Source organism: Bombina bombina, chromosome 5 (genome assembly GCF_027579735.1).
Source record: "Bombina bombina isolate aBomBom1 chromosome 5, aBomBom1.pri, whole genome shotgun sequence".
NCBI classification, from domain to species: Eukaryota; Metazoa; Chordata; class Amphibia; order Anura; family Bombinatoridae; genus Bombina; species Bombina bombina.
Window position 1 is genome coordinate 1050734748 of NC_069503.1, and position 72089 is coordinate 1050806836.

Here is a 72089-nt window from a genome sequence, read left to right on the forward strand (position 1 = left end):
AAATGTAAACATTCTGCAAGCCAAGGAGGGAGAGAGACAACAGCTACCTACCTGTCACAGAATCAATTTCTAAGTGTCCATTACAGGCAAAAAAACATTTTGTGCAAAAGGCCCAGAACATCCACTTCCCAAGTACCCTAGTCAAAAAGGATGATCTTCCTGGAGTCATTCTGAAGTAATCAGTGACTCCAGACTAGTAATCAGAAGCCATCCTGAACTTGAAGTATGCTCACAGGCCTAAATATTTAAATGAGATGACTCTAGAGTCATTCACTGGCTGTTCATGCTTGTGAAGTAATCAGTAAGGCTAATCTGCTCATCATTCTGAAGTCCTCACCCAGAATGTTTTACCTTAGCTGATGCCTTTACAAGCCTAATAATGTCTGAAGATGTGCAAATTACTTCTAAAGTAGTTTTATGATCAGCAAATTACTCCAGGATGGCCTCTAAAGTAACCCTGTTTGTCTTGAATAGCTACACCTACCAAATTCCTCCATTCCATAAAGCTATGAGGGAGAAAGGGAATGAGTTACAGGTCCTCCATGGAATCCATGCTAAAAAGTATGTTCTGGTCAAAATAACTTCCCAAGTAGCCATAACAAATTCAGCAGTTCCACAAGACTAGAAGGGAGATAACAATAAGCCACAGAATCCATGTCCAAGTGTCTATATCAGTCAGTAAGATGTTTTGGCACAAAAAGGTCAAGAAACACTCAACTTTAAAGTAGCCACACCAGAAGAATTCACTGTCACTTATGCTACATTGCAAAATACATTGTTATAGTAACTTAAAAAATGTCTGAAGTAATTATAAGTCAGGAAGACAAAAAAGTCCAGAAGTATTGATGATCAGATGGGGGAAAGGCCAGATTAAATAATGTGTATTACATTATTAAAGGAAGAGCTTCTATCTGTTTCTCAGAGGTGATCTTAGGATTTAGATTTCAAAGCCACCATAATGTGTGTTTGTGTAAAAAGAAAGACAAATGGAAACATGCCCATAACTCAAACTGACAAAATGTATCTAGAAACTTAAAAGAAAACATAGTCCACCATGTAACAAAAAAAAGGTTTTGAAATAAATAAAAAGAAAACCGTATATATATATATTTGGATTTTCAGAAGCAGTAAATCCTGATTTTAGTGATTAATCCTGAGCCTTATAAATATTTATTAACTTTAAATAATTCAAAGGCTAGAATCAGTCAGCGCTATTTCTTACCTGAACCCTGTGGCTATTTCACCTTCATTACCAACTGCCCTTTGTCAGCATTATTCAAAATACCCCAAAAGGACTGTTTTGAAAATATACTTATTTTTTGGGGGGTGCCCATATTATATTGCAGTGTTTACATAAGCATTTATGGTTTATTTGCTAAGTCATTTCTATAATGCACCATATCCCTCTCATCAAACCTAAATAGGTTTACTTTTAAAGAGATATAAAACTCAAAAATGTTCTTTCATGGTTCAGACAGAACATACAATTTTTAACAACTTTCCAATTTACTTCTACTATCTAATTTGCCTAGTTCTCTTGGTATCCTTTGTTAAAAAGTATGCCTATATAGGCTCTGGAGCTGCAATACACTAATGCAAGCTGATGATTGGTGACTGCATTTATATGCCTCTTGTCAGTGGCTCACCCAATGTGCTCAGTTATCTCCCAAGAGTGCATTGCTTCTCCTTTAACAAAGGATCCCAAGAGAATGAAGCAAACTTAATAATAAGTACATTTTAAAGTTGTTTAATACTGTATGCTCTATTTGAATCATGCAAGATTTTTTGGGGAGTTTTATGCCATTTAAAAAAACAACACATCAACTGTACTTGTGTGTGTGTGTGTGCGTATGTGTGTATGTATGTGTGCTTATGTGTGTGCATCTATTTGTGCGCATATATGTGTGTGTGCGTATTGGGTGTGCGTATATATGTGTGTATGTGCTTATGTGTGTGTATGTGTGAGTGTGTGCTTATGTGTGTTTGTGCGTGCATGTGTGCGTATGTATTTGTGTGTGCGTGTGCATGCTTATGCATGTGTTTCTGTGTGAGCGTAGGCATGTGTGTATGTATGTGTGTGTGTGTGTGTGAGTATGTGTGTGTGTGTGAGTATGTGTGTGTGAGTATGTATGTGTGTACATATGTGTATGTGTGCGTATGTATGTGTGAGTATGTATGTGTGTGCATATGTGTATGTGTGCGTATGTATGTGTGAGTATATATGTGTGTGCATATGTGTATGTGTGAGTATGCCTGTGTGTGTGAATATGTGTGCGTGTGAGTATGTGTATGTTAGTGTGTTTGCATGTGTGTATGAGTATGTGTGTATAAGTGTGAGTATGTGTGTGTAAACTGTGCATATGTGTATGTGTATGTATGTGTGTGCGTATGTATGTGGATGTGCGTGCGTATGCGTGTGTGCATATGTGTGAGTATGTGTGAGTGTGAGTATGTGTGTGCATATGTGTATGTGCATATGTGTGAGCATCTGTATGTGTGTGTGAGTATGTGTGTGAGTATGTATATGTGTGCGTGCGTATGCTTGTGTGTGCATATGTGCATGTGTATGCGTGTGTGAGTATGTGTGTGTGCGTATGCGTGTGTGTGCATGTGTGAGTATGTGTGTGAGTATGTGTGTGTGTGTGAGTATGTGTGTGTGAGAGTATGTATGTGTGTATATGTGTATGTGTGCGTATGTATGTGTGAGTATGTATGTGTGTGCATATGTGTATGTGTGAGTATGTATGTGTGATTATGTGTGTGTGTGCGTACGTACGTGTGAGTATGTGTGTATGTGAATATGTGTGTGTTTGTATGTGTGTGCGTATGCGTATGTGCATACACTGTGTGCAGAATTATTAGGCAAATGAGTATTTTGACCACATCATCCTCTTTATGCATGTTGTCTTACTCCAAGCTGTATAGGCTCGAAAGCCTACTACCAATTAAGCATATTAGGTGATGTGCATCTCTGTAATGAGAAGGGGTGTGGTCTAATGACATCAACACCCTATATCAGGTGTGCATAATTATTAGGCAACTTCCTTTCCTTTGGCAAAATGGGTCAAAAGAAGGACTTGACAGGCTCAGAAAAGTCAAAAATAGTGAGATATCTTGCAGAGGGATGCAGCACTCTTAAAATTGCAAAGCTTCTGAAGCGTGATCATCGAACAATCAAGCGTTTCATTCAATATAGTCAACAGGGTCGCAAGAAGCGTGTGGAAAAACCAAGGCGCAAAATAACTGCCCATGAACTGAGAAAAGTCAAGCGTGCAGCTGCCAAGATGCCACTTGCCACCAGTTTGGCCATATTTCAGAGCTGCAACATCACTGGAGTGCCCAAAAGCACAAGGTGTGCAATACTCAGAGACATGGCCAAGGTAAGAAAGGCTGAAAGACGACCACCACTGAACAAGACACACAAGCTGAAACGTCAAGACTGGGCCAAGAAATATCTCAAGACTGATTTTTCTAAGGTTTTATGGACTGATGAAATGAGAGTGAGTCTTGATGGGCCAGATGGATGGGCCCGTGGCTGGATTGGTAAAGGGCAGAGAGCTCCAGTCCGACTCAGACGCCAGCAAGGTGGAGGTGGAGTACTGGTTTGGGCTGGTATCATCAAAGATGAGCTTGTGGGGCCTTTTCGGGTTGAGGATGGAGTCAAGCTCAACTCCCAGTCCTACTGCCAGTTTCTGGAAGACACCTTCTTCAAGCAGTGGTACAGGAAGAAGTCTGCATCCTTCAAGAAAAACATGATTTTCATGCAGGACAATGCTCCATCACACGCGACCAAGTACTCCACAGCGTGGCTGGCAAGAAAGTGTATAAAAGAAGAAAATCTAATGACATGGCCTCCTTGTTCACCTGATCTGAACCCCATTGAGAACCTGTGGTCCATCATCAAATGTGAGATTTACAAGGAGGGAAAACAGTACACCTCTCTGAACAGTGTCTGGGAGGCTGTGGTTGCTGCTGCACGCAACGTTGATGGTGAACAGATCAAAACACTGACAGAATCCATGGATGGCAGGCTTTTGAGTGTCCTTGCAAAGAAAGGTGGCTATATTGGTCACTGATTTGTTTTTGTTTTGTTTTTGAATGTCAGAAATGTATATTTGTGAATGTTGAGATGTTATATTGGTTTCACTGGTAAAAATAAATAATTGAAATGGGTATATATTTGTTTTTTGTTAAGTTGCCTAATAATTATGCACAGTAATAGTCACCTGCGCACACAGATATCCCCCTAAAATAGCTATAACTAAAAACAAACTAAAAACTACTTCCAAAAATATTCAGCTTTGATATTAATGAGTTTTTTGGGTTATTTGAGAACATGGTTGTTGTTCAATAATAAAATTAATCCTCAAAAATACAACTTGCCTAATAATTTTGCACTCCCTGTATGTGTGAGTATGTGTATGTGTGTGCATATATGTATGTGCGTGCGTATGCGTGTGTGCATATGTTTGTGCATATATATGTGTGTGTGCGTATGCGTGTGTGCATATGTGTGAGTTGTGTATGTGTGTGTGTTAGTATGTGTGTGTTTGTGCATATGTGTATGTGTGTGTGTATGAGTGTGTGTGTGCATATGTGTGAGTTGTGTATGTGTGTGAGTATGTGTGTGTGTGTGAGTATGTGTGTGTGTGTGTGAGTATGTGTGTGTGTGAGTATGTGTGTATGTGTGTGAGTATGTGTGTGTGAGTATGTGTGTGTGTGAGTATGTGTGTGTGTGTATGAGTATGTGTGTGTGTGTGTGTGTGTGAGTATGTGTGTGTGTGAGTATGTGTGTGTGTGTGTGTGAGTATGTGTGTGTGTGAGTATGTGTGTATGTGTGTGAGTATGTGTGTGTGTGTGTGAGTATGTGTGTGTGTGTGTGTGAGTATGTGTGTGTGTGAGTATGTGTGTATGTGTGTGAGTATGTGTGTGTGTGAGTGTGTGTGTGTGTGTGTGTGAGTATGTGTTTGTGCTCATAAAAATAGTATAGCACAGATCTACATGAAGAACCATGCTACTTGCATCTCCATAGAAGTCTATTGTGCAATAAAAAAATATTGATAATAATAATAATATGAGCACATAAATAGAAGCTCTATTGATTGCTCTCAGCAATGTTAACGCACAATAGCACTAATATTTTTGTGCTAATCTAGTGCAATATTTTTAATTTCCTAAAGTGTTCAGTTCATGTGCAGTCACTAGGTGGCAAAATAACACGGTCACATTTTACAAGGTTATTTTGTTTTTGTTTTAAGAGTAAATTCAGTATAGCTGAACATTCCATGGCAAATGCTTTTTCAAAAACTTATACTTTTTTTAATTGTAAATTTGAGAATTTACTTTTAGAATGACATCCACTTAGAGTGGATGATAAAGATTGTTTGGAGATATATTTATTTGAAAAAAAATGACACTTTTCAATACAGCAATATAAGTATTCTTGTCAAAGCTCCAGTGAAAACTACTGTACAAAACTTTATAAAGTTTGTCATGAAAATAGATCTTATGGGGCAGCTTTTATAGCTTGGTTTAACCCCTTAATGACCACAGCACTTTTCCATTTTATGTCTGTTTGGGACCAAGGCTATTTTTACATTTTTGCGTTGTTTGTGTTTAGCTGTAATTTTCCTCTTACTCATTTACTGTACCCACACATATTATATACCGTTTTTCTCGCCATTAAATGGACTTTCTAAAGATACCATTATTTTCATCATATCTTATAATTTACTATAAAAAAAATTATAAAATATGAGGAAACAATTGAAAAAAACACACTTTTTCTAACTTTGACCCCAAAAATATGTTACACATCTACAACCACCAAAAGACACCCATGCTAAATAGTTTCTAAATTTTGTCCTGAGTTTAGAAATACCCAATGTTTACATGTTCTTTGCTTTTTTTGTAAACTATAGGGCCATAAATACAAGTAGCACTTTGCTATTTCCAAACCATTTCTTTTCAAAATTAGTGCTAGTTACATTAGAGCACTGATATCTTTCAGGAATCTCTGAATATCCATTGACATGTATATATTTTTTTTTAGTAGACATCCCAAAGTATTGATCTAGGCCAATTTTGGTATATTTCATTCCACCATTCCCCCGCCAAATGCGATCAAATACAAAAAATTGTTCACTTTTTCACAAATTTTTTCACAAACTTTCGGTGTCTCACTGAAATTATTTACAAACAGCTTGTGCAATTATGGCATAACTGGTTGTAAATTCTTCTCTGGGATCCCCTTTGTTCAGAAATAGCAGACATATATAGCTTTGGCGTTGCTTTTTGGTAATTAGAAGGTCGCTAAATGCCACTGCGCACCACACATGTATTATGCCCAGCAGTTAAGGGGTTAATTAGGGAGCTTTTAGGGAGCTTGTAGGGTTAATTTTAGCTTTAGTATAGTGTAGTAGACAACCCCAAGTATTGATCTAGGCCCATTTTGGTATATTTCATGCCACCATTTTACCGCCAAATGCGATCAAATTAAAAAAAAAAGTTAAATTTTTCACAATTTTAGGTTTCTCACTGAAAACATTTACAAACAGTTTGTGCAATTATGGTACAAATGGTTGTAAATGCTTCTCTGGGATCCCCTTTGTTCAGAAATAGCAGACATATATGACTTTGACGTTGCTTTCTGGTAATTAGAAGACTGCTAAATGCTGCTGCCCCATCAAACGTGTATTATGGCTAGCAGTGAAGGGGTTAATTAGGGAGTTTGTAGGGAGCTTGCATGGTTAATTTTAGCTTTAGTGTAGAGATCAGCCTCCCACCTGACACATCCCACCCCCTGATCCCTCCCAAACAGCTCCCTTCCCTCCCCCACCCCACAATTGTCCCCGCCATCTTATGTACTGGCAGAAAGTCTGCCAGTACTAAAATAAAAAAAATTTTTTTAGCATATTTACATATGCTACTGTGTAGGATCCCCCCCTTAGCCCCCAACCTCCCTGATCCCCCCAAAACCGCTCTATAACCCTCCCCTCTGCCTTATTGGGGGCCATCTTGGGTACTGGCAGCTGTCTGCCAGTACCCAGTTTGCAAAAAAATATGTTTTATTTTATTTTTTACCCGGTTTTTCTGTAGTGTAGCTTCCCCCTCCCCACAGCCCAACACCCACCACCTAACTGATGTTTTTTTTTTATTTATTTCTTTTTTTCTCATTTTCCTACAAACTTTTTCTGTAGTGTAGCGGTTCCCACCCGCTCCCTCCCCGTGCACGCGCCCGCCCCCGCCCTCCCGTGCACGTGCACGCGTCAGTGCGCGCCCCCTGCCTCCCCGCCCACGATCCCGCCCCCCTCCACATCACGAAGGGCCATCGATGGCCGCCACCCGCCTCCCGGTCCGGCTCCCACCCACCACCGCAATAAGCCACCGATCTCCGGTGCAGAGAGGGCCACAGAGTGGCTCTCTCTGCACCGGATGGCTTATAACGGTTATTGCAGGATGCCTCCATATCGAGGCATCACTGCAATAACCGGAAAGCAGCTGGAAGTGAGCAGGATCGCTTCCAGCTGCTTTCCACACAGAGGACGTGCAGGGTACGTTCTCAGGCGTTAACTGCCTTTTTTTTGAGGACGTACCCTGCACGTCCTCGGTCGTTAAGGGGTTAAGGAAAAACACTAAAGAGCAGGTCTGTAGATATAAAATGTGGGTGCTGCATATATCTGCTATACAACTGTACCTTGCACAATGGAGTTTGGAAGCTTTACAATTTAGCATTTTTAAAGTTTAAAAGTTATATAACAAATATAAAAAGCCTTCAGCAATAATATAGTAATGCAGCTGCTGCAAAAAGGAAACATACAATGGAGCCGATTTATCAATACGCTGTCGGCATTAATCATTGCACAAGCAGTTCTGGTGAAATTCTTGTGCAATGCTGCCCCCTGCAGATTCGCAGCCAATCGGTCGCTAGCAGGGAGTGTTAATCAACCTGATCGTACAGGATCGGGAGGATTGATGTCCGCAGCCTCAGAGGTCTTAAGACCGCCCCTCCATAATTACTGTTTCCAGGGCCATCAGGGGCCATCCGGCTCTTGATAAATCGGCCCCATAGAGACTTGCACAAAATACAGCAATATCACTGATCTTTGAACATACACCTCACCTCTCATAGGATGCAAAATATTTAAAGGGACATTAAACCCCCAAATAATGCACTACTGGGAGCTAGCTGAGAGACAATGACATATATGTGCAGACACCAATCAGCAGCTTCTGAGCTTACCTAGCTATACTTTTCAACAAAGATTACCAGAAGAATGAATCAAATTAAAGAATAGAAATAAAATGGAAAGTTAGGTAAAATTGCATGCTTTATTTCGATCATGAAAGGAAAAATTTGGGTTTCATGTCCTTTTAAGCTCCAGGATGGTGGCGCTGTCGCCCAGCATGAAGATGCTGCTCCAATAACTCATTCTTGCAAGTGGTTAAAAAAAGAGATGGGCATAAAAAAGCTGCAAGTGAAGAAGAAGAAGTAGCAACCATATTATTGTAGTTGTACCCAGTAGTTTTATGTCCTTTAAATTGTTTTTTTTTTCATTAAAGATAGACTAGGACATGATTTAAGCACAAATATATTTCTATTAATCCCTTCAGGACCGGGAATTTTAGAGAAAAAAACTACTGGAGAATTTCACTCCATTTAAACAGAAATAGAGCATTGTTGTTGTTTTTTTATTATTTGCCTATCAAATCTGTATCTATATCTAAATCTATATCTATCTATATATATTGATCTAGGCTCATTTTGGTATATTTCATGTCCCTGTTTGGCCCACAAATGTGATCATTTAAAAAAAATCTTACCTTTTTCACAAACTTTTATTTTTCTCACTGAAATTATTTTCATGTGCTTGTGCAGTCATAACAAAAATGGTTACAAAAGCTTCTCTGTGGTCCCCTTTTTTCAGAAATAGCAGACATACATGGCTTTGCCATTGCTTTTTGGTAGTTAGAAGGCCGCTAATTGCACACCACACTTCTTATTATCTATTGACTTGCATTTAAGCCAATTAGTGCAGTGTCATCCGCAAACCATGGGTGTGAGCTCATTGTTATCTATATGGCTCACATGAACTAGCAGTCTCTTGTTGTGAATAGTTAATAAAAAAGCATGTGATAAGAGGATCTCTGTAGTTCTTTGAAACAGGAAGAAAATTTAGAGGTTTAAAGGTTATAAAGTATATTAATATAACAATGTTGGTTGTGCAAAGCTGGGGAATGGGTAGTAAATGTGTTATCTATCTTTTTAAACAATAAAAATGTTTGTGTTTACTGTCCCTTTAAAGCTCCCTCAAGGTCTTAAGCCTTTTCAATTTTTTATCAACAGATCCTGCTCATTATTTCTAGTCTGTCTTTGAACATATCTTTGACTTTTCTCATTTGTGTTGCATTTATCAGGTTTATACCCACAATACCAGATATCATAAGATGTTTAGATCCTTAGTAGACAATGTTTACACAGATTCTTTATCTAATTGGCATCCGAAATGGATGACGACTCTTTCCACTGTGGTTATAATTTAAACTTTACACTGTGGTTATAATCAGGGATAGGCACGGACCAAGGCTGCGGCGGATTTTTTCCAAAGTACAGACGTTAGTGAAGGACACCAAGGTACATTTCAAATTAAAAACGTCAAAAAAACACTCTCTTTATAGAGAGGGTAGTGGATACATGGTGGAAAAGCCATCCAGCAGAAGTGGTAGAGACAGAGAAGTAGTTTAAACATGCATGGGATAGGTATAAGGTTATGCTAGATATAAGATAAGGCCAGGAACTAATAAAAGTGTTCAGAAAATTGGGCAGACTAGATAGGCCGAATGGTTCCTATCTGCCGACATATTCTATGTTCCTATAAGTCAGGAGAGCGACACTTTGCTGCCAAATGGGGTGCACGTTGGACGCCCCTGGTCTAGTTCCACAAGTACAAATTAGTCATCTAATCAAACAAGTTTAAAATAACATTTATATAAAGACTGCTTGTGGTATTACCTTTTATTTTTTTATTTGGTTATATTGAGAGTCTGCAACTCCTGACCAAACCCACCCACTTTGATGTTAATTGCATGATCATCATGGTTGGTTACTTACTTGATTACGTATGGTTTGTCAGAGTAGGCAACGGTCTTCTACAGCAGTGCCACGCTTCCGCACAGATCAAGGAATTGGGATGGGTCACGACTCACGGTTAGTTGACTGCAGTCAGCTTGCTTCTTCCCTCACTTTCCCGCTACTAAGCATGGCGCCGCTTGGGTTAAGGAGGAGTGAAGACCAGCATTCATATGTCCTGCTCCTCCCTCCCCTCCACAAAATGGGTGGCGGATACTGCAAGAGCCAGTCACGGACACCAGTGTCCGTATACGGACACCTTGCCTATCCCTGGTTATAATTTAGACTGCACAAAACGCTTAAATAATAATAATTTTATAAGATTTAAGTAGAGATGTGCAATGGCAAAAAATATATTTTCTGATAAATCTTTCTAAACGAATATTAGAAATATTTAGTTTTTTGAATATTCGTCTGCTGCACTATTGGGTATTTATTTGGTATAAAATGAATTAAATGAATGTAAATATTCCTTTGCGACAAGTGAAAAAGATCACCTGTAGCCTTATACATACCTTTAATGTGCTGGAGAGCGGCGCTAATCCCGAGCCTTCTTTACAGAGCCCAGATCACATTAATAAGAGTTTCAGTGGACTCCTGAGTCTGCGCTAAAAGTCCTTCTCCTTTAATGCCGATGTTCTGTAATATTTCCCTACTTTGTTAGGTTGTCCTACTTAAGTAACGTGCATGGCCAAGCCTATATCTAGATAGAGAACTTTCATATCCGTCATTTTTTTTCTCAAACGGTGGCTAATGTTAAAATAGGGATCATATGGTTATGTTCTGTATAATTATCCGACCACGTTATGTTTGGCTGTTTTCAGTGCAGATCTCGCTCAAACATAAATAATTAAAACATAAACACAAAATATTATGTATGGTATTTCCTTGTGATGATAGCATTCATTTTATAAATGCATTTTTCAGGCTATGTAACAAAAAATAATCGTCACATATCTGTACCCTGAAAAACTACATTTTTTAAAATGAATGCAATCATTACAAGCTAATAACATACATAATATTTTTTGTTTATATCTTAATGTTTTATGTTTTGAGCGAGATCTGCACTCAAACAGCCAAATATAACCATCCGATCAATATTTTGACATCAGCCTCCGTTTGAAACAAAAATGGTGGATATGAAAGTGCTCTATCTAGATGTAGGCTTGGCCATACACGTTACGTAGGTAGGAAAACATAACACAGTAGGCAAATATTACAGAACACCGGCTCTGGGATCTTGCGTTGCTAAGCCTCATATTAGCGCGACCTGGGACTCTGTGAAGAAGGCTCAGGATTAGCGTGGCTCTCCAGCGTGCAAGAGGTAAATATTTAACCCTTTACAGCTAATTTAAAGGAAACAAATGAATACTGATGAACTTCATCAGTATTTGTATGCTTTCTTTAAACAAGTTAATGCATTAATCTGGCTATTACGTCTCATGAAAATTAAATGAATATCTGTGTTTTTGTCACAAATTCACATTTGAAACTAAACTAATGCACAATGCCTAGGTTTAACTCATCTTCACATGTGTTTGAACAGGGTTTGCTACAAACAGGAAGCAACTTTTCATGTAATTTATAAGACCCCTTTTTCAGATACACAGTGGAATGGGATAGAATAGGTAGGTTTCCTCATTATAGACCTGATGATCTAAAGCTCTCCGCTCAGGTGAGATGATCTAAAATGATCCATTAGTATAACTACTACTAAGCATCTGAGAGATGACTAATAGTTCCAAGAACAACCAAACATCTGAGAGATACCTGTGTTGCTTTGCATACCTGTATAACATACAGTATAAAAAATAGGTACTCTGATAAAACTACATACGTTTAAGGATCAGTGTTTGCATCATAGTGAAGAGCATGCACTCAACACACAGATCATCAGCCCAGAGATGCGGACACCTATATGTACAGCATCAGTCAAGAGCACCATGACAGAGTGCATAAACAAGCATAGGGCACCAAGCATTCATTCAGAAAGCTTTTCCTTTCCTCAGCTTCTCTGCAGCTTTAAAGGGACAGTATACACCAATTTGATATAACTGCATGTAATAGACACTACTATAAAGAATAAGATGCACAGATACTGATATAAAAATCCAGCATTAAACCATTTAAAAATGTACTTAGAAGCTCCCAGTTTAGCTCTGTTGAAAAGGTTATATGGAACACCCACTGAAAGTGGTTCTATAGCAAAACAAACACTCCCGACCCTCCCCCTTTATCTGCATATGAAAAGACAGGAGCAAGCTTTAGTAGGTATCAGTGTTCCCTCTAAGGCCAGTTTTGTGAGCGGCCAAGCAGTGAAACTGTTAATTAGAGCAATTAGCAAACACTACATAATGCAGACTGCAAGGTGTGGATCCCTTATTAACTGTTTCACTGCTGGGCTACACACAAAACTGATCTTAGAGGGAACACTGGTAGGTATATATCAGTATTCTCCTAAAACTTTGGGGCTTGGTTAGGAGTCTAAAAATCAGCGCAATGTTATTTAAACATAATCAGAATTATATATTTCTTTTAAACTGTATAGGCTATATAAATGGATCATCTACAAAACATTTATGAAAAGAAAAATCTAGTGTATAATGTCCCTTTAAGGATTCCCACCTCTTCCTAGCTCAGAGGATATTCCCCTTGCCTCCCCTATTCTACTCCTGTGCCAAGTCTACTTCTGCAACTAAAGGACCAGCTGAGATCCTTCTTCACTTTATAAGACAGCAATGTATTTTTATTGAGAATTCATCATTTTACTGACAATCAGTCTATAGAATGAAATATGTCTACTGTGAATATTTCTCAGATTAAAAAAAAAAGAGTTTTTGACTGTGGCTAAACCAATGAGGATGGGAATGTTTAATACTTGCATATACTCCTAGCCAGATCTGGGGATTCATACCTCCTCCTTGCCATATAAAAAGAAAATTGTATTTCATTTTTGTCTTTGCTCTAAATGAGTATATTTTAAAACACAATTCTGTTTCTTTGTTTTTTAAGGGGTGATACTCTCATGACTCAAAGTACTTTTAGTTTTAATGCTTGTGGAGACATGACCCTAATTAGCCTTACCAGTCAGGGAGCAATCTGTCTCTACTGCTGAGTTGGACATTTCCTCTTAGGGATCAATTTATCAATCTCCATACGGAGCTTGATGCCTCTGAAGGCTCGCGGGAAACAGAAGTTATGAAGCTGCGGTCTAAAGACCGCTGCTCCATAACTTGTCCGCCTGCTCTGAGGCGGCGAACAGAAATCAACCCGATCTAATACGATCAGGTTGATTGACACCCGAGTGGCCGCAAATCTGCAGGGGGCAGTATTGCACCAGCAGTTCACAAGAACTGCTGGTGCAATGATAATCGGCATTTATCGATGTGCAGCGGACATAATACGCTACATTGTATCATGTCCGCTCGCACATTAGTAAATTGTCCCCTTTGACTCTAAATCAATTTACATGGATTCTTGATATGTTTAAATATGTTTTACAGTAACAGTAGAATGTTTTAGAGATTAAGGTGCCTTTATAGGGACAGTCTAGTCCAAAATAAACTTTCATGATTTAGATAGGGCATGTAAATTTAAACAACTTTCCAATTTACTTTTCTCACCAATTTTACTTTGTTCTCTTAGTATTCTTAGTTGAAAGCTAAACCTAGGACGTTCATATGCTAATTTCTTAGACCTTAAAGGTCGCTTCTTATCTGAATGCATTTTGACAGTTTTATCATATAGATAATACTGTGCTCGCGCACGTGGAGTTACCTGGGAGTCAGCACTGATTGGCTAAACTGCAAGTCTGTTAAAAGAACTGAAATAAGGGGGCAGTTTGCAGAAGCATCGACACAAAATAATCACAGAGGTAAAAAGTGTATTAATATAACTGTGTTGGTTATGCAAAACTAGGGAGTGGGTAATAAAGGTATTATCTATCTTTTAAAACAATAACAATTCTGGTGTAGACTGTCCCTTTAAATTTAATTGGGGTTGTTGTAGATAATAATTATACAAGTTCACATATGGAAGTTATAGTTATATTTAATTCAGGCCCGGTATCATGGGGGGGCATTGAGGGGCATTTTTCTCTGATTACCGCTTACAGTGACATCAAGATGAGGCTGAGTACCCTGGAAAGGGAGAATGTGACCCTGTATAGGCGGCTTTAAGTGTACGAAGGAAAGGTAAGGCAGATACCCTGGTGGACTAATATACATGATATATGAATTCTATTAAATTATTATATTTACGTGTATATACACAGGTAGAATGTTCTAATTTGAAGGTGGCTCAAAGTGCAGTGGGGCAAACAACAGTGCATATATTGTATAAAGGTGTTTTTAGATCCACTGCAGAGTTACAATGTAAATTCTAGTCAGTACTTTAAAAACCGGGATCAGACCATTTTAAATCTGTGCCCGTCCATAAGGATCGAATGCCCCTCTAGTGTTGTTATTCTGGCGCCGGGCCTGATTTAGTTAAAATGGTTTTAAATGATTTAAAAGATTTGAATGAAAAAGTAGGACTAGTTTTTGTTTTGTTTCTTTTGAAACTGTTTAGGGAAGATAGTTCCACAGATATGGGGAAGTGTATATGAGCGACTGGGCAAAATATGGTTGGGTTACCTTTGCTGAAAGGTTTATCTAGGTGTGAGCTCAGCAGCAGCAAAGATCCTAGGTTCTATCTGCTGATTGATGGCTGCATATATATATGTATATACTGATTATCATTCACTCCCCCAAGTGATCAGTTATAAACCAGTAGTGCATTGCTGTTCATCAACAAATGATACCAAGAACCAATTTGATAATAGAAGTAAACGGAAAAGTTGTTTAAACTTGTATGTTCTGCCTAAATCATAAAATAATTTTGGGTTTCATGTCCCTTTAAGGATAATACTCATGGCTATACTAACATATGCTCCTGCTGTATTGTTTACATCAAGCTTAAAAACATAGTCCTGCTTAAAGGGACACTCAATCAAAATTAAACTTTCATTATTCAGATAGAGCATGCCATTTTTAACAACTTAATTCCATTAACAAAATGTGCACAGTCTTTTTATATTTAAACTTTTTGAGTCACCAGCTCCTACTGAGCATGTGCAAGAATAAGTGTGTATGCATTTGTGAATGGCTGATGGCTGTCACATGGTACGTTAATGCATTTGTGATTGGCTGATGGCTGTCACATGGTACAGTGGGAGTGGTAAAAGACATAACTTTTAAAATTGTCAGAAAAAAATTCTACTACTCATTTGAAGTTCAGACTAAGTGCTATTGCATTGTCTTGTTATCTTGCATTTGTTGATTATGCAAATCTACTGTGTTGACTGGTCCTTTAATAGAATACAGTACATGTCCTTCCTCTTTTTTGTAAACGTGCTACATCCTCTTTGCCACTAGATGGTGCAGTCATAACAACACAAGAACCATACAGAGTTTAGAGAGATTTTTTTTTTTTTTTTCACACTGGGTGACAATAGTTACATGTCTGTTGCAGTGCACATTTATGTTAAACAATTTTAAAGGAGCATTAAATGGCAAGGCACAACTACAGTAACAGGGTTACACATTCTATTGTGTTTTTTTTTCCTCCTGTGTCACCAGCTTGCTACAAAACTGTCCTTATCTTCATAGTGCTGTGCATTTACAGATCAGTGATGTTGCTGGCTTTTTGGGGCCGTTAGCATCATCAATATAATGTCATGAGGTTTTCAAACAATTTGGAATGGTTTCAAATATGAAAACCCACGTGATACACTTTGATTGCAATCGACATCACTAAGCATTAAAACCTACTATAATGTAAATTGTTGTTGCTTTACTATAATCATGTCTCATTTGTACAATAGGTCATCATACATCCCAACCTGCAAAAACTAATTTCAGGGAGGTGGCCTCACCGGCTACTGTGCCCCCCCCCCCCCCATACACACAGCTACCAAACATGTATGAACAACAAGGACATGACAGAGAGAGAGAGAGGTCGACTGTAAATCCCACCTACCGAGAAAACTGAAATGTTAGTTAGAGTGACCAATCAGGACGCGCTCTGTGCCACTCTCTCATGACACCACGTCAGTCACTCGCTCCCTAGGTTTCTCCAGAGCTGTCTTTCGGAAAGACCGTCTCTGGTGAAACTGAGATACAGAGTTTCCGGGATATTGTATATAATTTGCTGCGTCGGGGAACCGCTATTAAAATTTGGGAGAGTCCTGAGTTGGGACTGTCTTTGTATTTGTATAGTATATCTATACCCCAAATGACAGAGAGGGAACAGGGTAAAGATAGACAAATGAGCTTCACAATGACGTTTTGCTTACATTTTAAACACAGTAAAATAAATCACACATGGACACATGGGGATTTTGTGTTTTCGTTTTATAAAAAAACTGTAACTGATAACGCTTCTTGTGTTATTTTGCACAATGCATTTTAACAATACAAATGTTTAACAAAAACATTTTTAACGCATCAGGTACATAAATAGCGTGTCTTATAAGTGGTAGAAGCACGTTAACTGAGCTCATATTACAAGTTGTTGGTTAAGTGCTAAACTAAAGAACTTTATTGCGCTTCATCAACTTAGCGATCCAGTGTTATTCAACATGACATTTAGCACGGGCTCTCATAGAAATCTATTATCTGAGGGAAAGAATTCAACTATACTATGCAACATGAATATTGCAGTGCACATTATACTACCGCATGTACAATATATATTAAAGGGACATTCCAGCCAAAATTGGAATCCACATGGATGCATTTCTATTCTGAATAGAATCATTTTTGTAATACATATTTATTAGGAAAAATGTTTCTACAAAATGCTATAGCTGTTTCAAAAGTGTATTTAAGTATGCACCGTGCACCAGCATTTTAAACACAACTCTTGCTCAGAGAGACTAAGGAACTTGTACCATCTGGTAATGACTCAATTTGTTAATTGCTGACATGATCCAAGCCCCACTGGTTCTCTGAGCAGCTGTAGTATTTAAATTATGGTACACTTGGTAGAATGCTGGTAGAATTTCTAGCTATGCTTCACATGCACGTGCAGAGAAAAATGCTAAGACTAAAACAGTGATAACGTTTACTAGAAGCATTTTTGCTAATACATGTATATTGCAAATATGTTTCTATTCAAAAGTGTAATTCATCTATGTGCATTTCAGTTTTGACTGGAATGTCCCTTTAAGCATGGACTTGTAATATTAGTGCAAGAATACAAGTGGTGCAGATTCCACCACAGCAAAGTTAATGCGCCATGACGCTTGTATTTCTGAGCTCCACTTGTAATCTGGCCCTTAGTAAGAAAATGCAGATATCTTAGTATAATGATGTTTTTTAAATTTCATTTATTATTTGGCCTTAAAAAAACAATAGCAATCAATTAAGGGGAATTTGAACGATGGGCAAAAATAATAATGCAGAAGTAACTGAACCATGCTGTAAAGTGAATTCCTGAAGTTTCATTTGCAAAATATACATTTCTCATACTATAATTTGACCTCTTTGAGCACACACCTGGGTTCTCAACTAACAGTGAAAGAAGGAAATGCGTAGTCTACACCAGTATAGCGAGCACAGTGCTGGCTGTGACCTCTAACGTCTCTTCAAACAAGATATTGTACTCGACTGTTTTGCTGCAATGTTAATTGCATTCAACAGTTGATATAGAGCTGACACATAGGTCATAAAAAAGCTAGTCACAGTAGAGTGTAATAATATAGATATTCTTAAATGTCTGGGCAAAAGACATATTAGCTAAGTGCTGTCCAGCCCATTTCCCAAGGGCCACAAGGCTGGTCTCTCTTTTGTAATATATATTTCTGCATGAAGTAGGAAGATATATTATTTAGCAGCACTTTAAATAGGATTGCATGCCACTCCAACTGGTTATGTACAGCACACATTATTACAGTGTTTTCCACTGGTCCCTGAACTATATGATCAGCTTCCTTGTCGAAGCTGTTATAATCTGTTAGAAGAGTGGCATTTTGAATCAATAGCTACTGACATTTGTAAAACATATATCAGGAGTTCACAATCGTACATCATTTTGCATGGATATCATGGGTTTAAAGCTCTGCCCCATTGTCTCTCCCACAGCTTTCTCTTGCCTATTAAGGGACAGATTACAAGTGGAGTGGTATTTAACGCTCCTGCTCACCCGCTAACTCAGCTAGAAGTATTTTTTTTTGCCCGCATCGGGTATTGCTCATATTAAAAGTCGAAAGTAACATATTTTCACACGCGCACTAACGCTATGCACGCAAAAAGCCAAACCTAGGATATTGAGCGTGTGTTAAGGTAGTCCCCCATAGACGGCAATGGAGCAAAAAAAGTGGGGGGGGAAACTAACACCCTACTCACGCTCAAATCTGATCACATACTCTAAAGTGTGCTAACCCGACATGAAAATATTAATATTTCCCGTTCCAATATTCTTCACATAGCAGAATAGGTTCTATGTATTCATGAATACATATTTCTACATATATCTGATGGTATTTTGGTACAATATATATCTATACCTATATATATATATATATACATGATTATATATAGGTATAGCTATATACATATATACAGTATATATATATATATATATATATATATATATATATATATATAGGAATATCTATTTTTAAATACATAGAACATAGTCTGCTATATGCAGAACATTGGAATGTGAAATATTTACAGTAAATACATAGTATATCACTTTATTAAAAATTAATATTGCATAAATATGATGTTATGATGCATAAATATGATGCTTCATCTACTTAACTGCAAAGCACTTATGTATACAGTACGTCTACTCTATATTTGCATACATATGTATGTATGTGTTTCTATGTGTATATGTCTGTAATTACATATATACACATATAAATACATAACTACAAATCAACACACATAAATATATATAGAATACATATACATCTTTAGACATTTATATGTACAGTGGGGCAAAAAATTATTTAGTCAGCCACCAATTGTGCAAAAATTATAGCAAAGTTTGTATAACGCTACCAAGTGGATGAAATACTTTTTAAGCGTCGGAATGGTATATACCAGGATACATATAACAGAGCACAGGTGAGATTAGTGCAGTTTAGCAATATATAACAAACACTTGACACGGCGGTCTCGTCAAATACTTCACCCGCACACCCGCATTTACCTTAACCCTTCTTTACCTTTCCGTGAAGGCGGAAGTCTTCTACTTCTCTCGGCTAGGCTCACCTCTGTGTAGACAAAAGGGTAGCCACGCTATAGAGCGTGACCATCACTCTCTCTCCAACTCCGGTTCAGCTGCAAGCGTGTGCGGGACTTACCGATTGGACGTGACGTCAGCAATTCCTCCACATTCTCACCGGTCTGTATCCAATCAATGCCTCTGAATAGGCCAATGCTCCTCTATGTGCCGATGTGGTCTGGGACTTAATGAAGAGAGTTCCTCTGCTCCCAAAAAAAGTATCAAGAAAAAATGTGGCAAAGTCCCAGTTGTAGATGAATAAAAACAGAATTTTATTAGAATAGGGTTAAAACATGAAAAAATTGTTGTTGTAAAAGCATAGAAAGGTCTAACGCGTTTCGGCTAGCTCTTGCCGTAATCATAGACCATGTCTAATGTATGTTTTACAGAGGCTTAAATAGGTGTCGAATTACATGTTGACCCAAATCAGCTGAATACTTAACCCTATCTAGCAATATGGAAAACTGCTATCTATGGTGAACTGCGCACAATATCTAAGATACAATCTCTCTTTATCTAATCTATTAACTCCGCATATATGTCAGAGAATATGTTACATATAGGTATACATAAATATATTTAACTCTCATATAATCAACAACGTTTACATTCTATGAGGATATATAATAAAGTATTAAACCTTAATGTGTTATACATATAGTTAATCAGATGAACATTGTATTGTATCTTAATTTAACTTATTAATATACTTTTTAAAGTAAATGCACTTTAGTAAATACTAGAGGTTTTAGGCCAAACAGAACATGGGCAGTAATCAGTGACACAGGAAACCATATAGCATATGCAGATATGTAGGTATACAAACTGGATACTTATAGTGAACTTTCTTATTCAAACTAAATTTATATACACCAGTAACTTTTATAGATCTAGATGAATGTACACACTTCATAAAGCTTATTATCCTATAATTTAGATAGCTTTTCCCAAAAGTTAACCAAATCGAATTCTGAATTAAAACCATTTGGAATTTGGGTTTTTAGTCTAAAGATCCAATAGACTTCCTGTCTACCCAATGTTTGCGACCTATCTCCTCCTCTAGGTGAAGTTTTAATTGCTTCTATTACATTCCAACTAAAGGAATGGACTGACTGGTTATGAACCTCAATAAAATGTCGACTTAACTCAGAACAAGGGATTTTATTTCTTATTTCTCCCAGATGTTCTCTAATACGTGTCCTTATATCACGTGTAGTGAGTCCTACGTATTGACCCTTGCATGAGTTACATTCTACCAAATATATCACATAATTTGAGCTACAATTGTGACAGCCATGTATCTGAAAGGTTTCTCCTGTTGTATAGGATCTAAATGTGCTAGTGACATTATGGTAGTCGCATGCTTTACAGCGGGCGCTACCACATCTATAGCTGCCATTATGTCGTAGCCATAAACTTTCATTAGTTTGTATCTGTGTATTCTTTAGAACACTAGGTGAGAGTGAATTAGTAAGTGTATCATTTTTCTTATAGACAAATTTACATCCGTCACCAATTACTTCTTTTAGTATTTCATCCCCGTATAAAATTGGGAGATATTTCTTTACGATATTACATATATCATTGTATTGATTCGAATACTTGGTGACGAATGCAGGTCTGTTATCTATTTTGTCCTTCTTTTTAGGGGATAGTAAATCCTCTCTGTTATATTTGTCAACTTCTTTTTTAATCTTTATAACCTCATTTTTAGAGTAACCTCTAGCTATTAGTCTATGAGCCAACTCTTCACTTTCTTTAATGTAATCATTATTAAGTGAACAATTACGTTTCACTCTCATCATCTGTCCTTTAATAATGCCTTTAAAGACATGTTTTGGATGTCCGCTGGTGGCATAGAGCAGTGCATTACCTGCTATGGGTTTACGGTAGAGTGCTGTGTTTACAGAGTTGGATTTAGAATTCCCATACAGTGTAATGTCTAAGAAATTTATCTCTGTTTTGTTCCATTCTTTAGTGAAATTTAATCCCATTTTATTATTATTTAGATGTTGAATGAATTTATCAGCTGTTATTTCATCTGCCTCCCAAACTATTATAAGGTCATCAATGAACCTATTATATTGAATTATATGTTTGCGGAAGGGATTTGTATATCCATAAATATAGATTTCTTCGAACCAACCCATCACGAGATTTGCGTATGAGGGCGCAAATTTCGCCACATTTTTTCTTGATACCAATTGTGCAAGTTCTCCCACTTAAGAAGATGAGAGAAGCCTGTAATTTTCATCATAGGTATACCTCAACTATGAGAGACAAAATGTGGAAACAAATCCAGACAATCACATTGTCTGATTTGGAAAGAATTTATTTGCATATTATGGTGGAAAATAAGTATTTGGTCAATATCAAAAGTTCATCTCAATACTTTGTTATATATCCTTTGTTGGCAATGACAGAGGTCAAACGTTTTCTGTAAGTCTTCACAAGGTTGTCACACACTGTTGCTGGTATGTTGGCCCATTCCTGCATGCAGATCTCCTCTAGAGCAGTGATGTTTTGGGGCTGTCGCTGGGCAACACAGACTTTCAACTCCCTCCAAAGGTTTTCTATGGGGTCGAGATCTGGAGAGTGGCTAGGCCACTCCAGGACCTTGAAATGCTGCTTACGAAGCCACTCCTTCGTTGCCCGGGTGGTGTGTTTGGGATCATTGTCATGCTGAAAGACCCAGCCACGTTTCATCTTCAATGCCCTTGCTGATGGAAGGAGGTTTGTACTCAAAATCTCACGATACATGGCCCCATTCATTCTTTCATGTACACGGATCAGTCTTCCTGTTCCCTTTGCAGAGAAACAGCCCCAAAGCATGATGTTGCCACCCCCATGCTTCACAGTAGGTATGGTGTTCTTTGGTTGCAACTCTGAATTCTCTCTTCTCCAAACACGATGAGTTGTGTTTCTACTAAACAGTTCTACTTTGGTTTCATCTTATCATATGACACATTCTCCCAATCCGCTTCTGGATCATCCAAATGCTCTCTGGCCTACTTCAGACGGGCCCGGACATGTACTGGCTTAAGCAGGGGGACACATCTGGCACTGCAGGATCTGAGCCCCTGGCGGCATAGTATGTTACTGATGGTGGCCTTTGTTACGTTGGTCCCAGCTCTCTGCAGGTCATTCATTAGGTCCCCTGTGTAGTTCTGGGATGTTTGCTCACCGTTCTTGTGATCATTTTGACCCCACAGGGTGAAATCTTGCATGGAGCCCAGCTCGAGGGAGATTATCAGTGGTCTTGTATGTCTTCCATTTTCTAATTATTGCTCCCACAGTTGATTTCTTCACACCAAGCTGCTTGCCTATTGCAGATTCAGTCTTCCCAGCCTGGTGCAGGTCTACAATTTTGTTTCTGGTGTCCGTCGACAGCTCTTTGTTCTTCACCATAATGGAGTTTGGAGTGTGACTGTTTGAGGTTGTGGACAGGTGTCTTTTATTCTGATAACAAGTTCAAACAGGTGCCATTAATACAGGTAATGACTGGAGGACAGAGGAGCCTCTTAAAGAAGAAGATACAGGTCTGTGAGAGCCAGACATCTTGCTTGTTTGTAGGTGACCAAATACTTATTTTCCACCATAATATGCAAATAAATTCTCTCCAAATCAGACAATGTGATTGTCTTATTTGTTTCCACATTTTGTCTCTCATAGTTGAGGTACACCTATGATGAAAATTACAGGCCTCTCTCATCTTCATAAGTGGGAGAACGTGCACAATTGGTGGCTGACTAAATACTTTTTTGCCCCACTGTATGTATCTCTATGTTAAAGGTACAGTCTAGTCAAAATAATTCATGATTCAGATAGGGCATATAATTTTAAACAGTTTTCCATTTTACTTTTATCATCAGTTTTGCTTTGTTCTCTTAATATTCTTACTTGAAAGCTAAACCTAGGAGGTTCATATGCTAATTTCTTAGACCTTGGAGGTCGCCTCTTTTCTGAATACATTGTGACAGTGTTTCACTACTAGAGGGTGTTAGTTCATGTGTGTCATAAAGATAACACTGTGCTCATGCACGTGGAGTAACCTAGGAGCCAGCACTGATGGGTTAAAATGCAAGTCTTTCAAAAGAACTGAAATAAGGGGCAGTCTGTAGAGGCTTAGATACAAGATAATCACAGAGGTAAAAAGTGTATTATTATAATTGTGTTGTGAACAGAGGGAAAACACAGCGCAACCCAGGATTCAAGCGTAAAATAATTTTATTACAAAATCACACGCACATATAAAAACATACTTACAAGAAGTATGTACTTGATAAGCACATAAAAAAGTCTTTAGATAATAAAGTCCACCAGCAGCATACAAAGCAGTGTGATAACGTGTTTGGATAAAACAGCATGTCTCCGGCATTCAGCATAACCGATTCAAACAGCCCGCTAATGTACAACTGCCTTGCTACGGATACTCTGTGTGACCAAAAAACTCAACGCATTTCATCCTGTATCGTCCAGACTTTTTCAAGGGATAATTATGACTCCCTTTCCTGAAGATGGGTTATTATTATGAGTGTAACTGTACTTTTAAATGTATTTTTGTGATTTGTTTTGTGCCACTTTTTTGTTTCGCAATACAATAAACCAGAGCTCTGAGGACGCGCTATCCAGGCGAGTGTTAATTTTAATAGCTATCAAGTTATTGGTTTACTTTTAACTTGTAATACAAGTGATACATCAGATGCGCAAACAGACGCAATAAACTCCTTTTCACTTAATTTCTGTTAGCACGCCACTCGTAATCTGACCCTAAATATCCTGGTTTCTAAAGTGAAACCAAGGATTTAACCAACCTGCCCTAACTCCCATGGTCCATCCAAATCTAGCCATAGAACATGAGTGACACTGCCTCTCAGTAATGGCCCACAAAGCACTTATAACTCTCTCTCACTCAGCCTAAGCCTCCCAGTCCCATAGATCATCAGGAGGTATGAAAGTTGATTATATACTTGAAGAAGAGCATAAACCAGTCTTTACACAGACTTTTTAATGGGGATTAACCCCTTCACGGCGTAAGGATGTTCCATGCCATCCTAATAGCGCTGGGCTTTAGCGCCATTAAGATGGTATGAACGTTCCACCTTATATAGCATCCTGCAGCCTCCCCCTTTGAGGGAATCAATAATCATACTGGGGGCCTGCCTAGTAGCATAGGCAGTCCCCCATGATCTGATCACGGCCTTGAAATCATGTGATTACGATCACTAACACTTTGATGCAAGCACGAAGGGCTTAAACACATCTTTGAAGAAACAAAGGATATGTGGTCAAAGAAAAAATAAAACATGATGGGAATTTGAATAATAATGATGATTGATGACTGCCTAATGTGCTTGACTGCATTTTTTTCCCTTTACCCAAAGTCAGTTCATGACGTTTGCAATGAGGAATTTCATACAACTGAGAAATTTATCATTTACATTTTTTACACCTCAAATATTCTGATGCTCTTATTTAAGTTGTTTACACATTTCAAAGTTTAAAAGTGTAATTTGAATTACATTTGTATTTTTTATTAAACCAGGAAATGATCTTAAAGAGACATAAAGGAAAGTGCAAAAATAAAGTGCTCCAATGAGTTAGAACATTTGATGTGTGTGCTGTTGCTTGCATATAATAACAAAGGTGCAAAAGAATCTCATATGTGAATATAAAAAGACAATAAAAAAATAATTAAACCAATCTGTGTCCTTATTCGTGTCTTTTTCTGTGTCTTTAAATTTGAGTCTTTAGTTTTGAATTCCCCAGGTGGAATCCTCAAAGAAATAGAAAATATAACATAGTGTATTTCTGTTATTTTTCATTTCCCCACACCTTGCTTACAGTAGGCTACTCACGCTTTCAAGAACTACACATCGTTCTGCGTATTAGGCTCAATTAGAATTTCTCTGGATAGTTGCAACTTGCGTCATCAAAGATTTATTCAATACAAATGATTATATTTTGTAAAAACAGTTAAAATTATTTAAAAGTCACTCAGGATGAAAACTATACTTCAACAGACACCTTATTGATGGGTCAAACTATTTCTTTTTTTACAATGTGCCGTAATTCAAACCGGCTACAAATGTATCAAGAGCGTGTCCCTATTTTCTGCTGAGGATTTCCAACCCTTCCTTGTGACGTAATTGTGTCTCCAACATACGTTTCACCTCTTGGAGGATTTTCAAGGAAATTGTATCTATTGCCATCCGGATCTTTTATACATAGTATCTTGCCTCCAATTAGCCATTTGCTTAAAGGGATACTAAACCCAATTTTTTTCTTTCATGATACAGATAGAGCATGCAATTTTCAGCAACTTTCTAATTTACTCCTATAATCACTTTTTCTTTGTTCTTTTGGTATTGTTATTTGAAAAAGAAGGAATGTAAGCTTATGAGCTTGCCAATTTTTGGTTCAGCACTCTGGATAGTGCTTGCTGATTGGTTGGCTGAGTTTAATAGGAGTAAATTAGAAAGCTGCATAAAATTGCATGCTCTATCTGAATCGTGAAAGAATACAATTTGGGTTCAGTATCCCTTTAATGGATGTTTCCTAGCATGTCATTACTCCATTTTTTTTAGGAAAACACACAAATAACATAACTTACCTGATAAATTCATTTCTTTCATATTAGCAAGAGTCCATGAGCTAGTGACGTATGGGATATACATTCCTACCAGGAGGGGCAAAGTTTCCCAAACCTCAAAATGCCTATAAATACACCCCTCACCACACCCACAATTCAGTTTAACGAATAGCCAAGAAGTGGGGTGATAAAAAAGTGCGAAAGCATATAAAATAAGGAATTAGAATAATTGTGCTTTATACAAAAATCATAACCACCACAAAAAAGGGCGGGCCTCATGGACTCTTGCTAATATGAAAGAAATGAATTTATCAGGTAAGTTCTTACATAAATTATGTTTTCTTTCATGTAATTAGCAAGAGTCCATGAGCTAGTGACGTATGGGATAATGATTACCCAAGATGTGGATCTTTCCACACAAGAGTCACTAGAGAGAGAGGGATAAAATAAAGACAGCCAATTCCTGCTGAAAATAATCCACACCCAAAATAAAATTTAATGAAAAACATAAGCAGAAGATTCAAACTGAAACCACTGCCTGAAGTACTTTTCTACCAAAAACTGCTTCAGAAGAAGAAAATACATAAAAATGGTAGAATTTAGTAAAAGTATGCAAAGAGGACCAAGTTGCTGCTTTGCAAATCTGATCAACCGAAGCTTCATTCCTAAACGCCCAGGAAGTAGAAACTGACCTAGTAGAATGAGCTGTAATCCTCTGAGGCGGAGTTTTACCCGACTCAACATAGGCAAGATGAATTAAAGATTTCAACCAAGATGCCAAAGAAATGGCAGAAGCTTTCTGGCCTTTTCTAGAACCGGAAAAGATAACAAATAGACTAGAAGTCTTTCGGAAAGACTTAGTAGCTTCAACATAATATTTCAAAGCTCTAACAACATCCAAAGAATGCAACGATTTCTCCTTAGAATTCTTAGGATTAGGACATAATGAAGGAACCACAATTTCTCTACTAATGTTGTTGGAATTCACAACTTTAGGTAAAAATTCAAAAGAAGTTCGCAACACCGCCTTATCCTGATGAAAAATCAGAAAATGAGACTCACAAGAAAGAGCAGATAATTCAGAAACTCTTCTGGCAGAAGAGATTGCCAAAAGGAACAAAACTTTCCAAGAAAGTAATTTAATGTCCAATGAATGCATAGGTTCAAACGGAGGAGCTTGAAGAGCTCCCAGAACCAAATTCAAACTCCAAGGAGGAGAAATTGACTTAATGACAGGTTTTATACGAACCAAAGCTTGTACAAAACAATGAATATCAGGAAGAATAGCAATCTTTCTGTGAAAAAGAACAGAAAGAGCAGAGATTTGTCCTTTCAAGGAACTTGCGGACAAACCCTTATCTAAACCATCCTGAAGAAACTGTAAAATTCTCGGTATTCTAAAAGAATGCCAAGAAAAATTATGAGAAAGACACCAAGAAATATAAGTCTTCCAGACTCTATAATATATCTCTCTAGATACAGATTTACGCGCCTGTAACATAGTATTAATCACAGAGTCAGAGAAACCTCTTTGACCAAGAATCAAGCGTTCAATCTCCATACCTTTAAATTTAAGGATTTCAGATCCTGATGGAAAAAAGGACCTTGCGACAGAAGGTCTGGTCTTAACGGAAGAGTCCACGGTTGGCAAGAGGCCATCCGGACAAGATCCGCATACCAAAACCTGTGAGGCCATGCCGGAGCTACCAGCAGAACAAACGAGCATTCCTTCAGAATCTTGGAGATTACTCTTGGAAGAAGAACTAGAGGCGGAAAGATATAGGCAGGATGATACTTCCAAGGAAGTGATAATGCATCCACTGCCTCCGCCTGAGGATCCCGGGATCTGGACAGATACCTGGGACGTTTCTTGTTTAGATGAGACGCCATCAGATCTATTTCTGGAAGTTCCCACATTTGAACAATCTGAAGAAATACCTCTGGATGAAGAGACCATTCGCCCGGATGCAACGTTTGGCGACTGAGATAATCCGCTTCCCAATTGTCTATACCTGGGATATGAACCGCAGAAATTAGACAGGAGCTGGATTCCGCCCAAACCAAAATTCAAGATACTTCTTTCATAGCCAGAGGACTGTGAGTCCCTCCTTGATGATTGATGTATGCCACAGTTGTGACATTGTCTGTCTGAAAACAAATGAACGATTCTCTCTTCAGAAGAGGCCAAAACTGAAGAGCTCTGAAAATTGCACGGAGTTCCAAAATATTGATCGGTAATCTCACCTCCTGAGATTCCCAAACTCCTTGTGCCGTCAGAGATCCCCACACAGCTCCCCAACCTGTGAGACTTGCATCTGTTGAAATTACAGTCCAGGTCGGAAGCACAAAAGAAGCCCCCTGAATTAAACGATGGTGATCTGTCCACCACGTTAGAGAGTGTCGAACAATCGGTTTTAAAGATATTAATTGAGATATCTTTGTGTAATCCTTGCACCATTGATTCAGCATACAGAGCTGAAGAGGTCGCATGTGAAAACGAGCAAAGGGGATCGCGTCCGATGCAGCAGTCATAAGACCTAGAATTTCCATGCATAAGGCTACCGAAGGGAATGATTGTGACTGAAGGTTTCGACAAGCTGAAATCAATTTTAGACGTCTCTTGTCTGTTAAAGACAGAGTCATGGACACTGAATCTATCTGGAAACCCAGAAAGGTTACCCTTGTCTGAGGAATCAATGAACTTTTTGGTAAATTGATCCTCCAACCATGATCTTGAAGAAACAACACAAGTCGATTCGTATGAGATTCTGCTAAATGTAAAGACTGAGCAAGTACCAAGATATCGTCCAAATAAGGAAATACCACAATACCCTGTTCTCTGATTACAGACAGAAGGGCACCGAGAACCTTTGTAAAAATTCTTGGAGCTGTAGCTAGGCCAAACGGCAGAGCCACAAACTGGTAATGCTTGTCCAGAAAAGAGAATCTCAGGAACTGATAATGATCTGGATGAAACGGAATATGCAGATATGCATCCTGTAAATCTATTGTGGACATATAATGCCCTTGCTGAACAAAAGGCAAGATAGTCCTTACAGTTACCATCTTGAACGTTGGTATCCTTACATAACGATTCAATATTTTTAGATCCAGAACTGGTCTGAAGGAATTCTCCTTCTTTGGTACAATGAAGAGATTTGAATAAAACCCCATCCCCTGTTCCGGAACTGGAACTGGCATAATTACTCCAGCCAACTCTAGATCTGAAACACAATTCAGAAATGCTTGAGCTTTCACTGGATTTACTGGGACACAGGAAAGAAAAAATCTCTTTGCAGGAGGTCTCATCTTGAAACCAATTCTGTACCCTTCTGAAACAATGTTCTGAATCCAAAGATTGTGAACAGAATTGATCCAAATTTCTTTGAAAAAACGTAACCTGCCCCCTACCAGCTGAGCTGGAATGAGGGCCGCACCTTCATGTGGACTTAGAAGCAGGCTTTGCCTTTCTAGCAGGCTTGGATTTATTCCAGACTGGAGATGGTTTCCAAACTGAAACTGCTCCTGAGGATGAAGGATTAGGCTTTTGTTCTTTGTTGAAACGAAAGGAACGAAAACGATTATTAGCCCTGTTTTTACCCTTAGATTTTTTATCCTGTGGTAAAAAAGTTCCTTTCCCACCAGTAACAGTTGAGATAATAGAATCCAACTGAGAACCAAATAATTTGTTACCCTGGAAATAAATGGAAAGTAGAGTTGATTTAGAAGCCATATCAGCATTCCAAGTTTTAAGCCATAAAGCTCTTCTAGCTAAAATAGCTAGAGACATAAACCTGACATCAACTCTGGTAATATCAAAAATAGCATCACAGATAAAATTATTAGCATGCTGAAGAAGAATAATAATATCATGAGAATCATGATCTGTTACTTGTGGCGCTAAAGTTTCCAACCAAAAAGTTGAAGCTGCAGCAACATCAGCCAATGATATAGCAGGTCTAAGAAGATTACCTGAACACAGATAAGCTTTTCTTAGAAAGGATTCAATTTTCCTATCTAAAGGATCCTTAAACGAAGTACCATCTGACGTAGGAATAGTAGTACGTTTAGCAAGGGTAGAAATAGCCCCATCAACTTTAGGGATTTTGTCCCAAAATTCTAATCTGTCAGACGGCACAGGATATAATTGCTTAAAACGTTTAGAAGGAGTAAATGAATTACCCAATTTATCCCATTCTTTGGAAATTACTTCAGAAATATTATTATTATTATTATCGGTTATTTGTAGAGCGCCAACAGATTCTGCAGCGCTGAAATAGCATTAGGAACAGGAAAAACTTCTGAAATAACCACAGGAGATTTAAATACCTTATCTAAATGTTTAGAATTAGTATCAAGAGGACCAGAATCCTCTATTTCTAAAGCAATTAGTACTTCATTAAGTAAAGAACGAATAAATTCCATTTTAAATAAATATGAAGATTTATCAGCATCAATCTCTGAGACAGAATCCTCTGAACCAGAAGAGTCATCAGAATCAGAATGATGATGTTCATTTAAAAATTCATCTGTAGGGAGAGAAGTTTTAAAAGATTTTTTACGTTTACTAGAAGGAGAAATAACAGACATAGCCTTCTTGATGGATTCAGAAACAAAATCTCTTATGTTATCAGGAACATTCTGCACCTTAGATGTTGAAGGAACTGCAACAGGCAATGGTACTTTACTAAAGGAAATATTATCTGCATTAACAAGTTTGTCATGACAATTAATACAAACAACAGCCGGAGGAATAGCTACCAAAAGTTTACAGCAGATACACTTAGCTTTGGTAGATCCAGCACTAGACAGGGATTTTCCTGAAGTATCTTCTGACTCAGATGCAACGTGAGACATCTTGCAATATGTAAGAGAAAAAACAACAAATAAAGCAAAATTGATCAAATTCCTTAAATGACAGTTTCAGGAATGGGAAAAAATGCCAAAGAACAAGCTTCTAGCAACCAGAAGCAATGAAAAATGAGACTTAAATAATGTGGAGACAAAAGCGACGCCCATATTTTTTAGCGCCAAATAAGACGCCCACATTATTTGGCGCCTAAATGCTTTTGGCGCCAAAAATGACGCCACATCCGGAACGCCGACATTTTTGGCGCAAAATAACGTCAAAAAATGACGCAACTTCCGGCGACACGTATGACGCCGGAAACGGAAAAGATTTTTTGCGCCAAAAAAGTCCGCGCCAAGAATGACGCAATAAAATGAAGCATTTTCAGCCCCCGCGAGCCTAACAGCCCACAGGGAAAAAAGAGTCAAATTTTTGAGGGTAAGAAAAAAAATGATTAATTCAAATGCATTATCCCAAATATGAAACAGACTGTCTGAAAAATAAGGAATGTTGAACATTCTGAGTCAAGGCAAATAAATGTTTGAATACATATATTTAGAACTTTATAAACAAAGTGCCCAACCATAGCTTAGAGTGTCACAGAAAATAAGATTTACTTACCCCAGGACACTCATCTACATGTTTGTAGAAAGCCAAACCAGTACTGAAACGAGAATCAGCAGAGGTAATGGTATATAAATAAGAGTATATCGTCGATCTGAAAAGGGAGGTAAGAGATGAATCTCTACGACCGATAACAGAGAACCTATGAAATAGATCCCGTAGAAGGAGATCACTGCATTCAAATAGGCAATACTCTCCTCACATCCCTCTGACATTCACTGCACGCTGAGAGGAAAACCGGGCTCCAACTTGCTGCGGAGCGCATATCAACGTAGAATCTAGCACAAACTTACTTCACCACCTCCATAGGAGGCAAAGTTTGTAAAACTGAATTGTGGGTGTGGTGAGGGGTGTATTTATAGGCATTTTGAGGTTTGGGAAACTTTGCCCCTCCTGGTAGGAATGTATATCCCATACGTCACTAGCTCATGGACTCTTGCTAATTACATGAAAGAAATATTATCGTCTTTAGATCTGGATGGCAAAGGATACAATGTTTTGCAGACATTTGTGACTCTATTAGCACATATAACAACAACAATAGGCCAGATTACGAGTGGAGCGCTTACTCTGCTAGAAGTAAGCTTTTTGCGCGCATCAGGTAGCACTCGTATTACAAGTTGAAAGTAAACACATTTTCCCTCGTTCTCTAACCCGAGGCGCACAAAAAAACAAAGTTAGAATGGAAAGTAGGGAAAAAAATAACACCCTATTTGCTTGTAAATCCGATTGCATTTTGCTATCCCGATTTGAAAATATTAATTTTTCACATTCCAATGCTCTTAACATAAATAGATATTTCTATAAATATGATGCTTTTTTGGTAAAATATATATCTACTAGTATTGGAAGAGCAGGAAGAGGCTTGCTCTGAAAATAATACACTTATAGCACTCTAGGTGGTTTAAAGTAAATACAATTAATCATGACATTAGTTAGAGCTTGTGGAATGGACTTCAAATTTAACTTTTATTGGTTATATTGTAAAATAGGAAAAATTCTTAAAAACACTCTTATGTATCCTCACTAGAATTAGTAGATGATACTTAATTAAGATATCTTCCTATAATATATATGCACATATAAATCAATAATGTCTCCCTTACTTGACAGTTATAATCTCTATATCTAGCTTGAAATTACCTCTAGGGACAGAGTACTCAATATTTAACCCCTGTGGTTGATTTGAATATATATATATATATATATATATATATATATATATATATATATATATATATATATATATATTATATATTATATTATATTATAACTATCCACTTGTAACGTCGCAACTCACGTTTGATTCAAGCATACATAGATGCATATATATTAAATTATTTACTCAAACTTAAACTTTGACATCTAAATATTAAAGGGCAAGTAACAGTTCTGTTCATAAACAAAACAGAGACACGATATTACCAAAATCTCTTACATGTTGTCAAAGTGAGGTTGGAATATTATGAAGCAATGCATATAACAATCTATAGCAACAATCATGAGGAGAACTGATTAATGTGGATACAATTTTCAATAACTGACCCTTGAGGTACTTTTCATGAGACATTTGTGTATAACCCCCAATTACCAGCTAGTTACAAGTAGTACATTGCTGCTCCTGAGCCTTCCTATGAATGCTTTTTAACAAAGGATACCAAAAGAACAAAGTAAATTTAATAACAGAAGTAAAATTGCATTTTCTTTCTGAACCAGGAAAGTTTATTTTTTACTTTAATGTCACAATGGGCACCATGTACGAAACGGCGGGCGGACAGCTTCTTAACTCGCAAAGCTGTCCGCCCGCCTCCGCTACACACGGGCAGCAGATCTGTTGTATCATTACACACTCATCGGAGTGTGTAATGCCCGCCCCTTCAATCGCGCGACCAATCACGCGACTGAAGGGGCTGTCAATCACCGAGAGCGAGCGAGCGTGCTCTCGGTGATTTTGCTTCGCCACCTAAGAGGTGGCGTAGGGTGTAGGAAGCAGCGGTCTAATGACCGCTGCTTCTTACATTGCGGGAAGCAGGCTCGCATATGCGAACCTGCCCCGCAAAGGCTCCGGAGCAGCTTTTTGTGTTTGTAAATTTTTTGTTTAAGGGCCTCACTGTACTGACAAGACTTCTTAGGATATCTCACCTGAGTGTGGAGGTTTTAATATCAGGTCCTCAGGTACTCTTTCATTGATTTTACTTTGTGAAACTGGGACAGATCTCCAAAACAGTGACAATCCTGAAAAATCATGGTTGATTAGGAGCTCTGTGTATGCAAAGGAGACAAATTAAACAATTCTGTACAGTTCTTACGTGACATTTTTGGTTTTAGTAAAGTGTCAGATCTCTGCAGGTTTAGCTCATGCAGTCTGCCATTAAAAACTAACAACATTTTTTTATTGAAATAATGTGACAATAATCAAAAACCTTATACAGAAAACATTCTGTCAATAAGTAACAAAAATGTTTAAACTATTTTTTAATCTCAGTTTAAAGTAAGCATCCAAAATGAATGCCAAAGTCTGGAGTAATAATGTTGTAACCACTTCTTGTATTTGGGCATCTTCCAGATACTGCTTTATTTCAGACACTGGATACTTTGTCTAGAGCTGGTAATCCTTTTTCCTTTCATATCCCAAAAAACTCAGCATAACAGGACATTTTTATTAAAAAAAATCAAAATGTTATGAAATAAGTTTCAAAATAAATAGTTGTTTATAGTGTACTAATATCTTTAAAGGGACACTGAACTCAATTTTTTTCTTCCGTGATTCAGATTGAGCATGCAATTTTAAGCAACTTTCTAATTTACTCCATTATCAAATTTTCTTCATTCTCTTGGTATCTTTATTTGAAAAAGCAAGAATGTAAATTTAGATGCCAGCTCATTTTTGGTGAACAACCTGGATTGTTCTTGCTGATTGGTGGATAAATTCACACACCAATAAACAAGTGCTGTCCAGTGTTTCTGAACCAAAAATTGTCGGGCTCCTTAGCTTAGATGCCTTCTTTTTCAAATAAAGATAGCAAAGAACAAAGAAAAAATGATAATCGTAAATTAGAAAGTTGCCTAAATTTGCATGTTCTATCTGAATCACAAAAGAAAAAAATTGGGTTCAGTGTCTCTTTAACAACTATTGCAAATAAATTTGAGTTTTGTTTAAAAAAAAAAGGGAAAGCTGATGTAAACAATACTTTTGTACATATTGAAACCTTCTACGTAAGCTGAAATGGCAACCTAGGAGTTGGTCATAATTATTGCTTAAAGGGACATTATTGTTAAAAGGGACATGAAACACAAATGCTTTTCTTTCATGATTCAGAGCATACAATTTAATTTTAAACAACTTTCTACTTTGCCTCTATTATCAAATGTTTTCATTATCTTGCTATCTCTTGTTGAAGAGCAGGGATATAAGCTCAGGAGCATGCATGAGTCTGGAACACTATATGGCAGCAGTTTTACAAGAATGTTGTCCATTTCCTGCCATGTAGTGTTCCAGACTAGGTATCTCTTTAACAAAGAATAATATGGGAACAAAGCAACTTTGATAATAGAAATAAAGTGGATTCTTTTAAAATAAATGGTATGCTCTGCCTGGGTTTCATATCCCTTTAAGCAACTTTTCAGTTTACTTTTACTATCAGATGTTCTTCATGCTCTTGGTATCCTTTGTTGAAGGGGCATATATGTGCAGCCACCAATAACCAGCTGGCTCCCAGTAGTGTATTGCTGCTCCTGAACCTACCTAGGTTTGTTTTTAACAATCTAAATTCTCAATACTTAAAGGTACATGAAACCCATTTTTTTTTCATAATTTAGACAGAATATGTGATTTTAAACAACATTTCAATTTGCTACTAATATCTAAATTGCTTCATTCTCTTGGTATACTTAGTTGATAAGCATATCTAGGTAGGCTCAGGAGCAGTAATGCATTACTGGGAGCTAGCTGCTGATTGGTGACTGCACAAAAATGCCTCTCTTCAGTGGTTCACCAGATGTCTTCAGATAGCTCCCAGTAGTGCAAAGCTGCTCATTCAAAAAAGGATAAATTGGAAAGTTGTTTAAAATCACATGCTCTATTTGAATCATGAAGAATAAGAAAAAGAAAAATGTTGGGTTTCATGTCCCTTTAAGGAAATATTAATATAGTACATTTTCACTTATTGCATTTAACAGCTTAAAGCATTTGATAAACCCCAGACACAAGCACATATCCACTATACTGTTAATGTCGTGTTCAAATCCCTTAAAGAGACATACACACATATGGCTATGGTTTTGGTTTATTTGCACAACTATAACATGTAATTGCCACTTTGCCTTTTAATCCTGCGCTTTTGGTTTTTGAATGAGAAAAATCAGAATATAAAAGTAGCAGATAATAATTTGTATTGTTTTCGAGAGGTAAAGATTTTACAACAGAAGCATTTTAGAACTGTGAAAACTGCAAAAAGGCACTGACAATACTGGCCAGAATATTCAAAAATCATTTAATTATGAAGAACTCCTAAGTTATAGATCTGTTGTTGTATACCTATATATGTCTGTCTGCCAGTCTGTTTATGATTTCTATATTATATTAACATTTATCTATCTATCTATCTAATTATCTATTACAAATGTCCTGAGGGAACAAATGCAACAAATGCCCCCCATGCTCCTTACATTTAATCTTAAAGACCAACTTCATTCACTCTTTTCATGCCAGATAGACAGACATAGATAGATAGATATATAATTGTTAGATAGATAATACACTACTGTAACTTGCAATTTCTTCTGTTCTATTGATTAAGCCTTATTTTGGAATTTCATATTGCTTGATATTTATACTTTTAGAAAACATATTTTATTGGATAAAATGAGGTCTGAGGAACAGTTTGGCCTATTTGTTGTTATCATGAAGAGTTCTATATATGTCTAAATATGTGTATGTATGTATATTTATGTGTATATATGTAAATACATTCATACATATATAAACATAAATACACCTGTATACACATATATACATATGTATATACAGGGAGTGCATAATTATTAGGCAACTTCCTTTCCTTTGGCAAAATGGGTCAAAAGAAGGACTTGACAGGCTCAGAAAAGTAAAAAATAGTGAGATATCTTGCAGAGGGATGCAGCACTCTTAAAATTGCAAAGCTTCTGAAGCGTGATCATCGAACAATCAAGCGTTTCATTCAAAATAGTCAACAGGGTCGCAAGAAGCGTGTGGAAAAACCAAGGCGCAAAATAACTGCCCATGAACTGAGAAAAGTCAAGCGTGCAGCTGCCAAGATGCCACTTGCCTCCAGTTTGGCCATATTTCAGAGCTGCAACATCACTGGAGTGCCCAAAAGCCCAAGGTGTGCAATACTCAGAGACATGGCCAAGGTAAGAAAGGCTGAAAGACGACCACCACTGAACAAGACACACAAGCTGAAACGTCAAGACTGGGCCAAGAAATATCTCAAGACTGATTTTTCTAAGGTTTTATGGACTGATGAAATGAGAGTGAGTCTTGATGGGCCAGATGGATGGGCCCGTGGCTGGATTGGTAAAGGGCAGAGAGCTCCAGTCCGACGCAATGTTGATGGTGAACAGATCAAAACACTGACAGAATCCATGGATGGCAGGCTTTTGAGTGTCCTTGCAAAGAAAGGTGGCTATATTGGTCACTGATTTGTTTTTGTTTTGTTTTTGAATGTCAGAAATGTATATTTGTGAATGTTGAGATGATATATTGGTTTCACTGGTAAAAATAAATAATTGAAATGGGTATATATTTGTTTTTTGTTAAGTTGCCTAATAATTATGCACAGTAATAGTCACCTGCACACACAGATATCCCCCTAAAATAGCTAAAACTAAAAACAAACTAAAAACTACTTCCAAAAATATTCAGTTTTGATATTAATGAGTTTTTTGGGTTCATTGAGAACATGGTTGTTGTTCAATAATAAAATTAATCCTCAAAAATACAACTTGCCTAATAATTCTGCACTCCCTGTATACATGCATACACATATTTAGACATGTGTGTGTATATATATACACACACACACACACATATATATATATATATATATATATATATATATATATATATATACACACATACACACATTAAAGCCCTTTCCATTATAATACCTTGTTATATACCATATAACGTTTAACCCTTATAATAAAAAATGAATATTTATATGAATCATTTTATTAAATAGTGTATATAGGAGTCTAACATTTTATTTTAATGTATTTATGTTGTGTTTAATGCAACTTTAATTTAGCCCTAACCCTTTATGTAAAGTCTTCCGTTGTACTAATCCAACCAGTATTAATTTAGTTTGTTTTCATGCGGTCGCAATTACTTTCAACTTGTAATGCGCACACAAGTTAATGCGGGCACAATATGTTAATATCACGCGCCACTTGTAATGTAACTGTATGAGCGAGAAATGAGAAATGAGGAGTGAGGGCTTTCTCCTTGCTTTAATTTAATTGTCAGTGAATTGCATCATGGGAACCTAAGGTGAGAAGTCTGATCTATCATTTCAATGTATACTGGTCCCAGTAGAACTGTGGGAAATTACTCTAATTTCTGCCTTTTTATAAAAACCATAGCATTCTAAAGATAAGAGCTCTTCCAGCCAGTTTCACCACATTTGTCTGTAGGAGGAAGTGGAGCCTTCCAAATTTTACAAGCAGTTTGGGGTTTTATGTAAGATTGCACAGGAGGGGGATAATGAGAGATGGTATTTTCCTAATAATTTTACTTCTCTCTAGATTGGTTTAACATAAATACAGTCATACTATACATAAAACATGCTACCTGCCCTTCCACAATTCCACCACAACATGCAAGGGTTAAGTACCAAGGGGTTAATACTTTGTAATTAAGTTCAAGAATGTGCGGTGAAGTAGAGGATTTGTGTGATCTAGAAAACATCCTATTTCCTTTTATTGGTTCACCACGAAACTCGGAGCTCGTGTTAAAACTGATCTGTTCATGGAAGTTTGAATTAATGAACCGGAGCATATTGAGTCAGAAAGAGAAGATTCCTCCAGCGATTTGACACACTTCAGCTGTAAATTTTAGTTTGCCATTGTCCAGGAGCTAGAAAATGGGAACAGACTATATTCACAACTATACAAAAATACTAATGTGAGAGTCACACTACAAAAAGCGTGTACATAATAGCACTCAACCACTCTTAATCATCCAAATAGAAGATAATCCTTATGTACGCAAAAAAGGACAAGAAGGTAGTTTAAAAATTTACTTTTAATAAATGTAGTTACAAAAGAAAAATTACCCATATAAAAACACAAATCTAACAAATGCAGAACAAATATGAATTGGCAAATGCTGCCCTTAAGTAATATGACATTCACAATGTAGGTATTAGAGGATCCCTAGTGGACTAGGTCACATTCAGCAACCTAAGGGTAGTTATGAGAGAATACCTAAAATGACAGCATCTAATGTATTATGAAATATCACTAGCCCATAGATTTGCTAAGATGCTAAGTTACACAGTATCATGAAGCTAATGGAATGTCCCCAGTGTAGAGCGATGGGTAGTGCTAAAGTGTCCTATACAATATAACATTAAGTTCCAGGTTCTAAGCTTAATGATATCAAGCTAATATTTATGGTGAAAATTAACACTGTATAATCAGAGCATAGCCAGGATATATACTGGAAAATTATGATTTATAATGAATGTATATAAACAGCATTTAAACTTTCTCAACTGAGTGAGTGATGGCGTTCAGGCACCTTGTAATCTAAAGGTAGGAACGGTATAGTGCTAGCGTCACTGAGACACTGCCCGCCTGCTATATTAAGCGGGCTATCGCACTCAGTTCTCATAAGATATAAACACTGAATAGCTTTTACTTTAAAGAGGACATACTCAGATATTAGTGTCCCTGCTTTCTTGATACAGTAAGTGATCTAGAGGAGACACTTAATTGTCAGAATATTAATGCAGTGTTACGTTAGTGTCTCTAGGTCACTGCCTGCTTGCAATATTAAATAAGCAGTCCCATTACCCATAGAGCTGTAAAAAAGCATAAACTCCTATGATACTGTGAAGCTGCCCACTTATGGTAATGCTGTTCTAAGATACTCGGTTACAATAAAGTATCAACATAATACAATATTAAGCGGTATTACGCTAGTGTGTAAGACACTGCCTGCTAGTTAAAGGGACAGTCAAGTATAAATTAAACTTCCATTATTCAGATAGGACTTTTCATTTTAATCGACTTTCCAATTTACTTTTATCATCAAATTTGCTTTTTTCTCTTGGTATTCTTAGTTTAAACTAAACATAGGTAGGCTCATATGCTAATTTCTAAGCCTTTGAGGGCTGCCTCTTATCACATGCTTTTTAAATCTCTTTTCAACACAAAGAGACAGAAAGTGCACGTGGGCCATATAGATAACACTGTGTTCAGGCACATAAAGTTATGTAAGATCTAGCACTATACAATGCTAAATTTAAGACAATAGATAATAAACAGTCACAGTCATGTGATCAGGGGGCTGGAAGAAGGTTCCTAGATACAAGGTAATCACAAAGGTAAAAAGTACATTAATATAACTGTGTTGGTTATGCAAAACTGGGGAATGAGTAATAAAGGGATTATCTATCTTTTAAAACAATAACAATTCTATGGTTGACTGTCCCTTTAATTAAATGTAGCTGAAACACCAATATCTTAGGATATTTTGTATGAATATTGTGTCAATACGATATATTCTTAAGCGGTATTACGCCAGTGTCACACTGAGACACTGAGGCCTATGTATCATAGGTCTTGTGGACCTGATCCGACAATGCGGATCAGGTCCGCAAGACCTCGCTGAATGCAGAGAGCAATACACTCTCCATGTTCAGCATTGCACCAGCAGCTCACAAGAGCTGCTGGTGCAACGCTGCCCCCTGCAGACTCGCGGCCACCAGCAGGGGGTGTCAATCAATCCGATCGTACTTAAATTAATATACTTTTTACCTCTGTGATTACCTTGTATCTAAGCCTCTGCAAACTGTCCCCTTATTTCAGTTCTTTTGACAGACATGCATTTTAGTCAATCAGTGCTGACTCATAAATAACTCCACGGCATGAGCACATTTTTTTATCTATATGGCACACATGAACTAACACCCTCTAGCTGTGAACAACCTGTCAAATGCATTCAGATAAGAAGTGGCCTTCAAGGGCTTAGAAATTAGCATATGAACCTACCTAGGTTTAGCTTTCAACTAAGAATACCAAGAGAACAAAGCAAATTTTCTGATAAAAGTGAATTGGAAAGTTGTTTAAAATTACACGCCCTATCTGAATCATGAAAGTTTAATTTTGACTAAACTGTCCCTTTAAATTAGAGGAAAAAAAGGCAAAATAAATAATGAGTGCATAGTTGTTGTTTTTTAGCATATTTTTTAGCATACAAAAGATATAAATAGCGATATATCAACATCCAAAATTTGTCAAAATAAAGATTCCTAGCAATAAATGATATAAAGCAATTTGTGATGAAGGAAGATCAGTTCTCTACATTTTTATATAACAGCCTAAAAGCAAATTAAGGCACAGTAGTAAAATGTCCAGATGAGGTGAAAAATAACAATATATAAGCCAGACCCAAAGGGAAAAAAATACAGTGCAGAGCTAGGAGAATCATTGTTGTTTTAATTATACATAATTAACATTTTAAGGGGAATTCAATTATGAGGTCATCTCTCTTTAATGTGAAAGTCAATTTTGATAAATTAGTGCCCGGTTTTTAATAATTCTATTAAAAACAAGGGCACTTTAATTCATCAAAATTGACATTTCAAGTGTTTTCTTCAAAAACTTACCTTTTAATCCTGAGAGCCTCTGCAGCGCTTCCTCCTCCCATCGCAAGTCCTCTTCTCAGGTCCAAAATGACGAATCCGGCTTCATCCAATCACAGCGTTCCCTCAGGCCATGATCTCCCGGGGAGAACGGCGTGATTGGAGGAAACCGGATTTGTAATTTCTGACGTAAGCAGAGGCTTCCGACGTCCGGGAGAATCGATGGAGCAGCTTTCAGGATTAAAAGGTACGTTTTTGAAGAAAATGTTTGAAATGTCAATTTTGATGAATTAAAGTGCCCTTGTTTTTAATAGGATTATTAAAAACTGGGCACTTATTCATCAAAATTGACCTTCACTTTATGAAAAAAAAAATCTGTAATATATATATATATGTATGTGTGTTTGTGTATGTGTATATATATATATACAGGGAGTGCAGAATTATTAGACAAATTAGTATTTTGACCACATCATCCTCTTTATGCATGTTGTCTTACTCCAAGCTGTATAGGCTCGAAAGCCTACTACCAATTAAGCATATTAGGTGATGTGCATCTCTGTAATGAGAAGGGGTGTGGTCTAACGACATCAACACCCTATATCAGGTGTGCATAATTATTAGGCAACTTCCTTTCCTTTGGCAAAATGGGTCAAAAGAAGGACTTGACAGGCTCAGAAAAGTCAAAAATAGTGAGATATATTGCAGAAGGATGCAGCACTCTTAAAATTGCAAAGCTTCTGAAGCGTGATCATCGAACAATCAAGCGTTTCATTCAAAATAGTCAACAGGGTCGCAAGAAGCGTGTGGAAAAACCAAGGCGCAAAATAACTGCCCATGAACTGAGAAAAGTCAAGCGTGCAGCTGCCAAGATGCCACTTGCCACCAGTTTGGTCATATTTCAGAGCTGCAACATCACTGGAGTGCCTAAAAGCACAAGGTGTGCAATACTCAGAGACATGGCCAAGGTAAGAAAGGCTGAAAGACGACCACCACTGAACAAGACACACAAGCTGAAACGTCAAGACTGGGCCAAGAAATATCTCAAGACTGATTTTTCTAAGGTTTTATGGACTGATGAAATGAGAGTGAGTCTTGATGGGCCAGATGGATGGGCCCGTGGCTGGATTGGTAAAGGGCAGAGAGCTCCAGTCCGACTCAGACGCCAGCAAGGTGGAGGTGGAGTACTGGTTTGGGCTGGTATCATCAAAGATGAGCTTGTGGGGCCTTCTCTGGTTGAGGATGGAGTCAAGCTCAACTCCCAATCCTACTGCCAGTTTCTGGAAGACACCTTCTTCAAGCAGTGGTAGAGGAAGAAGTCTGCATCCTTCAAGAAAAACATGATTTTCATGCAGGACAATGCTCCATCACACGCGTCCAAGTACTCCACAGCGTGGCTGGCAAGAAAGGGTATAAAAGAAGAAAATCTAATGACATGGCCTCCTTGTTCACCTGATCTGAACCCTATTGAGAACCTGTGGTCCATCATCAAATGTGAGATTTACAAGGAGGGAAAACAGTACACCTCTCTGAACAGTGTCTGGGAGGCTGTGGTTGCTGCTGCACGGAATGTTGATGGTGAACAGATCAAAACACTGACAGAATCCATGGATGGCAGGCTTTTGAGTGTCCTTGCAAAGAAAGGTGGCTATATTGGTCACTGATTTGTTTTTGTTTTGTTTTTGAATGTCAGAAATGTATATTTTTGAATGTTGAGATGTTATATTGGTTTCACTGGTAAAAATAAATAATTGAAATGGGTATAAATTTGTTTTTTGTTAAGTTGCCTAATAATTATGCACAGTAATAGTCACCTGCACACACAGATATCCCCCTAAAATAGCTATAACTAAAAACAAACTAAAAACTACTTCCAAAACTATTCAGCTTTGATATTAATGAGTTTTTTGGGTTCATTGAGAACATGGTTGTTGTTCAATAATAAAATTAATCCTCAAAAATACAACTAATAATTCTGCACTCCCTGTATATATGTGTGTGTGTGTATGTGTGTAGATATGTGTTTATCAGTGTATATACATATAAACACATTTACTGTATATACACTTGGAGCCCTTTCCACTCAAATACATTTGATATATACATAGAAATATATATTTAAAAATAAAAAGAACATTTTCTTCTATATGAAGAACATTGGAATGTAACATATGCATAACTACAAACTCCTATTAACATGTTTTCTTTGTTCTCTTGGTATCTTTTTTTGAAAAGCAGGAATGTAAGCACCTGGGTAATGTTTGCTAATTCAAATAAAGATACCAAGAGAACGAATAAAAATTTATAAGAGGAGTAAATTAGAAAGTTGCTTTAAATTGCATGCTCTATTTGAATCATAAAAGAAAAAATGTGGGTTTCAATTACCTTTAAGCATTCTTTTGTTTGTCGGGGAAAAAAAGAATACCCCAAAAATAAGCATCAGTTTAAAAAAAATACATTTCCTCTTTCAAAGGCAATTACTTATGTATCACTCAAAGCAGGTGCCAGCCAGGGTCCATTAGTATAAATGCTGAAAGAAATCCCAGTATAATTGGGGGGCTGTTTATCTGTTTTCTCTGGAAACAGCTTCCTTTAAATTTGACATTTGCTTTCATTAAACCAAATGAAAACTAAATTTGATGTTTAAGAGTTCTTTGATATAACAGTAAATATAGTATTATTCAGCATGATTCCCGTTTGCCAGCCTTCCGGATATACTGTACACTCAATATTATTCTGAATATATAAAGATTTTTGGGAGTAACTGCCAGGAATATGTTTAATGTGGGGAAAAGGAATGATTAAGCTAAATTTAACGTGCAGGTCAATCAAAGGTTTGCATATCTGGGAAATGTAAAATGCACCTGCAGGTGTTTGAATTCTTAAACTTCATTCATAAATGTTCAACTGAATTAGAGGCTCCTGGCTGCAAATTCCATGAGCAATATATGTTCTTGTAGCTTTCAACTGTGTGTATTTTTTTTTCTTTTTTGTAACCTGTGGTAAGAACGCTTGGTCTCAGCCCAGAACCTATTTCAGAAGCTGGTCAGGATGTTCAGACGCATAGACCAAAAGTAGCTATGACTAAATCCCATCGACTGTGTTTCCTGCTTCATAGCCTAAGACATAATCTTGATACAGAGCCAGGAGCAACTAGCGGAGAGAGAGAATTCCGTCAGAGAAAAATAAACACTAGAGCAGACATGAGAAATACAGTCGGAATACTTTCTAAATCTCCCAAAATATATAATGTTCTTTTGGTACAGTGCATTCCAGTTGGCTAATAATATAAATCTCTGTTTAACTTTACTTCCTTTGTAGCTTATCATGATAACCACAGATTACTGTATAACTAATGAGACAACCTCAACATTTATTTCACCATAAAATATGTAAATATGCTTAATGTAATGTACTGGATTTATTTATTCTGCTTGCATTTCCTGTAAATTAACAGAAAAGAGTGTTTTTTCCACAAATTCCAGAAAACCTTGAAAATATCCTGCTGAATCCAGACTAACCCTGCAACATGTCACACAGTGACTGCTTGATCAGTAGTGTGGGAGCTCATTTCTATGTGCCCTCAATTGGATAGAGCAGGGGAGATAAGATAAAAACACCCAATAGACTGTTCAAGGGGTATATAATTGGACTGCAAAACAATATACATTTTGATAATGATGCTTTTAAAACTCATTATTTATGCAGATCATTGGAAATCAGTGATTAATCAGAAAGACAGATAAAGGTAATTAGATAGATAGATATAGATAATTAGATATATATACATAATTAGATATAGATACTTAAAGGGACACTGAACCCAATTTTTTTTCTTTTGTGATTCAGATAGAGCATGCAATTTTAAGCAACTTTGTAATTTACTCCTATTATCAAATGTTCCTTATTCTCTTGGTATCTTTATTTGAAATGCAAGAATGTAAGTTTAGATGCCGACCCATTTTTGGTGAACAACCTAGGTTGTCCTTGCTGATTGGTGGATAAATTCATCCACCAATCAAAAACTGCTGTCCAGAGTTCTGAACCAAAAAAAAACCTTAGATGCCTTCTTTTTTTATATAAAGATAGCAAGAGAACGAAGAAACATTGATAATAGGAGTAAATTAGAAAGTTGCTTAAAATTGCATGCTCTATCTGAATCACAAAAGAAAAATTATGGGTTCAGTGTCCCTTTAAATAGATATAGATAATTAGATAAATATATAGATAAGTAGATAGGTATAGATAATGAAATAGATATAATTAGATAGATAGATATATATATAAATAATTATCTATATAGACATAATGATTAGATAGATGATTGATAGATAGATAGATAGATAGATAGATAGATAGATAGATAGATAGATAGATAGATAGATAGATAAATAGATATAGATAGATAGGCACTGTCACTATTTACCATCAATTGCATAAATTCCTAGTTAAAATAAATGTATACAGTAACAACATACACCTCTGCAACAGGGATCAGTAAAAACAAACTATTGAGTATTTTCTTAGTGCTGTATAATGTTTATTGGCCCTAATTGCATCACTAATAAGGATGAATTGCAGCCCTGTCCCCTGGCCCAGTTAACCTCTGTTACCTCTTTCTATTTGTATCTTTTGGTGAAAGTTGACCCCTCTCCGTTAGAGCATACTATGGTATGTTTGCTGGATACCACATTAGGTAGGTTCAGGAGCATGTCTATGAATAAGCGCCACTAGGGGGCGTGAAACGCGTTAGACTGTTTCTAACTATGCCTGCCCTCTGTTTGGGAACCTCTCATGTTTTAATTGTACAATAAAAGGTACGTTTTACTTTTACCACTTAACCTGAGTGCCTGCATCCATTATTTCTTCCTCAGTACTCTTACGGCCTGATCAGCCAGCAGGCTACGGCACTCGAAGTAGCTCTACATAGCAGCTTCTTTTATTATTTTTTGCTTATACGGACTGATGGCCTGACCGTGTTCCGGACACCCCTATCTCAGGAGCATGTTTGTATGTCTGATCAATATATGGCGCTATACGTCCCTTTAAATGTAGTTTAAAGAGATACAGAGCTTATCATTTTGTAGAGATATCCTGTTGTTTTTCCTTTTCTGTTACTGGAGGACATACTTAAAAATTAAGACAATATTAATGGGATAGGAAACTCAAAATTAAACATGCATATAAGACTTTGGCTCCTTCTCGGGGTACAAGATTAACAAAATCAGAAGTATTGTGGTTGCTTAAAGGGACATTTTAGTAAAAAATTAAATGCACATATATTTATTACATCTTTGAATAGAAACATATTTGCAATATACATGTACTGTATTGGCAAAAAATTATTCTAGTGAAAGTTATCACTGTTTTAGTGTTAACGTTTTTCTCTGCACGTGCATGTGAAGCATAGTTAGATATTGTCACTGCACCCACATTTTAAATAATGCAACTTCTTAGATCATCAGTGGGGTTTGTATCATGTCAGCAATTAACAAATTGAGCAATTACCAGATGGTACAAGCCCCTTAGGCTCTCTGATCAAGTGCTGTGTTTAAAATGCTGGTGCATGGTGCATACTTAAATACACTTTTGAAACAGCTATAGCTTTTGTTAGAAGCATATTTGTTAATACATGTATATTACAAAAATGCTTCTGTTCAATACTGAAACACATCAATGTAGTTTCCAATTTTGGCTGTAATATCCCTTTAAGTCCAAATCCCAAACATTTCACTACCCATTCCAAGAAGCTTACCCAACATTAACTTACCTGGGAATCTGTTTAAGTACAAATTATTCCCTACTTTATCAGTCAAATATTACTTGGCAGTGCCAAGCCTTACACTCTAAGGGCGCGATCCGATATACGGCGTAGGTTTTGGCGCAAGCATGGAAACCTGCGCCGCCCGTAGTTTCAGCTCGCAACTCGAGCTATCTCATTTATGGCGCCGTCAGATGCTAAACTGCCGTAAGTCTGACAAACTAGCGATGTCCAGAAATCTGCGTAAGTACAAATTTCTGGAGTTGCCAGTGACTTACGGCAAATTAGAAACTGCCGCCACATACAAAAACTGACTAAGTTATAAAATTACCCGTAACTGTCTAACACGCCTCCCAAACATAGCCCGACACGTATACCCCTCTATCCACAATCCCCCCTCTCACTCCTAACAATAAATATATTAAACCCTAATCCACCGCTCCCGGACCCCGCTGCCAGCTACATTATCTATATTACCCCATAATCTGACCCCCCCTACACCGCCGCTAACTACATTAAGTGTTTTACCCCCTAATGTGAGCCCCCTGCCCTGCCGCCACCTACATTAACTATGTTACCCCCTAATATGATCCCCCTACATCACCGCCACCTATTTTAACTATATTACCCCCTAATATGATCCCCCTACACCACCGCCACCTATTTAAACTATATTAACCCCTAATGTGAGCCCCCTACACCGCCACCACCTATTTAAACTATATTACCCCCTAATGTGATCCCCCTAAACTGCCGCCACCTATTTAAACTATATTAACCCCTAATGTGAGCCCCTTACACCGCCGCCACCTATATTATATGTACTACCCCCTAATCTGACCCCCTTACACCGCCGCCACCTATATTAAAATTATTAACCCCTAATCTAATCCCCCTTACTCCGCCGCCACCTATATTAAAATTATTAACCCCTAATCTAATCCCCCTATACCGCCGCCACCTATATTAAATTTATTAACTCCTAAAATACTAAAATTTCCCTACCACTAAACCTATGTCTAACCCTACAAATAGCCCTGAAAAGGGCCTTTTGCGTGGCATTGCCCCAAAGTAACCATCTCTATTACCAGCCCTTAAAAGGGCCTTTGCGGGGCATTGCCCCAAAGTAACCAGCTCTTTTACCAGCCCTTAAAAGGGCTTTTTGCGGGGCATTGTCACAAAGTAATCAGCTCTTTTGCCTGTAATCTAAAGCCCCCTACACCGCCGCCACTTATAATAAATGTATTACCCCCTAATCTAATCCCCCTACACCGCCGCCACCTATAATAAATGTATTACCCCATAATCTAATCCCCCTACACCGCTGCAACCTATATTAAATATATTAACCCCTAATCTAATCCCCCTACACCGCCGCCACCTATATTAACTATATTAACCCTAATTATATTAGGGTTAATATAGTTAATATAGTTATTATATTATATATATTAACTATATTAACCCTATCTAACTCTAACACCCCTAACTTAATTATTATTAAAATAAATCTAAATAATATTAATAATATTAACAAAATTATTCATATTTAAAACTAAATACTTACCTATAAAATAAACCCTAAGATAGCTACAATATAATTAATAATTACATTGTAGCTATTTTAGGGTTTATATTTATTTTACAGGTAATTTGGTATTTATTTTAACTAGGTAACTATTTAATAGCTACCTAGTTAAAATAATTACCAATTTACCTGTAAAATAAATAAGTTACAAATACACCTACACTATCAATAAATTAATTAAATAGACTACAAATATCTAAACTAAAATACAAATAAATACACTAAACTAAATTACAAAAACAAACAAACACTAAATTACAAAAAATAAAAAAAGATTACAAGATTTTTAAGCTAATTACACCTATTCTAAGCCCCCTAATAAAATAACAAAGCCCCCCAAAATAAAAAAAATTCCCTACCCTAATCTAAATTACAAAAGTAATCAGCTCTATTACCAGCCCTAAAAAGGGCCTTTTGTGGGGCATTGCCCCAAAGTAATCAGCTCTTTTACCTGTAAAAAAAAAAAAAACAACCCCCCCATTACAACCCACCACCCACATACCCCTACTCTAACCCACCTAATCCCCCCTTAAAAAACCTAAGTCTAACCCCCAAGTGCTCCTTACCTGTCCTGAAGACCGGCGGAGAAGGTCCTGTTCCAGGCGGAGAAGTCTTCTTCCAGGCAGCGACCTCTTCTTCTTCCAGGATCCAGCCGGCGCGGAGCTGAGGAGTTGAAGACCGATGACCACGGAGCTGAAGACCGTCCATCTGGAACTGAAGACCGGTGATGCTGGAACTGAAGATCGGCGATGCTGCAACTGAAGACCCCTGGAACTGAAGACCGGTGCCGGAGCGTGGAGGATCCTCTTCATACGATCGCCGCCGTACACTGAATAGGAATTCAAGGTACGCGATTAAAAATGGCGTCCCTTGAATTCCTATTGGCTGATTTGAGCCTTCAAATTCAAATCAGCCAATCGGGTGCAAGCTACTTTAATTCTATTGGCTGATTTGAATAGCCAATAGAATAAGAGCTACTGTAATTCTATTGGCTATTCTAATCAGCCAATAGAATTACAGTAGCTCTTATTCTATTGGCTATTCAAATCAGCCAATAGAATTAAAGTAGCTCGCATCCGATTGGCTGATTTGAATTTGAAGGCTCAAATCAGCCAATAGGAATTCAAGGGACGCCATTTTTAATCGCGTACCTTGAATTCCTATTCAGTGTACAGCGGCGATCGTATGAAGAAGATCCTCCACGTCCGGCTCCGGTCTTCAGTTCTAGCGGTCTTCAGTTCCAGCATCGCCGATCTTCAGTTCCAGCATCGCCGGTCTTCAGTTCCAGATGGACGGTCTTCAGCTCCGCGGTCATCGGTCTTCAACTCCTCCGCTCCGCGCCGGCTGGATCCTGGAAGAAGAAGAGGTCGCCGCCTGGAAGAAGACTTCTCCGTCTGGAACAGGACCTTCTCCGCCGGTCTTCAGGACAGGTAAGGAGCACTTGGGGGTTAGACTTAGGTTTTTTTAAGGGGGTATTGGGTGGGTTAGAATAGGGGTATGTGGGTGGTGGGTTGTAATGGGGGGGTTGTTGTTTTTTTTACAGGTAAAAGAGCTGATTACTTTGGGGCAATGCCCCACAAAAGGCCCTTTTAAGGGCTGGTAATAGAGCTGATTACTTTTGTAATTTAGATTAGGGTAGGGACATTTTTTTATTTTGGGGGGCTTTGTTATTTTATTAGGGGGCTTAGAATAGATGTAATTAGCTTAAAAATCTTGTAATCTTTTTTTTTTTTTTTTTTTTTTAAATACATTTTTTTATTGAGGTAAAATGCAAAAGTAACATAACAAAACAAAGATATGTGTCCAGTAGCATATTAAGAGTGGTAAAGTCAAGTATAGATTTTACGTACAAAAAGTAAGGTTTGATCTAATCCTTAAGGCACAGAAATTGACACTACACTTGTTGTATTTACAGTCATGATACACCTAGGACCAACAATACCAGTTATACAATATAACAATGTCAATAGCCAAAAAGTAGTGTTTGAAAAAGGTTATGGTATACTATCTAATATCTCTGCTGTATCACTTATAGCATGTGTAATTGGTAGTGTTAGGGGTTAAAGTGCGACAAGCCTTCTTCTCTGGACACATATTTGTTGTTTCATTAGAGATGGTCCCTAAATCTCTATAGGAATCATAATAATATTTGTCTATGTAAAGTAGAGCATATCAGGGAGTTAGCATTATAAATTTATTGGGGAAAAGAGAAGAAAGAGATACAGCGGACAAGAGCCGCTCAGGTTAAGAAAGTAATAGAGGGGTGCAGGACAAGGGAACAGAAAAGGAGTGTGAGACAAGGGAAGGGGATGGGGGGGCGGGAAGGGGGGGTATAGGTTATGGGGGGGAGGGGGAGGGAAGGGGGGTATAGGGGAAGGGGGGAGGGGGGGCGGAGTCAGTTAGTTTGATTGTCCAGCAGGGCTTCTAGAGTTTCATGCCTTTTAGGTATAAAGGGGAAGTGTTAAATCAGGGGATCTAAGTACTGTGTGATGTAGTTCCGTATGTCTGCATGTGAGATATTTAATTAATTAAGTTCCTATATGCGGTGCAGACTCTAGTTAAGAAGCCTACCACTGCTGCACTAAAGTGTGGGTTAGTGGCCTTTCTGTATTACTCTGTATATATCAGGAGGTGTATATCTGAATTAATAAAGTTGCCTCTATGATAGAAGCCTATGTAGCAAGCATAAGAGTAATATTGAAGAGAGACCCATTCTGCAGGGTAATAGTGTCTCCTTGTCAGCTAATTTAGGTATTAATGCTTTAGAGACAAAATGTAAGCCCTAGATATCAAGATATGGTTTCCAAAGTGACAGCTAGGGTTACATTTAACATCCTGTTTACACCTAAGATTCTAAATTTTCCTCACTTGAGATATAGCCTTTTAGTATAACAATATAAGTTGGTAAACATGGGAGGGGGAGTGTGAATCCGTTTCAGAATATCAAAACATTACTATCATACATGAACAAGTGGTAAACAAACAGTGCATAGAATCCTAACACAGTTAAATTATAGAGGATAATAAAAATCCTTATGTAGTGTCCCAACTATAAATAACAGTAGGGCTGTAGCAAAAGCTGGGGAACTCTGTACTCAAAGTATTATAGCCACAGATAGTCCATCCATGAGGTGCATATATACGCTCCAGTCACTCTCATCAAATATAAGACCAACCATGCCAGCCACCCGGATCGAAAGGGCCCTGCAGAGAGCCAGTAGGATGCTTAATGACTTCATTCTGCGTGAGCTCCGAGAGAGCCGACAACTGATAGTCGCTTTTCACCCTCGGCAGTAAAGGAGAAGGTAAGTTATGAGTGTGGGGGCTGCGATATGAAATTGACTGACTCGGTATGGCAGAGTACTCCTGCGGCACCATCCTCGGTTTCTCCGTATGTCTCCACATATCTTTCTCAGCGCCCATTTTATGGCGACTAGGCGTGTAGGCAGCTCTAATGCGGTTAACAGGAGGATTTTTACCCTCCGGTCCCATTCCGACCGGCCGCCTCGGAACAGGAGCGGAGCACAGGGCTGCAGGTGTGATGAAAAGGTCTGGGTTAGACTCTGGTGTCGAAAGAGGTATAGATTGAGTATCCACGTCAGTAGGCCACTCAAAGAGGATAGATGGGACACTGCTGTTTTCAGCTTTACTCTCGCCATGGGGACAAGAATATCGCACGTTATGGGCCTCTGTTGGTATATCATCCGCCATGCCAGGATCCCCTGCTGAGTCATCTATCGGGTCCTCCACTTCCGAAGAAAGGCATCGAGCCAGAGAGGCAAACTGCGCTTCCATGCGGAGTTCTAAAGCGGCAAAAGCCGTCCTGATCGGCGAGTCCATCCTCTCTATTGGGCAAGGAATCCCAAACGTTCCAAACAAGCAAGTATCTAGGGAAAACCAGGGTGTTAGCTCAAATGTATCCTTGCATCAAGGAGTATCGATCGTGACAGCAGTGATCAAAAGGCTCTCAAACTTTAGGGGATTGTAATGTCCATGCTGCCGCTGCTGTAATGGCGGCTACCCAGCTCTTCTAAAAGTCGTCTCCATGAGTAGCATAAAAAGCTGGGTCTCCAAGTCAGTAATAACTTCCAGCTAGTTCACCCATATATACTGTGAAGTTTAAGGTCACTTTAGTTGTTGAAAATTTGGTTTTTGCAGGCTTTTAGTGGAGTTTAAACTATTATTTGAGCAGGAGCTCTCAGTACCTGCGTCTGCTCAGCTTCATAGTTGGCTCCGCCCCCCTTTGTAATCTTTTTTTATTTTTTGTAATTTAGTGTTTGTTTGTTTTTGTAATTTAGTTTAGTGTATTTAATTGTATTTTAGTCTAGATATTTGTAGTCTATTTAATTAATTTATTGATAGTGTAGGTGTATTTGTAACTTAGGTTAGGATTTATTTTACAGGTAAATTGGTAATTATTTTAACTAGGTAGCTATTAAATAGTTATTAACTATTTAATAGATATTGTACCTAGTTAAAATAAATACCAAGTTACCTGTAAAATAAATATAAACCCTAAAATAGCTGCAATGTAATTATTAATTATATTGTAGCTATCTTAGGGTTTATTTTATAGGTAAGTATTTAGTTTTAAATAGGAATAATTTAGTTAATATTATTTAGATTTATTTTAATAATAATTAAGTTAGGGGTGTTAGAGTTAGATAGGGTTAATATAGTTAATATATATAATATAATAACTATATTAACTATATTAACCCTAATATAATTAGGGTTAATATAGTTAATATAGGTGGCGGCGGTGTAGGGGGGTCAGATTAGGGGTTAATATATTTAATATAGGTGGCGGCGGTGTAGGGGGATTAGATTACATTACAGGCAAAAGAGCTGATTACTTTGTGACAATGCCCCGCAATAAGCCATTTTAAGGGCTGGTAAAAGAGCTGGTTAATTTGGGGCAATGCCCCGCAAAAGGCCCTTTTAAGGGCTGGTAATAGAGCTGGTTACTTTGGGGCAATGCCACGCAAAAGGCCCTTTTCATTTAGGGTAGGGACATTTTAGTATTTTAGGGGGTAATAAATTTATTATAGGTGGCGGCGGTGTAGGGGGATTAGATTAGGGGGTAATAAATTTATTATAGGTGGCGGCGGTGTAGGGGGATTAGATTAGGGGTTAATAAAATTAATATAGGTGGCGGCGGTGTAGGGGGATTAGATTAGGGGTTAATACATTTAATATAGGTAGCGGTGGTGTAGGGGGATTAGATTGGGGGTAATATAGTTAAAATAGGTGGCGGCGGGGTAGGGGGCTCACATTAGGGGGTAATAATTTTAATATAGATGGCGGCGGTGTAGGGGGATTACATTAGGGGTTAATAATTTTAATGTAGGTGGCGACGGTGTAGGGGGCTCACATTAGGGGGTTAGACATTTAATGTAGGTGGTGGCGGGGTCCGGGAGTGGCGGTTTAGGGGTTAAACACTTTATTAGGGATTGCGGCGGGGCATCGAGGTTGACAGGTAGATAGACATTGCGCATGCGTTAGGTGTTAGCTTTTATTTTGCAGTTCGCGGTTGACAGGTAGATAGACATTGCGCATGCGTTAGGTGTTAGGTTTTATTTTGTAGCTAGTTTAGGGAGTTACGGAGCTCCAATACACAGCGTAAGGCTTACTACGCCTGCAATTTGTGGCGAGGTGAAAATGGAGTAAGATTTCTCCATTTTCGCCACGTAAGTCCTTACGCTGTATATTTGATACCAAACTGCTCTGGTTTGGTATACCTGTCTATGGGCCAAAAAACTACGGCCGAAGGCAGAAATATACGAGCGTAACTTCTAGGTTACGCCGTATATAGGATACCAAACCAGCACAAAATTTGGCATCGCCGGCTTTTGCGGGCGACGATTTATATCGGATCGAGGCCTTGATTAAAGGTCTGGAAGAGACTTCCTCTGTCTTTGACAGGGTGAGTTAGCCTAATCAAAATGGTGATTCTCCTGAAGATTCTCTACCAATTACTTATGTTGCCCTTTTTAATATAAAAAAAAGACTTAAAAACACTCACAAAAGCTATTACAGCTTTCCTCTGGAAAGGAGGGAAACCAAGAGTGGTGCTGGCTAAGTTATATGCTCCTCCCCTTCAAGGAGGTTTAGGACTCCCTAACATAAAGGTTTATCATTGTGCCGCTCTGATACGTCTTATTTTAGATTGGCAGTTGAATACTAATCATTTTTATACTTCAGAATTAGAGGGGTCCGTTCTGGCGAATTGGAACCTCACATTTCTACCATTTGTGAAACTCAAAGATATACCAGCCTCCATTAAGTCTCATCAACTTTACAAAGATGTCCTGCGGGCACGGCACCTTGCTATTCAACATTTAGATCATACTGTAAAAGTCTGACCTGGATTGAAGTCTGTAGCAGAGATATGTGCTCACCCTTACAGGTATCACAGCCCAAAGTGATCAGGTAAGAAAACCACCTGGGCTGTGTGCAAAACCAAGGATCCGAGTTTGCTGTACAAACAAGGGTTAATCCAAGAGAGTAGTCAAAGTATTGCAGAGATCAAAGGAAGATAGAGGTGCAGGTAAACAATGAACAGAGCCGGGGTCACAAGCCAGGGTCAGTCTTGGGGATTCAGGAACAAAGACTCCTAAACTAGAAACATGAAACAAAGAACTGACACTGAGCACATGAAAAGGCAGAGTTATATATAGCCAGATCAGGGCCGGTGCTAGGATTTTTGGCTACACAGGCGAGGATAAATTTTGCGGCCCCCCCTAGTGGTTGTGCTGCATAGCAAAATCAGACAGTGGTAGCGCTGCATAGCAAAGTCATACAGTGGTTGTGCTGCATAGCAAAATCAGACTGTGGTTGTGCTGCATAACAAAATCAGACAGTGGTTGTGCTGCATAGCAAAGTCAGACAGTAGTTGCGCTGCATAGCAAAATCAGACAGTGGTTGCGCTGCATAGCGAAATCAGACAGTGGTTGTGCTGCATAGCAAAATCAGACAGTGGTTGCGCTGCATAGCAAAATCAGACAGTGGTTGTGCTGCATAGCAAAATCAGACAGTGGTTGTGCTGCATAGCAAAGTCAGACAGTAGTTGCGCTGCATCGCAAAATCAGACAGTGGTTGCGCTGCATAGCAAAATCAGACAGTGGTTGTGCTGCATAGCAAAATCAGACAGTGGTTGTGCTGCATAGCAAAATCAGACAGTGGTTGTGCTGCATAGCAAAATCAGACAGTGGTTGTGCTGCATAGCAAAATCAGACAGTGGTTGAGGTGCATAACACAATCAGGCAGTGGTTGTGCTGCATAACAAAATCAGACAGTGGTTGTGCTACATAGCAAAATCAGACAGTGGTTGCACTGGATAGCAAAATCAGACAGTGGTTGCACTGGATAGCAAAATCAGACAGTGGTTGCGCTGCATAGCAAAATCAGACAGTGGTTGAGCTGCATAACAAAATCAGGCAGTGGTTGTGCTGCATAGCAAAATTAGACAGTGGTTGAGCTGCATAACAAAATCAGACAGTGGTTGTGCTGCATAGCAAAATCAGACAGTGGTTGAGGTGCATAAAAAAATCAGGCAGTGGTCGTGCTGCACAACAAAATCAGACAGTGGTTGTGCTGCATAGCAAAATCAGACAGTGGTTGTGCTGCATAGCAAAGTCAGACAGTGGTTGCGCTGCATAGCAAAATCAGACAGTAATTGAGCTGCATAACAAAATCAGGCAGTGGTTGTGCTGCATAACAAAATCAGACAGTGGTTGTGCTGCATAGCAAAATCAGACAGTGGTTGAGCTGCATAACAAAATCAGGCAGTGGTTGTGCTGCATAACAAAATCAGACAGAGGTTGTGCTGCATAGCAAAATTAGACAGTGGTTGTGCTGCATAGCAAAGTCAGACAGTGGTTGTGCTGCATAGCAAAATCAGACAGTGGTTGAGCTGCATAGCAAAATCAGACAGTGGTTGTGCTGCATAGCAAAATCAGACAGTGGTTGTGCTGCATAGCAAAATCAGACCGTGGTTGTGCTGCATAGCAAAGTCAGACAGTGGTTGCGCTGCATAGCAAAATCAGACATCAGACATTTGCACTTACTGAAGCGGTAGGAGTTTGGAGAGAAACCAGCAGTGAAAAAGTTTTGAATAAGTGCGCGCACTTTACCATCCAACGTTGATTGGACAAAAGTTCCTGGCAACATTCATCGATCAAGGGAACCATTCAGGCAAGGACGCTGAAGAAAAAGTGAGTAAAACAAATCGCCAAAACAACTGTTTGTATAGTGTCTGTAGCATTGCTAATATCTACATAGGAAGACACTAGAACTTTGTTGCTAGTGTGAATGCATCAGTAACTTTGTATCTTTTGTATCTCACCTGCTTCATATGGATATAAACTTTGTACACAAAATATTGCTGCTACCCTGAGACATTTAAACTCATAAAGATCTGCCCTTAGTGAAGGGTGAACCCATTGATGCTTTGGGACCAAAGACAGAACCTTGTGGTAGTCCTACTGAGAGAGGAAAATGTTTAGAGGATATACTGTTAAAAGAAACTGTAAGCAAGGAGTTTGAGATATAGGAAGCAAACCAGGTGAGGGCTGTGTCTCGAATGCCAAAAAAATGTAGAATTTAAAAGAGGAGAGGATGGTCAATTTTGTTGAAAGCAGCATATAGATCCAGAAGAATTCGTAAGGAGTATTGTTTCTTTGCTTTCACTGAAAACAGATCATTTGTTACTTTAGTGAGACCAGTTTCTGTTGAGTGTTTAGGGCAGAAACCAGATTGTAGGGGATCTATAAGGAGTTAGTTGAGAGAAATTGAGATAAGTGATTGCAAACTAGTTGTTCCAATAATTTTGAGGCAAAGGACATGTGAAATCCAAAATCTTACATTCATTATTCAGATAGAGCATGCAATTTTAAACATTCCAATTTACTTCTATTATCAAATTTGCTTTGTTCTCTTGGTATTGTATGTTAAAGGATAAGCAATGCATTACTGGGAGTTAGCTATACACATCAGACAAGCCAATGAAAAGAGGCATATACTGTATGTGTAGCCACCAATTAGTATTTAGCTCCCAGTAGTGCATTGCTGATCCTGAGCCTACCTATGTTTTCTTTTACAACAAAGGATATCAAGAGAACAATGTAAAAGAGATAACAAAGGTAAATTGGACAGTTGTTCAAAATGTAATACGTTATCTGAATCATGAAAGAAAATGTTTGCATTGTATGTCCCTTTAATAATAGTAAATTTCAGTGTGATAATGATTGTTTAATTTATTTACAGGTTTTTTTGTGTGTGTGGGGGGTATCATTTGAGATAGATATTTATTCAATTTGTGTGTAGTAGTAATATTCTTGTGTGTTGCTTGATTTTAGGGTATTTTAAAGGACATTGCTGTTCACATTTAAATTACCATAGAACATTGAACTATATTGTATTAAAAAAAGTTTTTTAAAAAAATATAGATTTTGTCTCATTTTCCTAAAGATTAAAAGGACATAAAACACACATTTTTTTACATGATTCAGACAGAGCATACATTTGTAAACAACTGTCCAATGTAACCCCCTGTTATAAAATATGTTTTATTCTCTTGATTCTTTGCTGAAGGACCAACAACTCACTACTGGTGAACACATCTAGTGAGCCAATGACAAAAGACAAATGTGTGTAGAGACCAATCACCAGCAAACTCTCAGTAGTGTAGGATATGTACATTTTGTTTTTTAACAAAGGATACCAAACAGATCAAAGTAAATATGAAAATAAAAGTTAATTTAAAAGTGTCTTAAAATTACATGCTCTGAATCGTGCAAGTTTAAAGGCATGAATGCATTAGCAAAAATACTTCAAGTAATATATTGTTTTTCAATGGCATACACACATATGCTGTGCGGGCCAGTGCACCAGTTTTCAAGGTAGAGGTAGTGTGTAGAGTACAATTCAATATCCTATCCCCACAATGTCCTACACATTGGTTGCTTGATCAGTGAAGGATGTATTTTATATATGTCACTAATTGGCCACAACATACTAAAAAGGTTTTTCAAAAGTACTGTCCCAGAAATGTAAAATAATGCAAATTCTGCTAACAAAATTACAGATTATTTTGTATTCGGATATTTTGCACAGCAGTACTTGATTCTAATGTTCTATGAATATAAAAAAATGTTTGATGTTCCTTTAAGCAGTGATGATTCTGTGGGGTGCAGGTGTTTGCTGTGCAGCAAAATTCATTACCACAGGGCCCCAAAACGCAAAAGTACCTGCTGCTTTCCAGTTCACTTTGACTATTCAATTTGCTTTGTACTCTTGGTATTCTTTGTTAAAGAGTAGTCTCAGAAGCAGCAATGCCCTACTGGTAACTAGCTGGACACATTTGGTGAGCCAATGGCAAGAGTCATACATGTGCAGCCACCAATCAAAAAGCTAAATCCTAGCAGTGCATTGCGCTCAGTCTTGAGCCTACCTAGTTATGATCTTTAACAAAGTATACTACCAAAACAAAGCAAATTGGAAGAAAACAAAGTAAATTCCAAAGTTATTTAAAATTGCAGGTTCTATCTAAATCAGGAAAGTATAATTTTGAAATTACTGTCCCTTTAATCTTTTTGTGCAAAATACTTCATCCAGTGGGGTCAATTTATCAAGCTCCGTATGAAGCTTGATGCCCCGTGTTTCCAGCGAGGCGTTGGTGGACAGAAATCAAGCCAATTGAATACGATCGGGTTGATTGACACCCCCTTCTAGTGGCCGATTGGCCATGAATCTGCAGGGGGCGGGATTGCATGAGCCGTTCACAAGAACTGCTGGTGCAATGATAAAGGCCGACAGTGTATGCATTTATCGATGTGCAGCGGACATGATACGCTACATTGTATCATGTCCGTCCGCACTATAATAAATAGACCCCAGTATGTTTAACTTCTGCTCTTTATATGTGTGGTAGAAAATCTTGAGCACAATGTCCCTTTAAGTTAAAATTTTGTAATGGCTTACCTATGCTGATTGGTGCAGAGGCATTGTGGGTATTTTTCATGAGTAGTATATTTTTCACATATTACATATTGTTATACATTATTAAAATGATCAAGCTTATATTATTACAAATAGCTCTGTACATTCATATGTATTATTTGTAGTATGTGCTACACATAGCAAGAAAATCTTATTATTACCACAAAGACTAATGGGCATTTATATAATGTATAGAAGTAAATACAATGAAGCCAACCATACAAAAAGCCATTCATGAGTTGTTATTTTTTTTTTCTTACTAAAGCTCAACTAGAATATGCGTTAGCACAAACCTGTGAAATTTTAGTCCTAGAAATGCGCACACATACGCATATGGCATATATCTGTGAGGTAATACTTTATCAAACTCACAAGAACTTGGCTTAACTTCTTAAAAATGCATTGTAGAGAAATGTTTAAATGTTATAACTCTGGGCAATGTTATTTATTATGCTACCCAGTGCCAATGGGGTTAGTATTCACTATTGTGATTATATACTGTAACTAATTTATGGAGTAGAGTTGCCAGCACAAATGTTACACCCTGTGGCTACCAATACCACACATAGAATAGTGTGTTAACCCCCCAGAGACATGACTAAAAGCAATATGCCTATTGTATGACCCTACTATGAAATAATAACGTTCTTTTTATGGAATGAAGTGCTGCTGATTGTGTTGTATTTTTGATTGGAGGTCTGGCAGTGACCTTGAACAGCATTCCCTAAGAAAGAGGTGCTGTACTTCATATGGGTTTTGTGTTATTGAAAGCCCCATTGGCTGTCAGTAACACATAAAACAGTGAGTTGGTTACCCTCGTAAGTTGTTAGCAACATGCAGTGCATGTCCAATGTGACTTATTTCTGGCACTATAAAAAATAGGGCCATAAGATGCTTTTAAAAATGTAGCAGCCAATCAGACAGACTTAAAAAAGTGATATTTAATAGCCAGGGGTTTTTTTTGTATAGATTTTACTGGACAGCCTGTTGAAATACTGGAGTGTCCAGTTACACTGAACATCTGGCAGCCCTAAATGTGATATACCTGCAAACATAGTACATATCAGCATTTGGTCTAATATACATCACAGCTTGTTAGAGGGACATAATACTTATATGCTAAATCACTTGAAAGTGATGCAGCATAATTGTAAAAAAACTGACATGAAAATATCACCTAAACATCTCTATGTATAAAGGGATGATATTTTAAGTGCTTCCTTAAACTGAATAGGAAAATAACATGACAATGCCTGCGCATGCCAGATGCACACTCCCTTGCAAGTCCTGAGACTTGCATCCTGATTGGCTGCTTAAAGTCTATTTACAGTGTGTGAATATTTATGATTTTTTTTGGTTAAAGGGACATGAAACCCAAAATTTTTCTTTCGTAATTCAGATAGAGAATACCATTTTAAACAACTTTCTAATTTACTTTTATTATCTGATCTGTTTCATTCTCTTGGTATCATTTGTTGAAGGAGCAGCAATGCACTAATGGTTTCTAACTGAACACATGGGTGAGCCAATCACAATCAATATATATATGCATTCACCAATCAACAGCTAGAATCTAGGTTCTCTGCTGCTCCTGAGCTTGCCTAGATAAACCTTTTAGCAAAGGATAACAAGAGAAGGAAGCAAATTAAATAATAAAAGTAAATTGAAAAGTTGTTTGAAATTGTATTCTCTATCTGAATCATGAAAGAAATTTTTTCGGTTTCATGTCCCTTTAAATATCTTCCTTTTTTTACATAGAGATGTTTAGGTGATATTTTCTAGTTAGCTTTTTACAGCTATGTTGCATGTGCTTCAACATTTATACATTTATTAGTATAGAACCTATGTACAATTCTTACATTAGTCTTTTTTTGTATTTACATAGTATATACCAGCAATCAAGCAGTGCATTACAAAATTAACTTCTTTTTTTTTTTTAATTTTAAATTAGATAAAACTTTAATTTTCTGCATATCTCAATCACTCTAGTCTCTCTGGGGACAGTGATTTTGAAGTGAATTGCAGTAAAAGCAGACAAAATATATTATAATTTCTTTCATGTAATTGGCAAGAGTCCATGAGCTAGTGATGTATGGGATATACAATCCTACCAGGAGGGGCAAAGTTTCCCAAACCTCAAAATGCCTATAAATACACCCCTCACCACACCCACAATTCAGTTTTACAAACTTTGCCTCCTATGGAGGTGGTGAAGTAAGTTTGTGCTAGATTTCTACGTTGATATGCGCTTCTCAGCATTTTGAAGCCTGATTCCTCTCAGAGTACAGTGAATGTCAGAGGGATGTGAAGGGAGTATCACCTATTGAATACAATCGTCATCCTAATGGGGATCTATTTCATAGGTTCTCTGTTATCGGTCGTAGAGATTCATCTCCTACCTCCCTTTTCAGATCGACGATATACTCTTATATTACCTCTACTGATTCTCGTTTCAGTATTGGTTTGGCTATCTGCTATATGAGGATGAGTATCTTTTGGTAAGTATGTTTCATTTATTTAAGACACATCCAGCTATGGTTTGGCACTTTGTATATAAAGTTCTAAATATATGTTTATACTTATATTTGCCATGATTCAGGTTTATCAGTATATTTCCTTTTTGCAGACTGTCAGTTTCAAATTTGGGAACTGCATTAAAAAAAAAAATTTTACCTGAAGTTTTCAAATTGATTCTTTTTTCTAAATTGCGGGATGTATTAGGTTCGCGTGACCGCAAAATGCTATAATTTATTGCGTCATTCTTGGCGCGAGACTTTTTTGGCGCAAGAATTACGTTTGTTTATGCAAATTCGTCATTTCCGGTATCTTAGTTGACGCTGAGTCTCTTCACGAGGTTGCGTCATCTGTGATGCTCACGTTTGTTGCGGACGTTTTTGGAGCCAAAAAATATTTTCAGTTGTGGGCGTAATACTTGGCGCCAAACTGTTTGTCATTATTTAAGACTTCATTTCCTTTTGCCTCTGGTCCTTTTTTCTTTGTCAGAGGCCTATTCTGTTTGCATTTTTTCCCATTCCTGAAACTGTCATTTAAGGAAATAGATCATTTTGCTTTATATGTTGTTTTTTCTCTTACATATTGCAAGATGTCTCAATCTGATCCTGTTTCAGAATCTACTACTGGAATCCTGCTGCCTGATATCGGATCTACCAAAGCTAAGTGCATTTGTTGTAAACTTGTGGTAACTGTTCCTCCGTCTGTAGTTTGTAATAGTTGTCATGATAAACTTTTACATGCAGAGAATATTTCCATCAGTAGTGTTGCATTACCTGTTGCTGGTCCATCAACATCTAATGTTCAGGATATTCCTGTCAATTTGAGAGAATTTATTTCTGATTCCATTCAGAAGACTTTGTTTGCCATTCCGCCTTCTAATAAACGTAAAAGGTCTTTTAAAACTTCTCATACAGTTGATGAATTTTCAAATGACCGACAACATACTGATTTATCTATCACTGATGAGGATCTGTCTGATTCAGAGGATCCTGCCTCAGATATTGACACTGACAAATCCTCTTATTTATTTAAAATGGAGTATATTCATTCTTTATTGAAGGAAGTGTTGATTGCATTAGAGATAGAGGAGTCTAGTCCTCTTGATACTAAAACTAGTAAACGTGTAAATTCGGTTTATAAACCTCATGTAGTTATTCCAGAGTTTTTTCCAGTTCCTGATGCTATTTCAGATATGATTTCAAAGGAATGGAATAGACTGGGTACTTCTTTTACTCCGTCTTCAAGGTTTAAAAAATTGTATCCTTTGTCTACTGATAGATTGGAGTTTTGGGAGAAAATCCCCAAAGTTGATGGGGCCATCTCTACTCTTGCTAAGCGTACTACTATTCCTATGGAAGACAGTACTTCTTTTAAAGATCCTTTAGATAGGAAGCTTGAATCCTATCTAAGGAAGGCTTATTTATGTTCAGGTCATCTTCTTAGGCCTGCTATTTCTTTGGCTGATGTTGCAGCTGCTTCAACTTTTTGGTTGGAAACTTTAGCACAACAAGTATCATACCATAATATGTATAGCATTATTAAGTTAATTCAACATGCTAATAATTTTGTTTGTGATGACATTTTTTATATCATCAGAATTGATGTTAGATATATGTATTTAGCTATTTTAGCTAGAAGAGCTTTATGGCTTAAATCTTGGAATGCTGATATGACTTCTAAATCAACGTTGCTATCTCTTTCTTTCCAAGGTAATACATTATTTGGTTCTCAGTTGGATTCTATAATTTCAACTGTTACTGGGGGAAGGGGGCTTTTTTACCTCAGGATAAAAAATCTAAGGGTAAATTTAAAGCTTCTAACCATTTTCATTCCTTTTGACAGAATAAGGAACAGAAACCTAATCCTTCCCCTAAGGAATCTGTCTCCAATTGGAAGCCTTCCTCAGTCTGGAATAAATCCAAGCCATTTAAGAGATCTAAACCAGCCCCCAAGTCGGCATGAAGGTACGGCCCTCATTCCAGCTCAGCTGGTAGGGGGCAGACTAAAATTTTTCTAGGATGTTTGGATAAATACAATCCAAAATCATTGGATTCAGAACATTGTCTCTCAGGGGTACAGAATAGGTTTCAGAGTAAGAACGTCTGTGAGAAGATTCTTTCTCTCATGCATTCCAGTGAAACCCGAGAAAGCACAGGCTTTCCTGAGGTGTGTTTCAGACCTGGAGTCTTCTGGGGTAATCGTGCCAGTTCCTTTTCAGGAACAGGGTCTGGAGTTTTATTCAAACCTGTTCATTGTCCCAAAAAAAGAAAATTCATTCAGACCAGTTCTGGATCTAAAAATCTTGAATCGTTATGTAAGAATACCAACATTCAAAATGGTGACTATAAGCACTATTCTGCCTTTTGTTCAGCAAGGGCATTATATGTCCACAATAGACTTACAGGATGCATATCTTTATATTCCGATTCATCCAGATCACTAGCAGTTCCTGAGATTCTCTTTTCTAGACAAGCATTACCAATTTGTTGCTCTTCCTTTTGGCCTAGCAACAGCTCCAAGGATCTTTTCAAAGGTTCTCGGTGCCCTTCTCTCTGTAATCAGAGAGCGGGGTATTGCTGCGTTTCCTTATTTGGATGATATCTTGGTACTTGCTCAGTCTTTACGTTCTGCAGAATCTCACACGAATCAACTAGTGTTGTTTCTTCAATGTCATGGTTGGAGGATCAATTTACCAAAAAGTTCTTTGATTCCTCAGACAAGGGTAACCTTTTTAGGTATCCATGACTTTGTCTCTAACAGACAAGAGACGTCTGAAATTAGTTGCAGCCTGTCGGAACCTTCAGTCTCAGTCATTCCCTTCAGTAGCTATGTGCATGGAGGTTTTTTTTTTTTTTTTTTTTCGGGGAAACAGCTCCCCTTCTTTTTTTTTTTTTTTTATTTATTTTTAATCCAGCACAGTGTACAATCAAATAACACTGACCTTTTATGCCACACAGGGCAAGGTAAAGCATGATACAAAGCATAAGCATAACAAAAATAACAAAACATATGTACTTTCTCACAATTGATTAATCCTCTCAATGAGGGCACTATTTGTGCACCGAGCTGGTTTTTTTCTGTTTGTATTACATCGAGATAACAAAAAGGAACACTCACATCTTAACTGTCCCTTAACAGAGTTGGGAATAGGTTATTGAACAATACTTTACTCATATCCCTTCTCTTCTATATCTAAGATAAGATAGACGTTTTGTCTTGCGGTATCCACTAAGCTTATGACAAGGTCATCAAGCGACATCGAGCTCTATTGGGATAGTTGGAAAAGGAGTTCTAGACCTAAATATATAACTAAATACAATTTATGAGAAGAAAAAAAAAAAAAAAAAAAAAGGGGGGGAGGGGAAAGAGGGGAGGGGGGAAGGATACATCTGAAAGAGATTAGTGGTGCCCTTCTCTCTCACTAGATAGTTGATTCTGATAGCCATAGCCTTGGAAATATTCCAGTATCAATCTGTTGTATAAACCACTCAGATTTCCTAAAAGCGGCTGTTAATTGTAATTGGGAATTTATAGGTAACGCCAGAATCAAAGGTTTCCATTTGGCAAAAAATCGATATAGTTGTTTATTGTTAAGACTTTTCATATTATATTGTTCCATTATTATTTGATGCTGTACTTTACTCAAAAGTTCCGAAAATCTTAAACTTCCCTTACTTTTCCAATTTGAAAATATTACATTTCTGGCTGTCAATATTACTGCATTTAGGAATCTATAGTTGATTGTTGGTGAGTCAGAATTAAAAAGGAAGAGTATCTCCTTTTGTGTAATCTGTATCTGGATATCTAAGAGTTTGTTGCACCAAAAATTCACTTTTTTCCAAAATTGAACTTACTTGGGGCATTTGCAAACACAGTGAATTAAATCTGCCATTGCCTGTCTACATTTGGGGCATTCTCCTCGTTCTGAGGAGCCAGACCACTTTGATATTCTAGCAGGTGACAAGTATGCCATATTCATCAGCTTGAGATGGGATTCTTGCCAGCTAACTGTAACTGTGGCCTTAGGTATTAACCTCAGACTAGTCTCGACCCACTCCCTTTCCACCTGGGAGAATACTTTCTTCCATTTCGCTGTTATTCTATCAATATGTTGATCCCCTTGTGCACTAATCAGCGTTTTGTATAGGTGGGTAGTTCTACTCCCCCCTTCCTGATATAACTTTATTATTCTCCCTAATTCTCCAGCCTCCAAATCTGGTCCTGTTTCCAATCTCAGATTCCCTATCCAGTGATTTATCTGTAGATAAGCAAAGAAGGATGAGTTTGTTAAATTATATTTGGTTTTCAGCTCCTCAAAAGACCTTATTACCAACTTATTATCTAAGCATAATTGACCAAGTGACTTCAGGCCTTTTAGGGCCCATTCTAAGAATACAGATGGCTTCAGACCTGGTAGGAAGCTGGGGTTGCCCATTATAGGAAGGAATTGTGATTTGCAAAAATTGCTCTGAAGTGCTTTACTAATCTTCTGCCAAGCGATCACTACGTCTTTCAGAGTAAAGAATTGAGAAATATTGGATGGAAGTTTTGTCGCTGGAATAAGGAGTATCGCTTTTAAGTCAAAAGGAGCTATTAGAAATGATTCCAAATCGTACCAAGTAACTTGTTCTCTTTGGGTGATCCAATCCAGCGCAAACTTACCCACAGATACATAGTTATATAGTCTAATATTTGGGCACGCCAGGCCCCCGTGATCTTTAGGTAGAGTTAGTGTCGAGAAAGCTATGCGTGGTTTCTTCCCGCGCCAGATAAAGTTGTTAAGGATCCTCTGAATTCGAGCGATATCTTTATTATATAGTAAAAGTGGAAAATTCTGTAAGAAATAGAAAAACTTAGGGAACATAATGGTTTTGATAAGCATGATTCTGGCGGAAATACTTAATAATAAATTAGACCAATTTTGTAGTTTATCTTGTATGTCATTAATACATTTAGAAATATTCATTTCATACCATAGCCTAGGGTTACTACTCAAGAATACTCCTAGGTAGCGTAGACATGTAGTTTCCTGGAAGGGATGAATCACATCTATTCTTGGTTTGTATATCCATAAAAGTTCTGATTTTTCATTATTAATCCTATAGCCAGAAAAGGATCCAAACAAACTGAATATCTGGAGAACTTGAGGTATAGCCTGCGCGGTATTACTAAGGAACAGGAGCAGATCGTCTGCAAAGAGCGAGAGTACGATTTTTTGGGTACCTATTCTGATTCCTTTTACTTCCTGTCGCAAATATATTGCCAGGGGCTCTAAAGATAGGTTAAATAATAGAGGGGATAACGGGCAACCCTGCCGAGTCCCTCTCCCCAATGGAAATCTGTTCGATGTTTCTCCATTGATAATAATTGCTGACAACGGGTTACTATAGAGTCTCTGTATAAACTGATGAAAACAGCCCGACAAGCCAAAACCTTCCAATGACCTAAAAAGATGATCCCATCCGAATGAGTCGAATGCCTTTTCGGCATCGACTGTTAAGATTGCTAGATCAGGTCTAACATGGGATTTCTGGAATGTTTTATTTGCAAAAAAGTCCAATACCAATTGTGCTTTCCGAATGTTTTTGACAGGGTTACGGCCTCTCATGAACCCCATTTGATCAGGATGTATTATATAGTCTAGACAAATTTTAAGCCTATTCGCGATAATAGCTGTCAGCAGTTTGTAATCCTGGTTAAGGAGCGAGATAGGTCTGTAAGATGCTGGTGTTTCAGGGTCTTTTCCTTTTTTCAGGATCAAGACCACATGTGAGGCAGAGAATAGGGAGGACTGTACTTTATTATTAATAAAATAATCATTAAATAAAGACTGGAGCAGAGGGAGAATTTGCTCGCGTAGGAGTTTATAATATTCGGCCGGAAGGTCGTCCGGTCCCGGCGCTTTACCTGATTTTAAATTATTTATCGCATCCGATATCTCTTTGATCGTAATGGGTTCATTCAGTATGTGTATATCCTGAGATGTAGCCTGTGGTAACTTAATCTGATCCCAAAAATAGTCTTTATTGTCTACATCTATTGGTGTGGAGGAATATACTTTTTGGAAGTAATCTAGGAAGGCTTCTCTTGTCTCTGAGCTCTTAATCAGTCTTTTACCTTGGTATTTAATAGCTGAGATATAATTTTTTTGTTGTCTGGCCTTTACCATTCTAGCTAGTGTTTTAGCCGATATACCTTGACTACCTGCAAAAAAAGCTTTTTGCTTCAAATCATCTACAGTCATTAATTGTTTAAAGAAGAGATCTCGTTCTGATTTCGCCTTTTTGTATTTGTTCCAATTTCCTATAGAAGGATTCCGAATATATTGAGCGTATTTATTCCTAAGCGTGTTAGCTAGCTGTTCCTCTCGCTGCTTTCTTTTGGCCTTCTCCCTGAACAGATATGCTTTTATTTCGCCTCTCATAACAGCCTTTGCTGTTTCCCAAAGGATTTCAGGCTTACTCAAATAGTTTTTATTAAAATCAAAAAACTCTTTCCACCTCTGTTGCAGCCACGTAGAGAATTTAATATTATGAGAGAGATATTGAGGGAAGAACAAGCGCGCGTTACTAGCCCGGGGTGATATTCTATGCTGAATTTCTAGCGAGATTATTGCGTGATCAGATAATTTGATTTCTTTAATGTCTGATTTAATATCTGACCGCAGCATTTGACTAGAGATTAAGAAAAAATCTATTCTCGAGAAGGATCTAAAGGATTTAGATTCGCATGTGTACTCCCTATGATCTGGATGTTGAATTCGCCAGATGTCTTTGAGGGACAGCTTTTGGCAGAGTTTAGCGAGTATCTTTGCTTCCCTGACCTTTTTGTCAGTGGATTTACTATTAAATCTGTCTAGAGTGTGTGAGAATGTCATATTATAGTCACCAACAACGACTATATTCTCCCCAATAAAATTATGCAGCTTATTACCCAGAAATTCCCAAAATCCTCTTTCTGTTTTATTGGGTCCGTATAGGTTGCAAAATACATATGGGTTTTGATTAATCTGAATTTTAACAATTTGGTATCTTCCTTCTAGGTCATTTTCTGCTGAGACTACCTGATACTCTAGCTGTTTATTTAACAAGATGGCCAATCCTCTTTTCTTTTGGCTGTAAGGTGTAAATAGCACCTCACCAACCCATTTGCTTTTAAGTTTCAATGCTTCTACCGGGGGGAGATGGGTCTCTTGAATAAAAGCTATGTCGGGTTTATAAGCCCCGAGATGTTTTATCATTAATTTGCGTTTGATTGGTGAGGAGATTCCCCCAATATTCCAAGATAACAGCTTTAATTTATGCATCTTTATTATTTAGCTGGTGATGGGGTGGGGGAAAGGGAAAGATACGAGAAAAAGGGAGGGGGGAAAGGGAGAGAAAAAAAAAAAAAAGGGAAAAAAGGAACACCAGGCTGCGGCGGAATAACCTTCCCTCCAGCCGCGGGACCCAGACATAACAAAAACCTTATAACTTTATACGATCCCATTGTCTAAGCAAAAAGCTTGTATTTCCTCTGGTTTGGTAAACGCGAGTGTGGCACCATCCTTCTCCAGTAAGATCTTAGCTGCATACAGGAGCCTTGCCTTAATATTGGCTTTAATAAGTCTGGAGCAGTATGGTGCCATCACCTTCCGTTTAGCTTGTGTTTCCACTGAAAAATCTTGAAACAAAAGAAGCCTTGTTTGGCCTAACATAATTCCATTGTTTTTGCGATAAAGCCTGAGCAAATGAAACTTGTCTTGAAAGTTTAAAAACTTTATAATTACAGGTCTGGGTTTTAGGGACCCATCTAGTTGTTTACGTAGTGATCCCATTCTATGGGCCCTTTCCACTGGGATTACCAAATTCTCTATACAGCTACCAACTAACTGTGGGAGTGTAGAGGAAGCAAATTTCAGGAGGTCTGAGAATTCTACAGTTTCAGGTAGCCCAATAACTCTTAGGTTATTGCGGCGTGATCTGTCTTCTAACTCCTCTAATCTTGCCTGCAATGTGAGCAGGGATTTCTCTTGCGCAGTAGTAGTCTGTTCTAACGTGTGTATTTTGTCTTCAGCATCTGAAACTCTGGTTTCTAATTCTAGAAGTCTAGGTGCAATCTGTTTAACCTCTGTTGATAAATTGGAAATTTCTTGTTTCAGCCCTTCAAACTGCGGTGTGAAGAGTAGAGATATTTGATGTAGGAGTGCAGTTGTGTCAATGTTGCTTATGTTAGAGTCATTATGGGCCTCCTGCTCAGTGGATTTAGCCTTTTTGTCTTTCTGCCTAGGTGGCATTGCTGGTGAATTGGGTTTAGATTGTGACATATATTTGTCCATGAGAGAGTCGGGCAGCAAATCTCTGTCCCGATAAAGAAGTGCACGTGATTAGTGATAAAAAATAAAGAAAAAGGGCTAATTACTGATGCCCTATTGGGCCAAAAATAGTGTGAGATAGTGGGTGTATAGAGTGAGGAATTGGTGGTGGGAAAATAAGCCAGTCAGGAATAAGCCGACTGGACAGTGATCTGTTAGTGGTAGTGAGTGTAAGTTTAAGGGGGTGTTGTACGCAATATCACCTAAGAGTTATTATAACTATATTCTAGACTAAATAAGCTCACCAAGCGATTGCTTTGCACAGCTGGTTAAATTAAGAGGTGTAAGGATTTATTGTTCCTAGAATTGTACCCCTAGACAGGTGTTGCTTTAAGATATAGCCGATTACCAAGATTAATTCACAAATTCGGAGACTATGTACTCTTTCCCACAATAGATCCAGGAATCTAATATCTAGCTTTCTATAACATAAATGTCCCTGGAAGAGAGTCTTAAGATACAGACAGTAGTAACCCTGCCCTTTTCCTCCCTGTTCTCAGCTAAGGAGGTTAAGCGCACTATACAGCTTCGGTTGGAGCAACAAACAGCCAGATAAACTTCAAAGTTCGAAGGGGAATTCAAACAAATATACTTCTATGCAGTAAAAAAACAACAAAAACAAAAAAACTTTTCAGCACTGAAGTTTACCCAGTTATATTCAGAACTTCACAATGGCTACTCCCTGGTCTGGTAGTAGTTGCAAATGCAGGAAATATTTTTAAAGTTTTTAAGAAAAGCAAAAAAAGAGTAATAAAGAGCAAGCAAATAACACAGGACAAAAGGAGGAGGCAAGAGAAAGAAGAAAAAAAGAAAGAGGGAAAACATCTGAAACCATTAAATTTGAAATGCACCGATCACATTTGTAGTTTCATTGCTATTGCATTAATAAAAAAAAGAAAGAAAAAAAAAGGGAAAAAAAAAGGAAAAAAAAAAGGCATAGGTTAGACAATCAGCCAAATCACTCCGTGTCCCTTAGAGCAAAAAAAACTGTCCTAATCAATTGTAGGTTTTCCTTTATATATCAGAATCTGTGTTCCTTGTATAGATTAAAGTCAAACAGGAACCAAAGATATACAGCAGTTCCTTAGTAGGGCCACTCACGCTCTCTTTGTATCTTGTGAACCTCCATAACCAAATGTCCGTCTGACACTTCCAAGTATGAGTTCAACTTTACAGCTAAATTTTTCTAGCTGGTGCCGTGGTGCTGCTGTAAAAATAAGGTGGGCTATACAGGGCTTATAATAGGGCCGCCTAGCTGAGAAGGACCCTTCTTGCCCTTGACGGGCTAATTACCCACTTGCAATATGTCCAGGGACCCTATAGCTTCCGTCAGTCTTTTAAGAGGTGCTTTGTATAGCCCTGCAAACAACAAGTGGCTCTTTTTTTTTTTTTTTAATGTAGATAGGCTCCTTATACACAGTGATGGAGAGAATTTGTAGCCCGGCCGATCCCAGTTCTAACTTTGTAGTCAGGATCTCAATAAGCAAATCGAGAAGCTCTCTGGAGGATTAGGATACAGACCAGTCTGAAGCGTTATTGTGTTAGTAA